We start from the raw sequence: 72,089 nt of genomic DNA on the forward strand, positions 1-72,089 counted from the left end.
TCAATGCAATACCAATCAAGATACCGAAGACATTCTTCTCAGAAAAAATAATGCTGAAATCTCTGGAAAAAATAATGCTGAAATTCATATGGAGACACAGAAGACCTCGAATAGCCAAAGCAATCTTGTACAACAAAAACAAAGCCGGAGGCATCACAATACCAGATTTCAGGGCATACTACAGGGCAGTTGTTATCAAAACAGCATGGTACTGGTACAGAAACAGATGGATAGACCAATGGAACAGAATAGAAACACCAGAAATCAATCCAAACATCTACAGCCAACTTATATTTGATCAAAGATCCAAAACTAATCCCTGGAATAAGGACAGCCTATTCAATAAATGGTGCTGGGAAAATTGGATTTCCATGTGCAGAAGCTTGAAGCAAGACACATACCTTTCACCTTACACAAAAATTCACTCAACGTGGATTAAAGACTTAAATCTACGACCCGAAACCATCAAATTATTAGAGAGCATTGGAGAAACCCTGCAAGATATAGGTACAGGCAAAGACTTCTTGGAAAAGACCCCAGGAGCACAGGCAGTCAAAACCAAAATTAACATTTGGGATTGCATCAAATTGAGAAGTTTCTGTACTTCAAAAGAAACAGTCAGGAAAGTGAAGAGGCAACCGACAGAATGGGAAAAAATATTTGCAAACTATACTACAGATAAAGGGTTGATAACCAGAATCTACAAAGAAATCAAGAAAATCCACAACAATAGAACAAACAACCCACTGAAGACATGGGCCAAGGACCTCAATAGACATTTTTCAAAAGAGGAAATCCAAATGGCCAACAGACACATGAAAAAATGTTCAAGATCACTAGCCATCAGAGAAATGCAAATCAAAACCACAATGAGGTTTCACCTCACCCCGGTGAGAATGGCTCACATCCAGAAATCTACCAACAACAGATGCTGGAGAGGATGTGGGGAAAAAGGGACACTAACCCACTGCTGGTGGGAATGCAAACTGGTTAAGCCACTATGGAAGTCAGTCTGGAGATTCCTCAGAAACCTGAACATAACCCTACCATACAACCCAGCCATCCCACTCCTTGGAATCTACCCAAAGGAAATTAATTTGGCTAATAAAAAAGCCATCTGCACATTAATGTTTATTGCAGCTCAATTCACAATAGCTAAGACCTGGAACCAACCCAAATGCCCATCAACAGTAGACTGGATAAAAGTTTAATTAAAAAAAAGAAAAAAAAAAGAAAAAGGTCTTCCTTTGCCGTTGGTTCACCTTTTTTTATTTATTTTTAACTTTTATTTAATGAATATGAATTTCCAGTGTACAGCTTATGGATTACCTTTTAATGGCCACCACGGCTGGTGCGCTGCTGCCGGCACACCGCGTTGATCCGAGGGCAGTAGCCAGGTGCTTCTCCTGGTCTCCCATGAGGTGCAGGGTCCAAGCACTTGGGCCATCCTCCACTGCACTCCCAGGCCATAGCAGAGAGCTGGCCTGGAAGAGGGGCAACCAGGACTAGAACCCGGGGTGCCGGCTCTGCTAGGCAGAGGATTAGCCTGTTGAGCCATGGCACCAGTCCCTCAATATGTTTTGCATGCAGTACACAGGGGAACTTTTCTAAAGCATGCTCTACAGCCATGTTACTCCTGCCTAAACTCCATAAGTACTTCCACATCGCTGTGAGTTCTTGCCTCCTTAAATGATTTGACCCTGTCTTCTCTGGCTTCAACACTCATCAGCACAGTCCCATAATTTATGCTTGGCCATGAGGAACTTCCTAGCTAGAATATGTTCCAAGGCAAGTGCATTTGTCCATTATCCATTACTAAAACGAAACACCTGGGGCTGATACTTATAAAGAAAAGAGATTTGAGGTCAGCATTTGGCACAATGGTTAAGGCCGTTCCTGGGAGGCCCACATTCCATATCAGAGTGCCTGGTTTGAGTCCCAGCTTTTCTACTTCCAACTTGCTTTCTGCTATTGTGCACTCCAGAATACAGCAGATGATGGCTCAAATTCTTGGGTTCTTGCAACCAAGGTGGGAGTATCAGACTGAGTTCCCTTCTCCTGATTTAAAAGTGTTTACCTACTTTCAATTACTGAGATAATTAAAAAGTGAATGTAAAAAAAATTAAAAAAATTACTTATTCCCTGATAAATAACATTCAAAACAATAAAGTCCATCGATACTATCCAGAAAAGACAAACACAGAGACTGTCCCAATATCTGGGATTGAGTTAGCTAAAACACAACCGGATATTTCCGGTTTCATCCACTCATATCCAGACAAAGTAGTGTGGAATTCGTATGCAATGGACTGAGAAAATCACAGTAAAATGGTTTTGGAGAAAAGCAAAGTCTTTTCGTTAGGCAAGTGCATAAAATGTCATGTAAACAAACAGATATATCATGGTTGTTTGCCGCAGTTCTTCTAGCTTTCTCCTAGAAAATACGAATGTGTAGAGCTGTTGTCTCCATGTGGAACCAGTTAGAGTTTCCCAGTACAAAATTAAATGTTCCCTGATAAAAAACATTCAAAACAATAAAGTGCATCGATAATACCCGGAAAACACAAACACAGAGGCTGTCGCAATATCTGGGATTGAGTTAGCCAAAACACAACCGGATATTTCCGGTTTCATCCAGTCATATCTGGACAAAGTGGTGTGGAATTCGTATGCAATGGACCGAGAAAATCATAGTACAAATGGTTTTGGAGAAAAGCAAAGTCTTTTCGTTAGTGAAGTGCATAAAATGTCATGTATACAAACAGAAATATCATGTTTGTTTCCCACAGTTCCTCTTCCTTTCTCATAAGAAAATACGAATGTGTAGATCTGGTGTCTCCATGTGGAACCAATTAGAGTTTCCCAGTACAAAATAAAATATTTCCTGATAAAAAACATTCAAAACAATAAAGTGCATCAATAATATCCAGAAAACAAAATCAAAGAGGCTGTTACAAAAGCTGGGATTGAGCTAGCCAAAACACAACTGGATATTTCCGGTAACATCCAGTCATATCTGGACAAAGTGGAGTGGAATTCATATGCAATGGACTGAGAAAATCACAGTAAAAATGGTTTTTGAGAAAAGCAAAGTCTTTTCTATAGAAAAGTACATAAAATGTCATGTAAACAAACAGAAATATCATGTTTGTTTGCCGCAGTTCCACATCCTTTCTCACTATAAAATACGAATGTGTAGAGCTGGTATCTACATGTGGAACCAGTTAGAGTTTCCCAGTACAAAATAAAATATTAACTGTTAAAAAACATTCAAAACAATAAAGTGCATCGATACTGTCCAGACAACACAAACACAGAGATGTCAAAATATCTGGGATTGAATTAGCCAAAACACAACTGGATATTTCCGGTAACATCCAGACATATCTTGACAAAGTGAAGTGGAATTTATACACATTAAACAGAGAAAATCACAGTAAAAATGGTTTTGGAGAAACGCAAAGTCTTTTCGTTAGGCACGTGCATAAAATGTCATGTATACAAACAGAAATATCATGTTTGTTTGCCACAGTTCCTCTAACTTTCTCCCTAGAAAATACGAATGTGTAGAGCTGGTGTTTCCATGTGGAACCAATAAGAGTTTCCCAGCACAAAATTAAATGTTCTCTGATAAAAAACATTCAAAACAATAAAGTCCATCGATAATATCCAGAAAAGACAAACACAGATGCTGTCGAAATATCTGGGATTGAGTTAGCCAAAACATAACCGGGTATTTCTGGTTACATCCAGTCATATCCAAACAAAGTAGTGTGGAATTCTCATGCTATGGACCGTGAAAATCACAGTAAAAATGGTTTTGGAGAAAAGCAAAGTCTTTTCGTTAGGCAAGTGCATAAAATGTCATGTATACAACCAGAAATTTCATGTTTGTTTGCCGCAGTTCCTCTAGCTTTCTCCTTAGAAAATATGAATGTGTAGAGCTGGTGTCTCCATGTAGAACCAATTAGTGTTTCCAGCACAAAATTAAATGTTCCCTGATAAAAAACATTCAAAACAATAAAGTGCATCGATACTATCCTGAAAACACAAACACAGAGGCTGTCGCAATATCTGGGATTGAGTTAGCCAAAAACAACAGGATATTCCCGGTTTCATCCAGTTATATCGGGCCAAAGTGGTGTGGAATTCATATGCAATGGACCGAGAAAATTACAGTAAAGGTGGTTTTGGAGAAACGCAAAGTGTTTTCATTAGGCAAGTGCATAAAATGTCATGTATACAAACAGAAATATCATCTTTGTTTGCCGCAGTTCTTCTTGCATTCTCCATAGAAAATACGAATGTGTAGAGCCGGTGTGTCCATGTAGATCCCAGTAGTGTTTCCAGTACAAAATTAAATGTTCCCTGATAAAAAAAAAATTTTCAAAACAATAAAGTCCTTCAATAATATCCAGAAAACACAAACACAGAGGTTGTCGCAATATCTGGGATTCAGTTAGCCAAAACACAACCGGATATTTCCGGTTTCATCCAGTCATATCCGGACAAAGTGGTGTGGAATTCGTATGCAATGGTCTGAGAAAATCTCAGTAAAAATGTATTTGGAGAAAAGCAAAGTGTTTTCTTTAGGCAAGTTCATAAAATGTCAGGTATACAAACAGAAATATCATGTTTGTTTGCCACAGTTCCTCTAGCTTTCTGGCTAGAAAATACGAATGTGTAGAGATGGTGTCTCCATGTAGAACCAATTAGTGTTTCCAGCACAAAATTAAATGTTCCCTGATAAAAAACATTCAAAACAATAAAGTGCATCGATACTATCCTGAAAATACAAACACAGAGGCTGTCGCAATATCTGGGATTGAGTTAGCCAAAAACAACAGGATATTTCTGGTTTCATCCAGTTATATCGGGCCAAAGTGGTGTGGAATTCATATGCAATGGACCGAGAAAATCACAGGAAAAATGGTTTTGGAGAAAAGCAAAGTCTTTTCGTTAGGCAAGTGCATAAAATATCATGTATACAAAGAGAAATATCATGTTTGTTTGCCGCAGTTCCTCTACCTTTCTCCCCATAAATTTAGAATGTGTAGACCTGGTATCTCCATGTGGTACAAATTAGAGTTATGCAGTATAAAATTAAATGTTCCCTGATCAAAACATTCAAAATAATAAAGTCCATCGATAATATCCAGAAAACACAAACACAGAGGCTCTAGCAATACCTGGGATTGAGTTAGCCAAAACACAACCAGATATTTCTGATTTCATCAGTCATATCCGGACAAAGAGGTGTGGAATTTGTATGCAATGGATCAAGAAAATTATCGTAAAAAAGGTTTTGGATAAAAAGCAAAGTCTTTTTGTTAGGCAAATGCATAAAATGTCATGTATACAAACAGAAATACCATGTTTGTTTGCGGCAGTTCCTCGAGCTTTCTCCCTAGAAAATAGGAATGTGTAGAGCTGGTGTTTCCAGGTGGAACCAATTAGAGTTTCCCAGTACAAAATTAAACGTTCCCCGATAAAAACATTCAAAACAATAAAGTCCATCGATAATATCCAGAAAACACAAACACAGATGCTGTCGCAATATCTGGGATTGAGTTAGCCAAAACACAACCGGGTATTTCTGGTTACATCCAGTCATATCCGAACAAAGTGGTGTGGAATTCGTATGCAATGGACCGAGAAAATCACAGTAAAAATGGTTTTGGAGAAAAGCAAAGTCTTTTCGTTAGGCAAGTGCATAAAATGTCATGTCTACAAACAGAAATATCATGTTTGTTTGCTGCAGTTCCTCTAGCTTTCTCCCTAGAAAATAGGAATGTGTAGAGATGGTGTCTCCATGTTGAACCAGTTAGAGTTTCCCAGTACAAAAAAAATTCCCTGATAAAAAACCTTCAAAACAATTAAGTCCATCGATAATATCCAGAAAAGACAAACGCAGAGGCTGTCGCAATATCTGGGATTGAGTTAGCCAAAACACAACTGGATATTTCTGGTTTCATCCAGCCACATCCGGACAAAGTGGTGTGGAGTTCGTATGCAACGGACCGAGAAAATCACAATAAAAATTATTTTGGAGAAAAGTAAAGTTTTTCCTTAGGTAAGTGCATAAAAAGTCATGTACACAAACAGAAATATCATGTTTGTTTGCCGCATTTCTTCTAGCTTTCTCCCTAGAAAATACGAATGTGTAGATCTGGTGTTTCCATGTGGAAACAATTAGTGTTTCCAAGCATAAAATTAAATATTCCCTGATGAAAAACATTCAAAGCAATAAAGCCCGTAAATACTATCCTGAAAACAGAAACACAGAGGCTGTCGCAATATCTGGGATTGAGTTAGTCAAAACACAACCGGAATTTCTGGTTTCATCCAGTCATATCCGGACAAAGTGGTGTGGCATTCATATGCAATGGACTGAGAAAATCACAGTGAAATTGGTTTAGGAGGAAAGCAAAGTCTTTTCGTTAGGCAATTGCATACATTGCCATGTATACAAACAGATATATCATGTTTGTTTGCCACAGATCCTCTAGCTTTCTCCCTAGAATATACCAATGTGAAGAGCTGGTGTCTCCATGTGGAACCAATTAGAGTTTCCCAGCACAAAATTATATGTTCCCTGATAATAAACATTCAAAACAATAAAATCCGTCGATACCACCCAGAAAACACAACCACAGAGCCTGCAGCAATATCTGGGATTGAGTTAGAAAAAACACCAGCGCATATTTCTGGTTTCATCCAGTCATATCTGGACAAAGTGGTGTGGAATTCTTATAAAATGGACACAGACAAACACAGTAAATATGGTTTTGGAGAAAAGGAAAGTCTTTTTGTTAGGCAAGTGCATATAATATCATGTATACAAACAGAAATATCATATGTGTTTGTTGCAGTTCCTCTAGTTTTCTACCTAGAAAATACAAATGTGTAGAGCTGGTGTCTCCATGTGGAACCAATTAGTGTTTCCAAGCACAAAATTATATGTTCCCTGATAAAAAACATTCACAACAATAAAGTCCATCAAACTCTCCAGAAAACACAAACACAGAGACTGTAGCAATATCTGGGATTGAGTTAGCCAAAACAAAACCGGATATTTCCCGTTTCATTCAGTCATATCCGAACAAAGTGGTGTGCAATTCGTATGCAATGGACCGAGAAAATCACAGTAAAAATGGTTTTTGAGAAAAGTAAAGTCTTTTCGTTAGGCAAGTGCATAAAATGTCATGTATACAAACAGAAATATCATGTTTGTTTGCCGCAGTTCCTCTAGCTTTCTCCCTAGAAAATATGAATGTGTAGAGCTGGTGTCTCCATGTAGAACCAATTAGTGTTTCCAGCACAAAATTAAATGTTCCCTGATAAAAAACATTCAAAACAATAAAGTGCATCGATAATATCTAGAAAACACAAACACAGAGGCTGTCGCAATATTTGGGATTGAGTTAGCCAAAAACAACAGGATATTCCCGGTTTCATCCAGTTATATCGGGCCAAAGTGGTGTGGAATTCATATGCAATGGACCGAGAAAATCACAGTAAAGGTGGTTTTGGAGAAACGCAAAGTGTTTTCATTAGGCAAATGCATAAAATGTCATGTATACAAACAGAAATATCATCTTTGTTTGCCGCAGTTCTTCTTGCATTCTCCATAGAAAATACGAATGTGTAGAGCCGGTGTGTCCATGTAGATCCCAGTAGTGTTTCCAGTACAAAATTAAATGTTCCCTGATAAAAAAAAATTTTCAAAACAATAAAGTCCTTCGATAATATCCAGAAAACACAAACACAGAGGTTGTCGCAATATCTGGGATTCAGTTAGCCAAAACACAACCGGATATTTCCGGTTTCATCCAGTCATATCCGGACAAAGAGGTGTGGAATTCGTATGCAATGGTCTGAGAAAATCTCAGTAAAAATGTATTTGGAGAAAAGCAAAGTGTTTTCTTTAGGCAAGTTCATAAAATGTCAGGTATACAAACAGAAATATCATGTTTGTTTGCCACAGTTCCTCTAGCTTTCTGGCTAGAAAATACGAATGTGTAGAGATGGTGTCTCCATGTAGAACCAATTAGTGTTTCCAGCACAAAATTAAATGTTCCCTGATAAAAAACATTCAAAACAATAAAGTGCATCGATACTATCCTGAAAATACAAACACAGAGGCTGTCGCAATATCTGGGATTGAGTTAGCCAAAAACAACAGGATATTTCTGGTTTCATCCAGTTATATCGGGCCAAAGTGGTGTGGAATTCATATGCAATGGACCGAGAAAATCACAGGAAAAATGGTTTTGGAGAAAAGCAAAGTCTTTTCGTTAGGCAAGTGCATAAAATATCATGTATACAAAGAGAAATATCATGTTTGTTTGCCGCAGTTCCTCTACCTTTCTCCCCATAAATTTAGAATGTGTAGACCTGGTATCTCCATGTGGTACAAATTAGAGTTATGCAGTATAAAATTAAATGTTCCCTGATCAAAACATTCAAAATAATAAAGTCCATCGATAATATCCAGAAAACACAAACACAGAGGCTCTAGCAATACCTGGGATTGAGTTAGCCAAAACACAACCAGATATTTCTGATTTCATCAGTCATATCCGGACAAAGAGGTGTGGAATTTGTATGCAATGGATCAAGAAAATTATCGTAAAAAAGGTTTTGGATAAAAAGCAAAGTCTTTTTGTTAGGCAAATGCATAAAATGTCATGTATACAAACAGAAATACCATGTTTGTTTGCGGCAGTTCCTCGAGCTTTCTCCCTAGAAAATAGGAATGTGTAGAGCTGGTGTTTCCAGGTGGAACCAATTAGAGTTTCCCAGTACAAAATTAAACGTTCCCCGATAAAAACATTCAAAACAATAAAGTCCATCGATAATATCCAGAAAACACAAACACAGATGCTGTCGCAATATCTGGGATTGAGTTAGCCAAAACACAACCGGGTATTTCTGGTTACATCCAGTCATATCCGAACAAAGTGGTGTGGAATTCGTATGCAATGGACCGAGAAAATCACAGTAAAAATGGTTTTGGAGAAAAGCAAAGTCTTTTCGTTAGGCAAGTGCATAAAATGTCATGTCTACAAACAGAAATATCATGTTTGTTTGCTGCAGTTCCTCTAGCTTTCTCCCTAGAAAATAGGAATGTGTAGAGATGGTGTCTCCATGTTGAACCAGTTAGAGTTTCCCAGTACAAAAAAAATTCCCTGATAAAAAACCTTCAAAACAATTAAGTCCATCGATAATATCCAGAAAAGACAAACGCAGAGGCTGTCGCAATATCTGGGATTGAGTTAGCCAAAACACAACTGGATATTTCTGGTTTCATCCAGCCACATCCGGACAAAGTGGTGTGGAGTTCGTATGCAACGGACCGAGAAAATCACAATAAAAATTATTTTGGAGAAAAGTAAAGTTTTTCCTTAGGTAAGTGCATAAAAAGTCATGTACACAAACAGAAATATCATGTTTGTTTGCCGCATTTCTTCTAGCTTTCTCCCTAGAAAATACGAATGTGTAGATCTGGTGTTTCCATGTGGAAACAATTAGTGTTTCCAAGCATAAAATTAAATATTCCCTGATGAAAAACATTCAAAGCAATAAAGCCCGTAAATACTATCCTGAAAACAGAAACACAGAGGCTGTCGCAATATCTGGGATTGAGTTAGTCAAAACACAACCGGAATTTCTGGTTTCATCCAGTCATATCCGGACAAAGTGGTGTGGCATTCATATGCAATGGACTGAGAAAATCACAGTGAAATTGGTTTAGGAGGAAAGCAAAGTCTTTTCGTTAGGCAATTGCATACATTGCCATGTATACAAACAGATATATCATGTTTGTTTGCCACAGATCCTCTAGCTTTCTCCCTAGAATATACCAATGTGAAGAGCTGGTGTCTCCATGTGGAACCAATTAGAGTTTCCCAGCACAAAATTATATGTTCCCTGATAATAAACATTCAAAACAATAAAATCCGTCGATACCACCCAGAAAACACAACCACAGAGCCTGCAGCAATATCTGGGATTGAGTTAGAAAAAACACCAGCGCATATTTCTGGTTTCATCCAGTCATATCTGGACAAAGTGGTGTGGAATTCTTATAAAATGGACACAGACAAACACAGTAAATATGGTTTTGGAGAAAAGGAAAGTCTTTTTGTTAGGCAAGTGCATATAATATCATGTATACAAACAGAAATATCATATGTGTTTGTTGCAGTTCCTCTAGTTTTCTACCTAGAAAATACAAATGTGTAGAGCTGGTGTCTCCATGTGGAACCAATTAGTGTTTCCAAGCACAAAATTATATGTTCCCTGATAAAAAACATTCACAACAATAAAGTCCATCAAACTCTCCAGAAAACACAAACACAGAGACTGTAGCAATATCTGGGATTGAGTTAGCCAAAACAAAACCGGATATTTCCCGTTTCATTCAGTCATATCCGAACAAAGTGGTGTGCAATTCGTATGCAATGGACCGAGAAAATCACAGTAAAAATGGTTTTTGAGAAAAGTAAAGTCTTTTCGTTAGGCAAGTGCATAAAATGTCATGTATACAAACAGAAATATCATGTTTGTTTGCCGCAGTTCCTCTAGCTTTCTCCCTAGAAAATATGAATGTGTAGAGCTGGTGTCTCCATGTAGAACCAATTAGTGTTTCCAGCACAAAATTAAATGTTCCCTGATAAAAAACATTCAAAACAATAAAGTGCATCGATAATATCTAGAAAACACAAACACAGAGGCTGTCGCAATATTTGGGATTGAGTTAGCCAAAAACAACAGGATATTCCCGGTTTCATCCAGTTATATCGGGCCAAAGTGGTGTGGAATTCATATGCAATGGACCGAGAAAATCACAGTAAAAGTGGTTTTGGAGAAACGCAAAGTGTTTTCATTAGGCAAGTGCATAAAATGTCATGTATACAAACAGAAATATCATCTTTGTTTGCCGCAGTTCTTCTTGCATTCTCCATAGAAAATACGAATGTGTAGAGCCGGTGTGTCCATGTAGATCCCAGTAGTGTTTCCAGTACAAAATTAAATGTTCCCTGATAAAAAAAAAATTTTCAAAACAATAAAGTCCTTCGATAATATCCAGAAAACACAAACACAGAGGTTGTCGCAATATCTGGGATTCAGTTAGCCAAAACACAACCGGATATTTCCGGTTTCATCCAGTCATATCCGGACAAAGTGGTGTGGAATTCGTATGCAATGGTCTGAGAAAATCTCAGTAAAAATGTATTTGGAGAAAAGCAAAGTGTTTTCTTTAGGCAAGTTCATAAAATGTCAGGTATACAAACAGAAATATCATGTTTGTTTGCCACAGTTCCTCTAGCTTTCTGGCTAGAAAATACGAATGTGTAGAGATGGTGTCTCCATGTAGAACCAATTAGTGTTTCCAGCACAAAATTAAATGTTCCCTGATAAAAAACATTCAAAACAATAAAGTGCATCGATACTATCCTGAAAATACAAACACAGAGGCTGTCGCAATATCTGGGATTGAGTTAGCCAAAAACAACAGGATATTTCTGGTTTCATCCAGTTATATCGGGCCAAAGTGGTGTGGAATTCATATGCAATGGACCGAGAAAATCACAGGAAAAATGGTTTTGGAGAAAAGCAAAGTCTTTTCGTTAGGCAAGTGCATAAAATATCATGTATACAAAGAGAAATATCATGTTTGTTTGCCGCAGTTCCTCTACCTTTCTCCCCATAAATTTAGAATGTGTAGACCTGGTATCTCCATGTGGTACAAATTAGAGTTATGCAGTATAAAATTAAATGTTCCCTGATCAAAACATTCAAAATAATAAAGTCCATCGATAATATCCAGAAAACACAAACACAGAGGCTCTAGCAATACCTGGGATTGAGTTAGCCAAAACACAACCAGATATTTCTGATTTCATCAGTCATATCCGGACAAAGAGGTGTGGAATTTGTATGCAATGGATCAAGAAAATTATCGTAAAAAAGGTTTTGGATAAAAAGCAAAGTCTTTTTGTTAGGCAAATGCATAAAATGTCATGCATACAAACAGAAATATCATGTTTGTTTGCGGCAGTTCCTCGAGCTTTCTCCCTAGAAAATAGGAATGTGTAGAGCTGGTGTTTCCAGGTGGAACCAATTAGAGTTTCCCAGTACAAAATTAAACGTTCCCCGATAAAAACATTCAAAACAATAAAGTCCATCGATAATATCCAGAAAACACAAACACAGATGCTGTCGCAATATCTGGGATTGAGTTAGCCAAAACACAACCGGGTATTTCTGGTTACATCCAGTCATATCCGAACAAAGTGGTGTGGAATTCGTATGCAATGGACCGAGAAAATCACAGTAAAAATGGTTTTGGAGAAAAGCAAAGTCTTTTCGTTAGGCAAGTGCATAAAATGTCATGTCTACAAACAGAAATATCATGTTTGTTTGCTGCAGTTCCTCTAGCTTTCTCCCTAGAAAATAGGAATGTGTAGAGATGGTGTCTCCATGTTGAACCAGTTAGAGTTTCCCAGTACAAAAAAAATTCCCTGATAAAAAACCTTCAAAACAATTAAGTCCATCGATAATATCCAGAAAAGACAAACGCAGAGGCTGTCGCAATATCTGGGATTGAGTTAGCCAAAACACAACTGGATATTTCTGGTTTCATCCAGCCATATCCGGACAAAGTGGTGTGGAGTTCGTATGCAACGGACCGAGAAAATCACAATAAAAATTATTTTGGAGAAAAGTAAAGTTTTTCCTTAGGTAAGTGCATAAAAAGTCATGTACACAAACAGAAATATCATGTTTGTTTGCCGCATTTCTTCTAGCTTTCTCCCTAGAAAATACGAATGTGTAGATCTGGTGTTTCCATGTGGAAACAATTAGTGTTTCCAAGCATAAAATTAAATATTCCCTGATGAAAAACATTCAAAGCAATAAAGCCCGTAAATACTATCCTGAAAACAGAAACACAGAGGCTGTCGCAATATCTGGGATTGAGTTAGTCAAAACACAACCGGAATTTCTGGTTTCATCCAGTCATATCCGGACAAAGTGGTGTGGCATTCATATGCAATGGACTGAGAAAATCACAGTGAAATTGGTTTAGGAGGAAAGCAAAGTCTTTTCGTTAGGCAATTGCATAAATTGCCATGTATACAAACAGATATATCATGTTTGTTTGCCACAGATCCTCTAGCTTTCTCCCTAGAATATACCAATGTGAAGAGCTGGTGTCTCCATGTGGAACCAATTAGAGTTTCCCAGCACAAAATTATATGTTCCCTGATAATAAACATTCAAAACAATAAAATCCGTCGATACCACCCAGAAAACACAACCACAGAGCCTGCAGCAATATCTGGGATTGAGTTAGAAAAAACACCAGCGCATATTTCTGGTTTCATCCAGTCATATCTGGACAAAGTGGTGTGGAATTCTTATAAAATGGACACAGACAAACACAGTAAATATGGTTTTGGAGAAAAGGAAAGTCTTTTTGTTAGGCAAGTGCATATAATATCATGTATACAAACAGAAATATCATATGTGTTTGTTGCAGTTCCTCTAGTTTTCTACCTAGAAAATACAAATGTGTAGAGCTGGTGTCTCCATGTGGAACCAATTAGTGTTTCCAAGCACAAAATTATATGTTCCCTGATAAAAAACATTCACAACAATAAAGTCCATCAAACTCTCCAGAAAACACAAACACAGAGACTGTAGCAATATCTGGGATTGAGTTAGCCAAAACAAAACCGGATATTTCCCGTTTCATTCAGTCATATCCGAACAAAGTGGTGTGCAATTCGTATGCAATGGACCGAGAAAATCACAGTAAAAATGGTTTTTGAGAAAAGTAAAGTCTTTTCGTTAGGCAAGTGCATAAAATGTCATGTATACAAACAGAAATATCATGTTTGTTTGCCGCAGTTCCTCTAGCTTTCTCCCTAGAAAATATGAATGTGTAGAGCTGGTGTCTCCATGTAGAACCAATTAGTGTTTCCAGCACAAAATTAAATGTTCCCTGATAAAAAACATTCAAAACAATAAAGTGCATCGATAATATCTAGAAAACACAAACACAGAGGCTGTCGCAATATTTGGGATTGAGTTAGCCAAAAACAACAGGATATTCCCGGTTTCATCCAGTTATATCGGGCCAAAGTGGTGTGGAATTCATATGCAATGGACCGAGAAAATCACAGTAAAGGTGGTTTTGGAGAAACGCAAAGTGTTTTCATTAGGCAAGTGCATAAAATGTCATGTATACAAACAGAAATATCATCTTTGTTTGCCGCAGTTCTTCTTGCATTCTCCATAGAAAATACGAATGTGTAGAGCCGGTGTGTCCATGTAGATCCCAGTAGTGTTTCCAGTACAAAATTAAATGTTCCCTGATAAAAAAAAAATTTTCAAAACAATAAAGTCCTTCGATAATATCCAGAAAACACAAACACAGAGGTTGTCGCAATATCTGGGATTCAGTTAGCCAAAACACAACCGGATATTTCCGGTTTCATCCAGTCATATCCGGACAAAGTGGTGTGGAATTCGTATGCAATGGTCTGAGAAAATCTCAGTAAAAATGTATTTGGAGAAAAGCAAAGTGTTTTCTTTAGGCAAGTTCATAAAATGTCAGGTATACAAACAGAAATATCATGTTTGTTTGCCACAGTTCCTCTAGCTTTCTGGCTAGAAAATACGAATGTGTAGAGATGGTGTCTCCATGTAGAACCAATTAGTGTTTCCAGCACAAAATTAAATGTTCCCTGATAAAAAACATTCAAAACAATAAAGTGCATCGATACTATCCTGAAAATACAAACACAGAGGCTGTCGCAATATCTGGGATTGAGTTAGCCAAAAACAACAGGATATTTCTGGTTTCATCCAGTTATATCGGGCCAAAGTGGTGTGGAATTCATATGCAATGGACCGAGAAAATCACAGGAAAAATGGTTTTGGAGAAAAGCAAAGTCTTTTCGTTAGGCAAGTGCATAAAATATCATGTATACAAAGAGAAATATCATGTTTGTTTGCCGCAGTTCCTCTACCTTTCTCCCCATAAATTTAGAATGTGTAGACCTGGTATCTCCATGTGGTACAAATTAGAGTTATGCAGTATAAAATTAAATGTTCCCTGATCAAAACATTCAAAATAATAAAGTCCATCGATAATATCCAGAAAACACAAACACAGAGGCTCTAGCAATACCTGGGATTGAGTTAGCCAAAACACAACCAGATATTTCTGATTTCATCAGTCATATCCGGACAAAGAGGTGTGGAATTTGTATGCAATGGATCAAGAAAATTATCGTAAAAAAGGTTTTGGATAAAAAGCAAAGTCTTTTTGTTAGGCAAATGCATAAAATGTCATGCATACAAACAGAAATATCATGTTTGTTTGCGGCAGTTCCTCGAGCTTTCTCCCTAGAAAATAGGAATGTGTAGAGCTGGTGTTTCCAGGTGGAACCAATTAGAGTTTCCCAGTACAAAATTAAACGTTCCCCGATAAAAACATTCAAAACAATAAAGTCCATCGATAATATCCAGAAAACACAAACACAGATGCTGTCGCAATATCTGGGATTGAGTTAGCCAAAACACAACCGGGTATTTCTGGTTACATCCAGTCATATCCGAACAAAGTGGTGTGGAATTCGTATGCAATGGACCGAGAAAATCACAGTAAAAATGGTTTTGGAGAAAAGCAAAGTCTTTTCGTTAGGCAAGTGCATAAAATGTCATGTCTACAAACAGAAATATCATGTTTGTTTGCTGCAGTTCCTCTAGCTTTCTCCCTAGAAAATAGGAATGTGTAGAGATGGTGTCTCCATGTTGAACCAGTTAGAGTTTCCCAGTACAAAAAAAAATTCCCTGATAAAAAACCTTCAAAACAATTAAGTCCATCGATAATATCCAGAAAAGACAAACGCAGAGGCTGTCGCAATATCTGGGATTGAGTTAGCCAAAACACAACTGGATATTTCTGGTTTCATCCAGCCATATCCGGACAAAGTGGTGTGGAGTTCGTATGCAACGGACCGAGAAAATCACAATAAAAATTATTTTGGAGAAAAGTAAAGTTTTTCCTTAGGTAAGTGCATAAAAAGTCATGTACACAAACAGAAATATCATGTTTGTTTGCCGCATTTCTTCTAGCTTTCTCCCTAGAAAATACGAATGTGTAGATCTGGTGTTTCCATGTGGAAACAATTAGTGTTTCCAAGCATAAAATTAAATATTCCCTGAAGAAAAACATTCAAAGCAATAAAGCCCGTAAATACTATCCTGAAAACAGAAACACAGAGGCTGTCGCAATATCTGGGATTGAGTTAGTCAAAACACAACCGGAATTTCTGGTTTCATCCAGTCATATCCGGACAAAGTGGTGTGGCATTCATATGCAATGGACTGAGAAAATCACAGTGAAATTGGTTTAGGAGGAAAGCAAAGTCTTTTCGTTAGGCAATTGCATAAATTGCCATGTATACAAACAGATATATCATGTTTGTTTGCCACAGATCCTCTAGCTTTCTCCCTAGAATATACCAATGTGAAGAGCTGGTGTCTCCATGTGGAACCAATTAGAGTTTCCCAGCACAAAATTATATGTTCCCTGATAATAAACATTCAAAACAATAAAATCCGTCGATACCACCCAGAAAACACAACCACAGAGCCTGCAGCAATATCTGGGATTGAGTTAGAAAAAACACCAGCGCATATTTCTGGTTTCATCCAGTCATATCTGGACAAAGTGGTGTGGAATTCTTATAAAATGGACACAGACAAACACAGTAAATATGGTTTTGGAGAAAAGGAAAGTCTTTTTGTTAGGCAAGTGCATATAATATCATGTATACAAACAGAAATATCATATGTGTTTGTTGCAGTTCCTCTAGTTTTCTACCTAGAAAATACAAATGTGTAGAGCTGGTGTCTCCATGTGGAACCAATTAGTGTTTCCAAGCACAAAATTATATGTTCCCTGATAAAAAACATTCACAACAATAAAGTCCATCAAACTCTCCAGAAAACACAAACACAGAGACTGTAGCAATATCTGGGATTGAGTTAGCCAAAACAAAACCGGATATTTCCCGTTTCATTCAGTCATATCCGAACAAAGTGGTGTGCAATTCGTATGCAATGGACCGAGAAAATCACAGTAAAAATGGTTTTTGAGAAAAGTAAAGTCTTTTCGTTAGGCAAGTGCATAAAATGTCATGTATACAAACAGAAATATCATGTTTGTTTGCCGCAGTTCCTCTAGCTTTCTCCCTAGAAAATATGAATGTGTAGAGCTGGTGTCTCCATGTAGAACCAATTAGTGTTTCCAGCACAAAATTAAATGTTCCCTGATAAAAAACATTCAAAACAATAAAGTGCATCGATAATATCTAGAAAACACAAACACAGAGGCTGTCGCAATATTTGGGATTGAGTTAGCCAAAAACAACAGGATATTCCCGGTTTCATCCAGTTATATCGGGCCAAAGTGGTGTGGAATTCATATGCAATGGACCGAGAAAATCACAGTAAAGGTGGTTTTGGAGAAACGCAAAGTGTTTTCATTAGGCAAGTGCATAAAATGTCATGTATACAAACAGAAATATCATCTTTGTTTGCCGCAGTTCTTCTTGCATTCTCCATAGAAAATACGAATGTGTAGAGCCGGTGTGTCCATGTAGATCCCAGTAGTGTTTCCAGTACAAAATTAAATGTTCCCTGATAAAAAAAAAATTTTCAAAACAATAAAGTCCTTCGATAATATCCAGAAAACACAAACACAGAGGTTGTCGCAATATCTGGGATTCAGTTAGCCAAAACACAACCGGATATTTCCGGTTTCATCCAGTCATATCCGGACAAAGTGGTGTGGAATTCGTATGCAATGGTCTGAGAAAATCTCAGTAAAAATGTATTTGGAGAAAAGCAAAGTGTTTTCTTTAGGCAAGTTCATAAAATGTCAGGTATACAAACAGAAATATCATGTTTGTTTGCCACAGTTCCTCTAGCTTTCTGGCTAGAAAATACGAATGTGTAGAGATGGTGTCTCCATGTAGAACCAATTAGTGTTTCCAGCACAAAATTAAATGTTCCCTGATAAAAAACATTCAAAACAATAAAGTGCATCGATACTATCCTGAAAATACAAACACAGAGGCTGTCGCAATATCTGGGATTGAGTTAGCCAAAAACAACAGGATATTTCTGGTTTCATCCAGTTATATCGGGCCAAAGTGGTGTGGAATTCATATGCAATGGACCGAGAAAATCACAGGAAAAATGGTTTTGGAGAAAAGCAAAGTCTTTTCGTTAGGCAAGTGCATAAAATATCATGTATACAAAGAGAAATATCATGTTTGTTTGCCGCAGTTCCTCTACCTTTCTCCCCATAAATTTAGAATGTGTAGACCTGGTATCTCCATGTGGTACAAATTAGAGTTATGCAGTATAAAATTAAATGTTCCCTGATCAAAACATTCAAAATAATAAAGTCCATCGATAATATCCAGAAAACACAAACACAGAGGCTCTAGCAATACCTGGGATTGAGTTAGCCAAAACACAACCAGATATTTCTGATTTCATCAGTCATATCCGGACAAAGAGGTGTGGAATTTGTATGCAATGGATCAAGAAAATTATCGTAAAAAAGGTTTTGGATAAAAAGCAAAGTCTTTTTGTTAGGCAAATGCATAAAATGTCATGCATACAAACAGAAATATCATGTTTGTTTGCGGCAGTTCCTCGAGCTTTCTCCCTAGAAAATAGGAATGTGTAGAGCTGGTGTTTCCAGGTGGAACCAATTAGAGTTTCCCAGTACAAAATTAAACGTTCCCCGATAAAAACATTCAAAACAATAAAGTCCATCGATAATATCCAGAAAACACAAACACAGATGCTGTCGCAATATCTGGGATTGAGTTAGCCAAAACACAACCGGGTATTTCTGGTTACATCCAGTCATATCCGAACAAAGTGGTGTGGAATTCGTATGCAATGGACCGAGAAAATCACAGTAAAAATGGTTTTGGAGAAAAGCAAAGTCTTTTCGTTAGGCAAGTGCATAAAATGTCATGTCTACAAACAGAAATATCATGTTTGTTTGCTGCAGTTCCTCTAGCTTTCTCCCTAGAAAATAGGAATGTATAGAGATGGTGTCTCCATGTTGAACCAGTTAGAGTTTCCCAGTACAAAAAAAAATTCCCTGATAAAAAACCTTCAAAACAATTAAGTCCATCGATAATATCCAGAAAAGACAAACGCAGAGGCTGTCGCAATATCTGGGATTGAGTTAGCCAAAACACAACTGGATATTTCTGGTTTCATCCAGCCATATCCGGACAAAGTGGTGTGGAGTTCGTATGCAACGGACCGAGAAAATCACAATAAAAATTATTTTGGAGAAAAGTAAAGTTTTTCCTTAGGTAAGTGCATAAAAAGTCATGTACACAAACAGAAATATCATGTTTGTTTGCCGCATTTCTTCTAGCTTTCTCCCTAGAAAATACGAATGTGTAGATCTGGTGTTTCCATGTGGAAACAATTAGTGTTTCCAAGCATAAAATTAAATATTCCCTGATGAAAAACATTCAAAGCAATAAAGCCCGTAAATACTATCCTGAAAACAGAAACACAGAGGCTGTCGCAATATCTGGGATTGAGTTAGTCAAAACACAACCGGAATTTCTGGTTTCATCCAGTCATATCCGGACAAAGTGGTGTGGCATTCATATGCAATGGACTGAGAAAATCACAGTGAAATTGGTTTAGGAGGAAAGCAAAGTCTTTTCGTTAGGCAATTGCATAAATTGCCATGTATACAAACAGATATATCATGTTTGTTTGCCACAGATCCTCTAGCTTTCTCCCTAGAATATACCAATGTGAAGAGCTGGTGTCTCCATGTGGAACCAATTAGAGTTTCCCAGCACAAAATTATATGTTCCCTGATAATAAACATTCAAAACAATAAAATCCGTCGATACCACCCAGAAAACACAACCACAGAGCCTGCAGCAATATCTGGGATTGAGTTAGAAAAAACACCAGCGCATATTTCTGGTTTCATCCAGTCATATCTGGACAAAGTGGTGTGGAATTCTTATAAAATGGACACAGACAAACACAGTAAATATGGTTTTGGAGAAAAGGAAAGTCTTTTTGTTAGGCAAGTGCATATAATATCATGTATACAAACAGAAATATCATATGTGTTTGTTGCAGTTCCTCTAGTTTTCTACCTAGAAAATACAAATGTGTAGAGCTGGTGTCTCCATGTGGAACCAATTAGTGTTTCCAAGCACAAAATTATATGTTCCCTGATAAAAAACATTCACAACAATAAAGTCCATCAAACTCTCCAGAAAACACAAACACAGAGACTGTAGCAATATCTGGGATTGAGTTAGCCAAAACAAAACCGGATATTTCCCGTTTCATTCAGTCATATCCGAACAAAGTGGTGTGCAATTCGTATGCAATGGACCGAGAAAATCACAGTAAAAATGGTTTTTGAGAAAAGTAAAGTCTTTTCGTTAGGCAAGTGCATAAAATGTCATGTATACAAACAGAAATATCATGTTTGTTTGCCGCAGTTCCTCTAGCTTTCTCCCTAGAAAATATGAATGTGTAGAGCTGGTGTCTCCATGTAGAACCAATTAGTGTTTCCAGCACAAAATTAAATGTTCCCTGATAAAAAACATTCAAAACAATAAAGTGCATCGATAATATCTAGAAAACACAAACACAGAGGCTGTCGCAATATTTGGGATTGAGTTAGCCAAAAACAACAGGATATTCCCGGTTTCATCCAGTTATATCGGGCCAAAGTGGTGTGGAATTCATATGCAATGGACCGAGAAAATCACAGTAAAGGTGGTTTTGGAGAAACGCAAAGTGTTTTCATTAGGCAAGTGCATAAAATGTCATGTATACAAACAGAAATATCATCTTTGTTTGCCGCAGTTCTTCTTGCATTCTCCATAGAAAATACGAATGTGTAGAGCCGGTGTGTCCATGTAGATCCCAGTAGTGTTTCCAGTACAAAATTAAATGTTCCCTGATAAAAAAAAAATTTTCAAAACAATAAAGTCCTTCGATAATATCCAGAAAACACAAACACAGAGGTTGTCGCAATATCTGGGATTCAGTTAGCCAAAACACAACCGGATATTTCCGGTTTCATCCAGTCATATCCGGACAAAGTGGTGTGGAATTCGTATGCAATGGTCTGAGAAAATCTCAGTAAAAATGTATTTGGAGAAAAGCAAAGTGTTTTCTTTAGGCAAGTTCATAAAATGTCAGGTATACAAACAGAAATATCATGTTTGTTTGCCACAGTTCCTCTAGCTTTCTGGCTAGAAAATACGAATGTGTAGAGATGGTGTCTCCATGTAGAACCAATTAGTGTTTCCAGCACAAAATTAAATGTTCCCTGATAAAAAACATTCAAAACAATAAAGTGCATCGATACTATCCTGAAAATACAAACACAGAGGCTGTCGCAATATCTGGGATTGAGTTAGCCAAAAACAACAGGATATTTCTGGTTTCATCCAGTTATATCGGGCCAAAGTGGTGTGGAATTCATATGCAATGGACCGAGAAAATCACAGGAAAAATGGTTTTGGAGAAAAGCAAAGTCTTTTCGTTAGGCAAGTGCATAAAATATCATGTATACAAAGAGAAATATCATGTTTGTTTGCCGCAGTTCCTCTACCTTTCTCCCCATAAATTTAGAATGTGTAGACCTGGTATCTCCATGTGGTACAAATTAGAGTTATGCAGTATAAAATTAAATGTTCCCTGATCAAAACATTCAAAATAATAAAGTCCATCGATAATATCCAGAAAACACAAACACAGAGGCTCTAGCAATACCTGGGATTGAGTTAGCCAAAACACAACCAGATATTTCTGATTTCATCAGTCATATCCGGACAAAGAGGTGTGGAATTTGTATGCAATGGATCAAGAAAATTATCGTAAAAAAGGTTTTGGATAAAAAGCAAAGTCTTTTTGTTAGGCAAATGCATAAAATGTCATGCATACAAACAGAAATATCATGTTTGTTTGCGGCAGTTCCTCGAGCTTTCTCCCTAGAAAATAGGAATGTGTAGAGCTGGTGTTTCCAGGTGGAACCAATTAGAGTTTCCCAGTACAAAATTAAACGTTCCCCGATAAAAACATTCAAAACAATAAAGTCCATCGATAATATCCAGAAAACACAAACACAGATGCTGTCGCAATATCTGGGATTGAGTTAGCCAAAACACAACCGGGTATTTCTGGTTACATCCAGTCATATCCGAACAAAGTGGTGTGGAATTCGTATGCAATGGACCGAGAAAATCACAGTAAAAATGGTTTTGGAGAAAAGCAAAGTCTTTTCGTTAGGCAAGTGCATAAAATGTCATGTCTACAAACAGAAATATCATGTTTGTTTGCTGCAGTTCCTCTAGCTTTCTCCCTAGAAAATAGGAATGTATAGAGATGGTGTCTCCATGTTGAACCAGTTAGAGTTTCCCAGTACAAAAAAAAATTCCCTGATAAAAAACCTTCAAAACAATTAAGTCCATCGATAATATCCAGAAAAGACAAACGCAGAGGCTGTCGCAATATCTGGGATTGAGTTAGCCAAAACACAACTGGATATTTCTGGTTTCATCCAGCCATATCCGGACAAAGTGGTGTGGAGTTCGTATGCAACGGACCGAGAAAATCACAATAAAAATTATTTTGGAGAAAAGTAAAGTTTTTCCTTAGGTAAGTGCATAAAAAGTCATGTACACAAACAGAAATATCATGTTTGTTTGCCGCATTTCTTCTAGCTTTCTCCCTAGAAAATACGAATGTGTAGATCTGGTGTTTCCATGTGGAAACAATTAGTGTTTCCAAGCATAAAATTAAATATTCCCTGATGAAAAACATTCAAAGCAATAAAGCCCGTAAATACTATCCTGAAAACAGAAACACAGAGGCTGTCGCAATATCTGGGATTGAGTTAGTCAAAACACAACCGGAATTTCTGGTTTCATCCAGTCATATCCGGACAAAGTGGTGTGGCATTCATATGCAATGGACTGAGAAAATCACAGTGAAATTGGTTTAGGAGGAAAGCAAAGTCTTTTCGTTAGGCAATTGCATACATTGCCATGTATACAAACAGATATATCATGTTTGTTTGCCACAGATCCTCTAGCTTTCTCCCTAGAATATACCAATGTGAAGAGCTGGTGTCTCCATGTGGAACCAATTAGAGTTTCCCAGCACAAAATTATATGTTCCCTGATAATAAACATTCAAAACAATAAAATCCGTCGATACCACCCAGAAAACACAACCACAGAGCCTGCAGCAATATCTGGGATTGAGTTAGAAAAAACACCAGCGCATATTTCTGGTTTCATCCAGTCATATCTGGACAAAGTGGTGTGGAATTCTTATAAAATGGACACAGACAAACACAGTAAATATGGTTTTGGAGAAAAGGAAAGTCTTTTTGTTAGGCAAGTGCATATAATATCATGTATACAAACAGAAATATCATATGTGTTTGTTGCAGTTCCTCTAGTTTTCTACCTAGAAAATACAAATGTGTAGAGCTGGTGTCTCCATGTGGAACCAATTAGTGTTTCCAAGCACAAAATTATATGTTCCCTGATAAAAAACATTCACAACAATAAAGTCCATCAAACTCTCCAGAAAACACAAACACAGAGACTGTAGCAATATCTGGGATTGAGTTAGCCAAAACAAAACCGGATATTTCCCGTTTCATTCAGTCATATCCGAACAAAGTGGTGTGCAATTCGTATGCAATGGACCGAGAAAATCACAGTAAAAATGGTTTTTGAGAAAAGTAAAGTCTTTTCGTTAGGCAAGTGCATAAAATGTCATGTATACAAACAGAAATATCATGTTTGTTTGCCGCAGTTCCTCTAGCTTTCTCCCTAGAAAATATGAATGTGTAGAGCTGGTGTCTCCATGTAGAACCAATTAGTGTTTCCAGCACAAAATTAAATGTTCCCTGATAAAAAACATTCAAAACAATAAAGTGCATCGATAATATCTAGAAAACACAAACACAGAGGCTGTCGCAATATTTGGGATTGAGTTAGCCAAAAACAACAGGATATTCCCGGTTTCATCCAGTTATATCGGGCCAAAGTGGTGTGGAATTCATATGCAATGGACCGAGAAAATCACAGTAAAGGTGGTTTTGGAGAAACGCAAAGTGTTTTCATTAGGCAAGTGCATAAAATGTCATGTATACAAACAGAAATATCATCTTTGTTTGCCGCAGTTCTTCTTGCATTCTCCATAGAAAATACGAATGTGTAGAGCCGGTGTGTCCATGTAGATCCCAGTAGTGTTTCCAGTACAAAATTAAATGTTCCCTGATAAAAAAAAAATTTTCAAAACAATAAAGTCCTTCGATAATATCCAGAAAACACAAACACAGAGGTTGTCGCAATATCTGGGATTCAGTTAGCCAAAACACAACCGGATATTTCCGGTTTCATCCAGTCATATCCGGACAAAGTGGTGTGGAATTCGTATGCAATGGTCTGAGAAAATCTCAGTAAAAATGTATTTGGAGAAAAGCAAAGTGTTTTCTTTAGGCAAGTTCATAAAATGTCAGGTATACAAACAGAAATATCATGTTTGTTTGCCACAGTTCCTCTAGCTTTCTGGCTAGAAAATACGAATGTGTAGAGATGGTGTCTCCATGTAGAACCAATTAGTGTTTCCAGCACAAAATTAAATGTTCCCTGATAAAAAACATTCAAAACAATAAAGTGCATCGATACTATCCTGAAAATACAAACACAGAGGCTGTCGCAATATCTGGGATTGAGTTAGCCAAAAACAACAGGATATTTCTGGTTTCATCCAGTTATATCGGGCCAAAGTGGTGTGGAATTCATATGCAATGGACCGAGAAAATCACAGGAAAAATGGTTTTGGAGAAAAGCAAAGTCTTTTCGTTAGGCAAGTGCATAAAATATCATGTATACAAAGAGAAATATCATATTTGTTTGCCGCAGTTCCTCTACCTTTCTCCCCATAAATTTAGAATGTGTAGACCTGGTATCTCCATGTGGTACAAATTAGAGTTATGCAGTATAAAATTAAATGTTCCCTGATCAAAACATTCAAAATAATAAAGTCCATCGATAATATCCAGAAAACACAAACACAGAGGCTCTAGCAATACCTGGGATTGAGTTAGCCAAAACACAACCAGATATTTCTGATTTCATCAGTCATATCCGGACAAAGAGGTGTGGAATTTGTATGCAATGGATCAAGAAAATTATCGTAAAAAAGGTTTTGGATAAAAAGCAAAGTCTTTTTGTTAGGCAAATGCATAAAATGTCATGCATACAAACAGAAATATCATGTTTGTTTGCGGCAGTTCCTCGAGCTTTCTCCCTAGAAAATAGGAATGTGTAGAGCTGGTGTTTCCAGGTGGAACCAATTAGAGTTTCCCAGTACAAAATTAAACGTTCCCCGATAAAAACATTCAAAACAATAAAGTCCATCGATAATATCCAGAAAACACAAACACAGATGCTGTCGCAATATCTGGGATTGAGTTAGCCAAAACACAACCGGGTATTTCTGGTTACATCCAGTCATATCCGAACAAAGTGGTGTGGAATTCGTATGCAATGGACCGAGAAAATCACAGTAAAAATGGTTTTGGAGAAAAGCAAAGTCTTTTCGTTAGGCAAGTGCATAAAATGTCATGTCTACAAACAGAAATATCATGTTTGTTTGCTGCAGTTCCTCTAGCTTTCTCCCTAGAAAATAGGAATGTGTAGAGATGGTGTCTCCATGTTGAACCAGTTAGAGTTTCCCAGTACAAAAAAAAAATTCCCTGATAAAAAACCTTCAAAACAATTAAGTCCATCGATAATATCCAGAAAAGACAAACGCAGAGGCTGTCGCAATATCTGGGATTGAGTTAGCCAAAACACAACTGGATATTTCTGGTTTCATCCAGCCATATCCGGACAAAGTGGTGTGGAGTTCGTATGCAACGGACCGAGAAAATCACAATAAAAATTATTTTGGAGAAAAGTAAAGTTTTTCCTTAGGTAAGTGCATAAAAAGTCATGTACACAAACAGAAATATCATGTTTGTTTGCCGCATTTCTTCTAGCTTTCTCCCTAGAAAATACGAATGTGTAGATCTGGTGTTTCCATGTGGAAACAATTAGTGTTTCCAAGCATAAAATTAAATATTCCCTGATGAAAAACATTCAAAGCAATAAAGCCCGTAAATACTATCCTGAAAACAGAAACACAGAGGCTGTCGCAATATCTGGGATTGAGTTAGTCAAAACACAACCGGAATTTCTGGTTTCATCCAGTCATATCCGGACAAAGTGGTGTGGCATTCATATGCAATGGACTGAGAAAATCACAGTGAAATTGGTTTAGGAGGAAAGCAAAGTCTTTTCGTTAGGCAATTGCATAAATTGCCATGTATACAAACAGATATATCATGTTTGTTTGCCACAGATCCTCTAGCTTTCTCCCTAGAATATACCAATGTGAAGAGCTGGTGTCTCCATGTGGAACCAATTAGAGTTTCCCAGCACAAAATTATATGTTCCCTGATAATAAACATTCAAAACAATAAAATCCGTCGATACCACCCAGAAAACACAACCACAGAGCCTGCAGCAATATCTGGGATTGAGTTAGAAAAAACACCAGCGCATATTTCTGGTTTCATCCAGTCATATCTGGACAAAGTGGTGTGGAATTCTTATAAAATGGACACAGACAAACACAGTAAATATGGTTTTGGAGAAAAGGAAAGTCTTTTTGTTAGGCAAGTGCATATAATATCATGTATACAAACAGAAATATCATATGTGTTTGTTGCAGTTCCTCTAGTTTTCTACCTAGAAAATACAAATGTGTAGAGCTGGTGTCTCCATGTGGAACCAATTAGTGTTTCCAAGCACAAAATTATATGTTCCCTGATAAAAAACATTCACAACAATAAAGTCCATCAAACTCTCCAGAAAACACAAACACAGAGACTGTAGCAATATCTGGGATTGAGTTAGCCAAAACAAAACCGGATATTTCCCGTTTCATTCAGTCATATCCGAACAAAGTGGTGTGCAATTCGTATGCAATGGACCGAGAAAATCACAGTAAAAATGGTTTTTGAGAAAAGTAAAGTCTTTTCGTTAGGCAAGTGCATAAAATGTCATGTATACAAACAGAAATATCATGTTTGTTTGCCGCAGTTCCTCTAGCTTTCTCCCTAGAAAATATGAATGTGTAGAGCTGGTGTCTCCATGTAGAACCAATTAGTGTTTCCAGCACAAAATTAAATGTTCCCTGATAAAAAACATTCAAAACAATAAAGTGCATCGATAATATCTAGAAAACACAAACACAGAGGCTGTCGCAATATTTGGGATTGAGTTAGCCAAAAACAACAGGATATTCCCGGTTTCATCCAGTTATATCGGGCCAAAGTGGTGTGGAATTCATATGCAATGGACCGAGAAAATCACAGTAAAGGTGGTTTTGGAGAAACGCAAAGTGTTTTCATTAGGCAAGTGCATAAAATGTCATGTATACAAACAGAAATATCATCTTTGTTTGCCGCAGTTCTTCTTGCATTCTCCATAGAAAATACGAATGTGTAGAGCCGGTGTGTCCATGTAGATCCCAGTAGTGTTTCCAGTACAAAATTAAATGTTCCCTGATAAAAAAAAAAATTTTCAAAACAATAAAGTCCTTCGATAATATCCAGAAAACACAAACACAGAGGTTGTCGCAATATCTGGGATTCAGTTAGCCAAAACACAACCGGATATTTCCGGTTTCATCCAGTCATATCCGGACAAAGTGGTGTGGAATTCGTATGCAATGGTCTGAGAAAATCTCAGTAAAAATGTATTTGGAGAAAAGCAAAGTGTTTTCTTTAGGCAAGTTCATAAAATGTCAGGTATACAAACAGAAATATCATGTTTGTTTGCCACAGTTCCTCTAGCTTTCTGGCTAGAAAATACGAATGTGTAGAGATGGTGTCTCCATGTAGAACCAATTAGTGTTTCCAGCACAAAATTAAATGTTCCCTGATAAAAAACATTCAAAACAATAAAGTGCATCGATACTATCCTGAAAATACAAACACAGAGGCTGTCGCAATATCTGGGATTGAGTTAGCCAAAAACAACAGGATATTTCTGGTTTCATCCAGTTATATCGGGCCAAAGTGGTGTGGAATTCATATGCAATGGACCGAGAAAATCACAGGAAAAATGGTTTTGGAGAAAAGCAAAGTCTTTTCGTTAGGCAAGTGCATAAAATATCATGTATACAAAGAGAAATATCATGTTTGTTTGCCGCAGTTCCTCTACCTTTCTCCCCATAAATTTAGAATGTGTAGACCTGGTATCTCCATGTGGTACAAATTAGAGTTATGCAGTATAAAATTAAATGTTCCCTGATCAAAACATTCAAAATAATAAAGTCCATCGATAATATCCAGAAAACACAAACACAGAGGCTCTAGCAATACCTGGGATTGAGTTAGCCAAAACACAACCAGATATTTCTGATTTCATCAGTCATATCCGGACAAAGAGGTGTGGAATTTGTATGCAATGGATCAAGAAAATTATCGTAAAAAAGGTTTTGGATAAAAAGCAAAGTCTTTTTGTTAGGCAAATGCATAAAATGTCATGCATACAAACAGAAATATCATGTTTGTTTGCGGCAGTTCCTCGAGCTTTCTCCCTAGAAAATAGGAATGTGTAGAGCTGGTGTTTCCAGGTGGAACCAATTAGAGTTTCCCAGTACAAAATTAAACGTTCCCCGATAAAAACATTCAAAACAATAAAGTCCATCGATAATATCCAGAAAACACAAACACAGATGCTGTCGCAATATCTGGGATTGAGTTAGCCAAAACACAACCGGGTATTTCTGGTTACATCCAGTCATATCCGAACAAAGTGGTGTGGAATTCGTATGCAATGGACCGAGAAAATCACAGTAAAAATGGTTTTGGAGAAAAGCAAAGTCTTTTCGTTAGGCAAGTGCATAAAATGTCATGTCTACAAACAGAAATATCATGTTTGTTTGCTGCAGTTCCTCTAGCTTTCTCCCTAGAAAATAGGAATGTGTAGAGATGGTGTCTCCATGTTGAACCAGTTAGAGTTTCCCAGTACAAAAAAAAATTCCCTGATAAAAAACCTTCAAAACAATTAAGTCCATCGATAATATCCAGAAAAGACAAACGCAGAGGCTGTCGCAATATCTGGGATTGAGTTAGCCAAAACACAACTGGATATTTCTGGTTTCATCCAGCCATATCCGGACAAAGTGGTGTGGAGTTCGTATGCAACGGACCGAGAAAATCACAATAAAAATTATTTTGGAGAAAAGTAAAGTTTTTCCTTAGGTAAGTGCATAAAAAGTCATGTACACAAACAGAAATATCATGTTTGTTTGCCGCATTTCTTCTAGCTTTCTCCCTAGAAAATACGAATGTGTAGATCTGGTGTTTCCATGTGGAAACAATTAGTGTTTCCAAGCATAAAATTAAATATTCCCTGATGAAAAACATTCAAAGCAATAAAGCCCGTAAATACTATCCTGAAAACAGAAACACAGAGGCTGTCGCAATATCTGGGATTGAGTTAGTCAAAACACAACCGGAATTTCTGGTTTCATCCAGTCATATCCGGACAAAGTGGTGTGGCATTCATATGCAATGGACTGAGAAAATCACAGTGAAATTGGTTTAGGAGGAAAGCAAAGTCTTTTCGTTAGGCAATTGCATAAATTGCCATGTATACAAACAGATATATCATGTTTGTTTGCCACAGATCCTCTAGCTTTCTCCCTAGAATATACCAATGTGAAGAGCTGGTGTCTCCATGTGGAACCAATTAGAGTTTCCCAGCACAAAATTATATGTTCCCTGATAATAAACATTCAAAACAATAAAATCCGTCGATACCACCCAGAAAACACAACCACAGAGCCTGCAGCAATATCTGGGATTGAGTTAGAAAAAACACCAGCGCATATTTCTGGTTTCATCCAGTCATATCTGGACAAAGTGGTGTGGAATTCTTATAAAATGGACACAGACAAACACAGTAAATATGGTTTTGGAGAAAAGGAAAGTCTTTTTGTTAGGCAAGTGCATATAATATCATGTATACAAACAGAAATATCATATGTGTTTGTTGCAGTTCCTCTAGTTTTCTACCTAGAAAATACAAATGTGTAGAGCTGGTGTCTCCATGTGGAACCAATTAGTGTTTCCAAGCACAAAATTATATGTTCCCTGATAAAAAACATTCACAACAATAAAGTCCATCAAACTCTCCAGAAAACACAAACACAGAGACTGTAGCAATATCTGGGATTGAGTTAGCCAAAACAAAACCGGATATTTCCCGTTTCATTCAGTCATATCCGAACAAAGTGGTGTGCAATTCGTATGCAATGGACCGAGAAAATCACAGTAAAAATGGTTTTTGAGAAAAGTAAAGTCTTTTCGTTAGGCAAGTGCATAAAATGTCATGTATACAAACAGAAATATCATGTTTGTTTGCCGCAGTTCCTCTAGCTTTCTCCCTAGAAAATATGAATGTGTAGAGCTGGTGTCTCCATGTAGAACCAATTAGTGTTTCCAGCACAAAATTAAATGTTCCCTGATAAAAAACATTCAAAACAATAAAGTGCATCGATAATATCTAGAAAACACAAACACAGAGGCTGTCGCAATATTTGGGATTGAGTTAGCCAAAAACAACAGGATATTCCCGGTTTCATCCAGTTATATCGGGCCAAAGTGGTGTGGAATTCATATGCAATGGACCGAGAAAATCACAGTAAAGGTGGTTTTGGAGAAACGCAAAGTGTTTTCATTAGGCAAGTGCATAAAATGTCATGTATACAAACAGAAATATCATCTTTGTTTGCCGCAGTTCTTCTTGCATTCTCCATAGAAAATACGAATGTGTAGAGCCGGTGTGTCCATGTAGATCCCAGTAGTGTTTCCAGTACAAAATTAAATGTTCCCTGATAAAAAAAAAAATTTTCAAAACAATAAAGTCCTTCGATAATATCCAGAAAACACAAACACAGAGGTTGTCGCAATATCTGGGATTCAGTTAGCCAAAACACAACCGGATATTTCCGGTTTCATCCAGTCATATCCGGACAAAGTGGTGTGGAATTCGTATGCAATGGTCTGAGAAAATCTCAGTAAAAATGTATTTGGAGAAAAGCAAAGTGTTTTCTTTAGGCAAGTTCATAAAATGTCAGGTATACAAACAGAAATATCATGTTTGTTTGCCACAGTTCCTCTAGCTTTCTGGCTAGAAAATACGAATGTGTAGAGATGGTGTCTCCATGTAGAACCAATTAGTGTTTCCAGCACAAAATTAAATGTTCCCTGATAAAAAACATTCAAAACAATAAAGTGCATCGATACTATCCTGAAAATACAAACACAGAGGCTGTCGCAATATCTGGGATTGAGTTAGCCAAAAACAACAGGATATTTCTGGTTTCATCCAGTTATATCGGGCCAAAGTGGTGTGGAATTCATATGCAATGGACCGAGAAAATCACAGGAAAAATGGTTTTGGAGAAAAGCAAAGTCTTTTCGTTAGGCAAGTGCATAAAATATCATGTATACAAAGAGAAATATCATGTTTGTTTGCCGCAGTTCCTCTACCTTTCTCCCCATAAATTTAGAATGTGTAGACCTGGTATCTCCATGTGGTACAAATTAGAGTTATGCAGTATAAAATTAAATGTTCCCTGATCAAAACATTCAAAATAATAAAGTCCATCGATAATATCCAGAAAACACAAACACAGAGGCTCTAGCAATACCTGGGATTGAGTTAGCCAAAACACAACCAGATATTTCTGATTTCATCAGTCATATCCGGACAAAGAGGTGTGGAATTTGTATGCAATGGATCAAGAAAATTATCGTAAAAAAGGTTTTGGATAAAAAGCAAAGTCTTTTTGTTAGGCAAATGCATAAAATGTCATGCATACAAACAGAAATACCATGTTTGTTTGCGGCAGTTCCTCGAGCTTTCTCCCTAGAAAATAGGAATGTGTAGAGCTGGTGTTTCCAGGTGGAACCAATTAGAGTTTCCCAGTACAAAATTAAACGTTCCCCGATAAAAACATTCAAAACAATAAAGTCCATCGATAATATCCAGAAAACACAAACACAGATGCTGTCGCAATATCTGGGATTGAGTTAGCCAAAACACAACCGGGTATTTCTGGTTACATCCAGTCATATCCGAACAAAGTGGTGTGGAATTCGTATGCAATGGACCGAGAAAATCACAGTAAAAATGGTTTTGGAGAAAAGCAAAGTCTTTTCGTTAGGCAAGTGCATAAAATGTCATGTCTACAAACAGAAATATCATGTTTGTTTGCTGCAGTTCCTCTAGCTTTCTCCCTAGAAAATAGGAATGTGTAGAGATGGTGTCTCCATGTTGAACCAGTTAGAGTTTCCCAGTACAAAAAAAAATTCCCTGATAAAAAACCTTCAAAACAATTAAGTCCATCGATAATATCCAGAAAAGACAAACGCAGAGGCTGTCGCAATATCTGGGATTGAGTTAGCCAAAACACAACTGGATATTTCTGGTTTCATCCAGCCATATCCGGACAAAGTGGTGTGGAGTTCGTATGCAACGGACCGAGAAAATCACAATAAAAATTATTTTGGAGAAAAGTAAAGTTTTTCCTTAGGTAAGTGCATAAAAAGTCATGTACACAAACAGAAATATCATGTTTGTTTGCCGCATTTCTTCTAGCTTTCTCCCTAGAAAATACGAATGTGTAGATCTGGTGTTTCCATGTGGAAACAATTAGTGTTTCCAAGCATAAAATTAAATATTCCCTGATGAAAAACATTCAAAGCAATAAAGCCCGTAAATACTATCCTGAAAACAGAAACACAGAGGCTGTCGCAATATCTGGGATTGAGTTAGTCAAAACACAACCGGAATTTCTGGTTTCATCCAGTCATATCCGGACAAAGTGGTGTGGCATTCATATGCAATGGACTGAGAAAATCACAGTGAAATTGGTTTAGGAGGAAAGCAAAGTCTTTTCGTTAGGCAATTGCATACATTGCCATGTATACAAACAGATATATCATGTTTGTTTGCCACAGATCCTCTAGCTTTCTCCCTAGAATATACCAATGTGAAGAGCTGGTGTCTCCATGTGGAACCAATTAGAGTTTCCCAGCACAAAATTATATGTTCCCTGATAATAAACATTCAAAACAATAAAATCCGTCGATACCACCCAGAAAACACAACCACAGAGCCTGCAGCAATATCTGGGATTGAGTTAGAAAAAACACCAGCGCATATTTCTGGTTTCATCCAGTCATATCTGGACAAAGTGGTGTGGAATTCTTATAAAATGGACACAGACAAACACAGTAAATATGGTTTTGGAGAAAAGGAAAGTCTTTTTGTTAGGCAAGTGCATATAATATCATGTATACAAACAGAAATATCATATGTGTTTGTTGCAGTTCCTCTAGTTTTCTACCTAGAAAATACAAATGTGTAGAGCTGGTGTCTCCATGTGGAACCAATTAGTGTTTCCAAGCACAAAATTATATGTTCCCTGATAAAAAACATTCACAACAATAAAGTCCATCAAACTCTCCAGAAAACACAAACACAGAGACTGTAGCAATATCTGGGATTGAGTTAGCCAAAACAAAACCGGATATTTCCCGTTTCATTCAGTCATATCCGAACAAAGTGGTGTGCAATTCGTATGCAATGGACCGAGAAAATCACAGTAAAAATGGTTTTTGAGAAAAGTAAAGTCTTTTCGTTAGGCAAGTGCATAAAATGTCATGTATACAAACAGAAATATCATGTTTGTTTGCCGCAGTTCCTCTAGCTTTCTCCCTAGAAAATATGAATGTGTAGAGCTGGTGTCTCCATGTAGAACCAATTAGTGTTTCCAGCACAAAATTAAATGTTCCCTGATAAAAAACATTCAAAACAATAAAGTGCATCGATAATATCTAGAAAACACAAACACAGAGGCTGTCGCAATATTTGGGATTGAGTTAGCCAAAAACAACAGGATATTCCCGGTTTCATCCAGTTATATCGGGCCAAAGTGGTGTGGAATTCATATGCAATGGACCGAGAAAATCACAGTAAAGGTGGTTTTGGAGAAACGCAAAGTGTTTTCATTAGGCAAGTGCATAAAATGTCATGTATACAAACAGAAATATCATCTTTGTTTGCCGCAGTTCTTCTTGCATTCTCCATAGAAAATACGAATGTGTAGAGCCGGTGTGTCCATGTAGATCCCAGTAGTGTTTCCAGTACAAAATTAAATGTTCCCTGATAAAAAAAAAATTTTCAAAACAATAAAGTCCTTCGATAATATCCAGAAAACACAAACACAGAGGTTGTCGCAATATCTGGGATTCAGTTAGCCAAAACACAACCGGATATTTCCGGTTTCATCCAGTCATATCCGGACAAAGTGGTGTGGAATTCGTATGCAATGGTCTGAGAAAATCTCAGTAAAAATGTATTTGGAGAAAAGCAAAGTGTTTTCTTTAGGCAAGTTCATAAAATGTCAGGTATACAAACAGAAATATCATGTTTGTTTGCCACAGTTCCTCTAGCTTTCTGGCTAGAAAATACGAATGTGTAGAGATGGTGTCTCCATGTAGAACCAATTAGTGTTTCCAGCACAAAATTAAATGTTCCCTGATAAAAAACATTCAAAACAATAAAGTGCATCGATACTATCCTGAAAATACAAACACAGAGGCTGTCGCAATATCTGGGATTGAGTTAGCCAAAAACAACAGGATATTTCTGGTTTCATCCAGTTATATCGGGCCAAAGTGGTGTGGAATTCATATGCAATGGACCGAGAAAATCACAGGAAAAATGGTTTTGGAGAAAAGCAAAGTCTTTTCGTTAGGCAAGTGCATAAAATATCATGTATACAAAGAGAAATATCATGTTTGTTTGCCGCAGTTCCTCTACCTTTCTCCCCATAAATTTAGAATGTGTAGACCTGGTATCTCCATGTGGTACAAATTAGAGTTATGCAGTATAAAATTAAATGTTCCCTGATCAAAACATTCAAAATAATAAAGTCCATCGATAATATCCAGAAAACACAAACACAGAGGCTCTAGCAATACCTGGGATTGAGTTAGCCAAAACACAACCAGATATTTCTGATTTCATCAGTCATATCCGGACAAAGAGGTGTGGAATTTGTATGCAATGGATCAAGAAAATTATCGTAAAAAAGGTTTTGGATAAAAAGCAAAGTCTTTTTGTTAGGCAAATGCATAAAATGTCATGCATACAAACAGAAATACCATGTTTGTTTGCGGCAGTTCCTCGAGCTTTCTCCCTAGAAAATAGGAATGTGTAGAGCTGGTGTTTCCAGGTGGAACCAATTAGAGTTTCCCAGTACAAAATTAAACGTTCCCCGATAAAAACATTCAAAACAATAAAGTCCATCGATAATATCCAGAAAACACAAACACAGATGCTGTCGCAATATCTGGGATTGAGTTAGCCAAAACACAACCGGGTATTTCTGGTTACATCCAGTCATATCCGAACAAAGTGGTGTGGAATTCGTATGCAATGGACCGAGAAAATCACAGTAAAAATGGTTTTGGAGAAAAGCAAAGTCTTTTCGTTAGGCAAGTGCATAAAATGTCATGTCTACAAACAGAAATATCATGTTTGTTTGCTGCAGTTCCTCTAGCTTTCTCCCTAGAAAATAGGAATGTGTAGAGATGGTGTCTCCATGTTGAACCAGTTAGAGTTTCCCAGTACAAAAAAAAATTCCCTGATAAAAAACCTTCAAAACAATTAAGTCCATCGATAATATCCAGAAAAGACAAACGCAGAGGCTGTCGCAATATCTGGGATTGAGTTAGCCAAAACACAACTGGATATTTCTGGTTTCATCCAGCCACATCCGGACAAAGTGGTGTGGAGTTCGTATGCAACGGACCGAGAAAATCACAATAAAAATTATTTTGGAGAAAAGTAAAGTTTTTCCTTAGGTAAGTGCATAAAAAGTCATGTACACAAACAGAAATATCATGTTTGTTTGCCGCATTTCTTCTAGCTTTCTCCCTAGAAAATACGAATGTGTAGATCTGGTGTTTCCATGTGGAAACAATTAGTGTTTCCAAGCATAAAATTAAATATTCCCTGATGAAAAACATTCAAAGCAATAAAGCCCGTAAATACTATCCTGAAAACAGAAACACAGAGGCTGTCGCAATATCTGGGATTGAGTTAGTCAAAACACAACCGGAATTTCTGGTTTCATCCAGTCATATCCGGACAAAGTGGTGTGGCATTCATATGCAATGGACTGAGAAAATCACAGTGAAATTGGTTTAGGAGGAAAGCAAAGTCTTTTCGTTAGGCAATTGCATACATTGCCATGTATACAAACAGATATATCATGTTTGTTTGCCACAGATCCTCTAGCTTTCTCCCTAGAATATACCAATGTGAAGAGCTGGTGTCTCCATGTGGAACCAATTAGAGTTTCCCAGCACAAAATTATATGTTCCCTGATAATAAACATTCAAAACAATAAAATCCGTCGATACCACCCAGAAAACACAACCACAGAGCCTGCAGCAATATCTGGGATTGAGTTAGAAAAAACACCAGCACATATTTCTGGTTTCATCCAGTCATATCTGGACAAAGTGGTGTGGAATTCTTATAAAATGGACACAGACAAACACAGTAAATATGGTTTTGGAGAAAAGGAAAGTCTTTTTGTTAGGCAAGTGCATATAATATCATGTATACAAACAGAAATATCATATGTGTTTGTTGCAGTTCCTCTAGTTTTCTACCTAGAAAATACAAATGTGTAGAGCTGGTGTCTCCATGTGGAACCAATTAGTGTTTCCAAGCACAAAATTATATGTTCCCTGATAAAAAACATTCACAACAATAAAGTCCATCAAACTCTCCAGAAAACACAAACACAGAGACTGTAGCAATATCTGGGATTGAGTTAGCCAAAACAAAACCGGATATTTCCCGTTTCATTCAGTCATATCCGAACAAAGTGGTGTGCAATTCGTATGCAATGGACCGAGAAAATCACAGTAAAAATGGTTTTTGAGAAAAGTAAAGTCTTTTCGTTAGCCAAGTGCATAAAATGTCATGTATACAAACAGAAATATCATGTTTGTTTGCCGCAGTTCCTCTAGCTTTCTCCCTAGAAAATATGAATGTGTAGAGCTGGTGTCTCCATGTGGAACCCATTAGTGTTTCCAAGCACAAAATTAAATGTTCCCTGATAAAAACATTCAAAATAATAAAGTGCATCGATAATATCTAGAAAACACAAACACAGAGGCTGTCGCAATATTTGGGATTGAGTTAGCCAAAACCATCCTGATATTTTTAGTTTCATCCTGTCATATCCGAACAAAGTGGTGTGCATTCGTATACAATGGACACGGACAATCATAGTAAAAATGGTTTTGGAGAAAAGCAAAGTCTTTTCCTTAGGCAAGTGCATAAAATCTCATGTATACAAACAAAAATATCATGTTTGTTTGCTGCTGTTCCTCTAGGTTTCTCCCTAAAATAGGAATGTGTACAGCTAATGTCTCCATGTAGAACCAATTAGTGTTTCCAAGCACAAAGTTAAATGTTCCCTGATGAAAAACATTCAAAACAATAAAGTCCATCAAACTCTCCAAAAAACATAAACACAGAGGCTGTCGCAATATCTGGTATTGAGTTAGCCAAAACACAACTGGATATTTCCGGTTTCATCCAGCCATATCCGGACAAAGTGGTGTGGAATTTGTATACAATGGAAAGAGATAATAACAGTAAAAATAGTTTTGGAGTAAAGCAAAGTATTTTCATTAGGCAAGTGCATAAATTGCCATGTATACAAACAGATATATCATGTTTGTTTGCAACAGTTCCTCTAGCTTTCTCCCTAGAAAATACGAATGTGTAGAGCTGGTGTCTCCATGTGGAACCAATTAGTGTTTCCAAGCACAAAATTATATGTTCCCTGATAAAAAACATTCACAACAATAAAGTCCATCAAACTCTCCTGAAAACACAAACACAGAGGCTGTCGCAATATCTGGTATTGAGTTAGCCAAAATACTACTGGATATTTCTGATTTCATTCAGTCATATCCGGACAAAGTGGTGTGGAATTCGTATACAATGGACAGAGATAATAACAGTAAAAATAGCTTTGGAGTAAAGCAAAGTATTTTCATTAGGCAAGTGCATAAAATCTCATGTATACAAACAGAAATATCATGTTTGTTTGCCGCAGTTCCTCTAGCTTTCTCCATAGAAAATACGAATGTGTAGAGCTGGTGTCTCCATGTGGAACCAATTAGTGTTTCCAAGCAAAAATTAAATATTCCCTGATAAAAAAACATTCAAAGCAATAAAGTCTGTAAACACTATCCTGAAGACACAAACACAGCGGCTGTCGCAATATCTGGGATTGAGTTACCCAAAACACAACCGGATATTTCGGGTTGCATCCAATAATATCCGGACAAAGTGGTGTGGAATTCGTATGCAATGGACCGAGAAAATCACAGGAAAAATGGTTTTGGAGAAAAAAGCAAAGTCTTTTCGTTAGGCAAGTGCATAAAATGTCATGTATCCAAACAGAAATATCATGTTTGTTTGCCACAGTTCCTCTAGCTTTCTGGCTAGAAAATACGAATGTGTAGAGCTGGTGTCTCCATGTGGAACCAATTATTATTTCTAAGCAAAAATATACATTCCCTGATAAAAAACATTCAAAGCAATAAAGTCTGTAAACACTATCCTGAAGACACAAACACAGAGGCTGTCGCAATATCTGGGATTGAGTTAGCCAAAACACAAGCAGATATTTCTGATTTCATCCAGTCATATCCAGACAAAGTGGTGTGGAATTCGTATGCAATGGACCGAGAAATCACACTGAAAATGGTTTTGGAGGAAAGCAAAGTCTTTTTGTTAGGCAAATGCATAAAATGTCATGTATACAAACAGAAATATCATGTTTGTTTGCTGCAGTTCCTCTAACTTTCTGCCTACAAAATACGAATGTGTAGAGCTGGTGTCTCCATGTGGAACCAATTAGTGTTTCCAAGCACAAAATTAAAATATTTTCTTATAAAAAACATTCAAAACAATAAAGTCCATCAATAATATCCAGAAAACACAAACACAGAGGTTGTCGTATTATCTGGGATTGAGTTACCCAAAACACAACCGCATATTTCTGGTTTCATCCATTCATATCCAGACAAAGTGTGTGGAGTTCGTATGCAATGGACCGAGAAAATCACAGTAAAAATGGTTTTGGAGAAAATCATAGTCTTTTCGTTAGGCAAGTGCATAAAATGTCATTTATACAAACAGAAATATCATGTTTGTTTGCTGCAGTTCCTCTAGCTTTCTCCATAGAAAATACGCATGTGTAGAGCTGGTGTCTCCATGTGGAACCAATTAGTGTTTCCAAGCAAAAATTAAATGTTCCCTGATAAAAAAACATTCAATACATAAAGTCCATCCATAATATCCAGAAAACACAAACACAGAGGTTGTCGTATTATCTGGGATTGAGTTACCCAAAACACAACCGCATATTTCTGGTTTCATCCATTCATATCCGGACAAAGTGGTGTGGCATTCATATGCAATGGACCGAGAAAATCACAGTAAAATGGTTTTGGAGAAAAGCAAAGTGTTTTAATTAGGCAAGTGCATAAAATGTCATGTATACAAACAGAAATATCATGTTTGCTTGCCACAGTTCCTCTAGCTTTCTGGCTAGAAAATACGAATGTGTAGAGCTGGTGTCTCCATGTGGAACCAATTCGTGTTTCCAAGCAAAAATAAATATTCCCTGATAAAAAACATTCAAAGCAATAAAGTCCATTTACACTATCCTGAAGACACAAACACAGAGGCTGTCCCAATATCTTTGATTCAGTTAGCCAAAACACAACCGGATATTTCTGATTTCATCCAGTCATATCCGGACAAAGTGGTGTGGAATATGTATGCAATGGACTGAGCAAATCACAGTGAAAATGGTTTTGGAGGAAAGCATAGTCTTTTAGTTAGGCAATTGCATAAAATGTCATTTATACAAACAGAAATATCATGTTTGTTTGCCGCAGTTCCTCTAGCTTTCTCCCTAGAATATACGAATGTGTAGCGCTTGTGTCTTCATGTGGAACCAATTAGTGTTTCCAAGCAAAAATTAAATGTTCCCTGATAGAAAACATTGAATACAATAAAGTTCATCCATAATATCTAGAAAACATAAACACAGAGGTTGTCGCAATATCTGGGATTGAGTTACCCAAAACACAACCGGATATTTCTGGTTTCATCCAGTCATATCCGGACAAAGTGGTGTGTCATTCATATTCAATGGACCGAGAAAATCACAGTAAAAATGGTTTTGGAGAAAAGCAAAGTCTTTTCGTTAGGCAAGTGCATACAATGTCATGTATACAAACAGAAATATCATGTTTGTTTGCCGCAGTTCCTCTAGCTTTCTGCATAGAAAATATGAATGTGTAGAGCTGGTGTCTCCATGTGGAACCAATTAGTGTTTCCAAGCACAAAATTAAATGTTCCCTGATAAAAAAACATTCAATACATAAAGTCCATCCATAATATCCAGAAAACATAAACACAGAGGTTGTCGCAATATCTGGGATTGAGTTAGGCAAAACACAACCGCATATTTCTGGTTTCATCCAGTCATATCCGGACAAAGTGGTGTGGCATTCATATGCAATGGACTGAGAAAACTCACAGTAAAAATGTATTTGGAGAAAAGCAAAGTCTTTTCGTTAGGCAAGTGCATAAAATGTCATGTATACAAACAGAAATATCATGTTTGTTTGCCACAGTTCCTCTAGCTTTCTCCCTAGAAAATATGAATGTATAGAGCTGGTGTCTCCATGTGGAACCAATTAGTGTTTCCAAGCAAAAATTAAATGTTCCCTGATAAAAAACATTCAAAACAATAAAGTCCATGGATACTATCCAGAAAACAGAAACAGAGATGCTGTCGCAATATCTGGGATTGAGTTAGGCAAAACACAACCGAATATTTCTGGTTTCATCCAGTCATATCCGGACAAAGTGGTGTGGAATTCATATGCAATGGATTGAAAAAAATCACAGTAAAAATGGTTTTGCATAAAAGCAATGTCTTTTCGTTAGGCAAGTGCATAAAATGTCATTTATACAAACAGAAATATCATGTTTGTTTGCTGCAGTTCCTCTAGCTTTCTCCATAGAAAATACGAATGTGTAGAGCTGGTGTCTCCATGTGGAACCAATTAGTGTTTCCAAGCAAAAATTAAATGTTCCCTGATAAAAAAACATTCAATACATAAAGTCCATCCATAATATCCAGAAAACACAAACACAGAGGTTGTCGTATTATCTGGGATTGAGTTACCCAAAACACAACCGGATATTTCTGGTTTCATCCATTCATATCCTGACAAAGTGGTGTGGCATTCATATGCAATGGACCGAGAAAATCACAGTAAAAATGGTTTTGGAGAAAAGCAAAGTCTTTTCGTTAGGCAAGTGCATAAAATGCCATCTTTACAAACAGAAATATCATGTTTGTTTGCCGCAGTTCCTCTAGCTTTCTCTCTAGAAAATACGAATGTGTAGAGCTGATGTCTCCATGTGGAACTAATTAGAGTTTCCCAGTACAAAATTAAATTCTCCCTGATTAAAAAAAACAAAACTTTCAAAACAATAAAGTCCTTCGATAATATCCAGAAAACACAACCACAGGGGCTGTTGCAATATCTGGGATTGAGTTAGCCAAAAGAAAACCGGATATTTCTGGTTTCATCCAGTCATATCCGGAAAAAGTGGTGTGGAATTCATATGCAATGGACGGAGGAAATTACAGTAAAAATGGTTTTGGAGAAAAGCAAAGTCTTTTCGTTAGCCAAGTGCATAAAATGCCATCTATATAAACAGAAATATCATGATTGTTTCCCGCATTTCCTCTAGCTTTCTCCCCAGAAAATATGAATTTGTAGAGCTGTTGTCTCCATGTGGAACCAGTTAGTGTTTTCCAGGGCAAAAATAAATGTTTCCTAATAAAAAAAAACAACTTTCAAAACAATAAATTCCTTCGATAATATCCAGAAAACAAAAACACAGGTGCTGTGGCCTTATACTTGGGATTGAGTTAGGCAAAGCAAAACCGGATATTTCCGGTTTCACCCAGTCATATCCGGAAAATGTGGTGTTGAATTCGTATGCAATGGACTGCAAAAATTGCAGTGAATATGGTTTTGGAGAAAGCCAAAGTCTTTTCTTTAGGCAAGTGCATAAAATACCATCTATACAAACAGAAATATCATGATTGTTTGCCGCAGTTCCTTTAGATTTCTCCCCAGAAACCACAAATGTTTATAGCTGGTGTCTCCATGTGGAACAAATTAGAGTTTCACAGAACAAAATTAAAGGTTCCCTGATTAAAAAAAAAATTAAAAACAATAAAGTCCTTCAATAATATTCAGAAAACACAAACACAGGTGCTGTTTCAATATCTGGGATTGAGTTAGCCAAAACAAAACCGGATATTTCCGGTTTGATCCAGTCATATCCAGACAAAGTGATGTGGAATTTGTATGCAATGGACTGAGAAAATTACAGTGAAAGTGGTTTTGGAGAAAAGCAAAGTCTTTTTGTTAGGCAAGTGCATAAAATGCCATCTATACAAACAGAAATATAAACATTGTCTGCCTCAGTTCCTCTAGCTTTCTCTCTAGAAAATACGAATGTGTATAGCTGGTGTCTCCATGTGGAAGCAATTAGAGTTTCCCAGTCCAAAATTAAATGTTCCCTGATAAAAAACATTCAAAGCAATAAAGTCCTTCGATAATATCAAGAAAACACAAACACAGAAGCTGTCACAATATCTGGGATTGAGTTAGCCAAACACAAGCGGATATTTCCCCTTTCATCCAGTAATATTCAGACAAAATGGTGTGGAATTCGCATGCAATCGACTGAGAGAATTACAGTGAAAGTATTTTTGGAGAAAACCAAAGTCTTTTCATTAGGCAGGTGCATAAAATGTCATGTATACAAACAGAAATATCATGTTTGTTTGCCGCAGTTCCTCTAGCTTTCTCGTTAGAAAATACGAATGTGTAGACCTGGTGTCTCCTTGTTGAACCAATTAGAGTTTCCCAGTACAAAATTAAATGTTCCCTGATAAAAAAAAAACATACAAAAAATATGCTTCGGTAATATCCAGAAATCACAATCACAGGGGCTGTGGCAATATCTGGGATTGAGTTAGCAAAAAAAAAAAAACGGATATTTCCGGTTTCATCCAGTCATATCCGGACAAAGTGGTGTGGAATTTGTATGCAATGGAATGAGAAAATCACAGTAACAATGCTTTTGGATAAAGGCAAATTCTTTTCGTTAGGCAAGTGCATAAAATGCCATCTATACAAACAGAAATATCATGTTTGTTTGCCGCAGATACTCTAGCTTTCTCCTAGAAAATACGAATGTGTAGGTGTCTCCATGGGGAACCAATTAGAGTTTCCCAGTACATAATTAAATGTTCCCTAATAAAAAAAACATTCAAAGCAATAAAGTCCTTAGATAATATCCAAAAAACACAAACGAAGAGGCTCTCGCAATATCTAGGATTCAGTTAGCCAAAACACAAGCAGATATTTCCGTTTTGATCCAGTCATATCCGGACAACGTTGTGTGGAATTCATGTGCAATGGAAAGTCAAAATCACAGTAAAAATGGTTTTCGGGAAAAGCAAAGACCTTTCGTTAGGCAAGTGCATAAAATGTCATGTATACAAACAGAAATATCATGTTTGTTTGCCACAGTTCCTCTAGTATTCTCCCTAGAATACACGAATATGCAGAACTGGTTTCTGCATGTGGAACCAATGATTGTTTCCCAGTACAAAATTAAATGCTCCCTGATTAAAAAAAACGTTCCAAACAATAATGACCATTGATAATATCCAGAAAACACAAACACAGGGGCTGTGGCAATATCTGGGATTGAGTTAGCCAAAACAAAACCAGATATTTCCGGTTTCATGCAGTCATATCTGGAAAAGTGGTGTGGAATTCGTATGCAATGGACCGACAAAATCACAGTAAAAATGGTTTTGGAGTAATGCAAAGTCATTTCTTTAGACAAGTGCATAAAATGTAATGTATACAAACAGAAATATCATGTTTGTTTGCTGCAGTTCCTCTAGCTTTCTCCAAGAAAATATGAGTGTGTAGAGCTGGTGTCTCCATGTGGAACCACTAAGTGTTTCCCAGTACAAAATTAAATGTTTCCTGACTAAAAAAAATACCTTTCAAAATAATAATGTCCATTGATAATATCCAGAAAACACAAACACAGGGGCTGTGTCAATATCTGGGATTGAGTTAGCCAAAAAAAACCGGATATTTCCGGTTTCATCCAGTCATATCTGCACAAAGTGCTGTGGAATTCCTAAGAAATGAACCGAGAAAATCACAGTAAAAATGGTTTTGGAGAAAAGCAAAGTCTTTTCGTTAGGCAAGTGCATAAAATGCAATGTATTCAAACAGAAATATCATGTTTGTTTGCCGCAGTTCCTCTCGCTTTCTCCTAGAAAATACGAATGTGTAGAGCTGGTGTCTCCATGTGGAAGCAATTAGAGTTTCCCAGTACAAAATTATATATTCCCTGATAAAAAAATTTTCAAAACAATAAAATCCTTCGATAATATCCAGAAAACACAAACACAGGGCTTGTCGCAATATCTGTGATTGAGTTAGCCAAAACAAAACCGGATATTTCCGGTTTCATCCAGTCATATCCAGACAAAGTGGTGTGGAATTCGTATGCAATGGACCGAGAAAATCACAGTAAAAATGGTTTTGGAGAAAGGCAAAGGCTTTTCGTTAGGCAAGTGCATAAAATGCCAACTATACAAACAGAAATATCATGTTTGTTTGCTGCAGTTCCTCTAGCTTTCTCCTAGAAAATACGAATGTGTAGAGCTGGTGTCTCCATGTGGAACCAATTGGAGTTTCCGAGTACAAAATTAAATGTTCCCTGATAAAAAGCATTCAAAACAATAAAGTCCTTCGATAATATCCAGAAAACACAAACACAGAGGCTGTAGCAATATCTGGGATTCAGTTAGCCAAAACACAAGCAGATATTTCCCATTTCATCCAGTCATATCCGGACAAAGTGGTGTGGAATTCACATGCAATGGACTGAGAAAATGACAGTAAAAATGGTTTTGGAGAAAAGCAAAGTCCTTTCGTTAGACAATTGCATAAAATATCATGTATACAAACAGAAATATCATGTTTGTTTGCAGCAGTTCCTCTAGCTTTCTCCTAGAAAATAAGAATGTGTAGAGCTGGTGTCTCCATGTGGAACCAATTAGAGTCTCCCAGTACAAAATTAAATGTTCCCTGATTAAAAAATATCTTTCAAACAATAAAGTCCTTCGATAATATCCAGAAAACAAAAACAAAGAGGCTGTCGCAATATCTAGGATTGAGTTAGCCAAAACACAACCGGATATTTCCCCTTTCATCCAGTCATATCCGTACAAAGTGGTGTGCAATTCCTATGCAATAGACCAAGCAAATCATAGTAAAAATGGTTTTGGAGAAAAGCAAAGTCTTTTCGTTAGACAAGTGCATAAAATGTCATGTATACAAACAGAAATATCATGTTTGTTTGCCACAGTTCCTCTAGCTTTCTCCTAGAAAATATGAATGTGTAGAGCTGGTGTCTCCATGTGGAACCAATTAGAGTTTCCCAGTACAAAATTAAATGTTCCCTGATAAGAAAAAAAATTTCAAAACAATAAATTCCTTCAATAATATCCAGAAAACACAAATTCAGGGGCTGTGGCAATATCTGGGATTGAGTTAGCCAAAACAAAACCGGATATTTCCGGTTTCATCCAGTCATATCCGGACAAAGTGGTGTGAAATTCGTATGCAATAGACCAAGCAAATGATAGTAAAAATGGTTTTGGAGAAAAGCAAAGTCCTTTCGTTAGGCAAGTGCATAAAATGTCATGTATACAAACAGAAATATCATGTTTGTTTGTCGCAGTTCCTCTAGCTTTCGCGCTAGAAAATACGAATGTGTTGAGCTGGTGTCTCCATGTGGAACCTCTGAATGTTTCCCAGTACAAAATTAAATGTTCCCTGATAAAAACAATTTCAAAACAATAAAGTCCATTGATAATATCCAGAACACAAAAACACAGGGGCTGTGGCAATGCTCAATCGGACTTGCCAGAAATGGTGGAGTTAGAAATGTGCCAGGGGATTCCAACACAATCCTACCAAGATGGCATGTAGCAATGCCATCGCACTAGTCCAAGTGATCAATTTCAGCTCACAATTGATAGCTCTGAAAGGTCTGAGTCAAAGAGATCACACAAACAAGACAAGTATCTGCTAATACTAACTGATAGAATCAAAAAGGGAGAGAAAGATCCAACATGGGAAGTGGGATACACAGCAGACTCATAGAATGGCAGATGTCCTAAACAACACTCTGGCCTCAGAATCAGCCCTCAAGGCATTCGGATCTGGCTGAAGAGCCCATGTGAGTATAGCAGGCATGGAAAGCCAAGATATCATGGAAAAGAAAAAGACCTAAATAAATGATCTCTGTGAGTGAGATCCCAGTGGAAAGTACGGGGCCATTAAAGAAGGAGGTACCCTTCTCCGAAGGGAGGAGAGAACTTCCACTTTGACTATGACCCTATCGGAATAAGATCAAAGTCAGCGAACTCTAAAGGCTTCCATAGCCCTGGCAACTCATGACTAGAGCCTAGGGAGATTACTGACGCCATGAACAGGAGTGTCAAATTGTTAAATCAGCAACAGGAGTCACTGTGTACTTACACCCCATGTGGGATCTGTCCCTAATGTGTCGTCTAAAGCGAAGTGATGCTACAACTAGTACTGAAACAGAATTTTTATACTTTGTGTTTCTGTGTGGGCACAAACTGATAAAAACATTTTAAGGTCCACAACAATCCATGTCCAAAGACCTTCTTCTGAGCCACTGCCAAGTCAAACGGTGGCCACGGTGACCAGCTCTAGGAAATAAGAATGGGGCCAGCGGCATCACTTTATCCTCAGCTTGACGTATTCCATGGAGTGTACCAGGAAAGCCACAGGGTGTCAGGTCCCTGGGGAATGTTAGCTACCAGGACAATTTCCTCCTCGGCATGGAAAAATAGGACACACAGAGGCCAAGGACTGAAAGTCTGATTTCCATAGCAACATAGGCACTGTCCCTTCTTGCTGGGGATGGAGCATGTTGAAGACCTATTCTGAGCATATATTCTCAAATAACAAGGCTTCTAAACATACTAAATTATCCTAAATAAATGGACTATGTGATTCAAGTAAGGCCATCTCAAAACTGTATAACAGTTCCTTCTAAAGCTAAGCTCTATCAGATAGCTTTTTGTTTTCCTTATGATCCCGGAGAACACCTTCGCTAATAATGGAAAGATGTTTTATCCCTGGATATATTGCCACCCCAAGTCATAGCTCATCCTGAGTCTTCCTTAATCATGTTGAGATTTCTATAAGGGTCACCTGTTGAAGTTGCTTTTTAATTCTTTGGAGAAAGCAGGCTGGGCTCAGCTATGGGCTTATGTCTGCATTACAAATGTTAAAGGGATTTATTTGCAAATAAAATATTTCCCACACGTATTTGCCTGACTAAATCATAAGGCATAAAAAACAGCCTGAATTGACAAAAATGATCATTATTGGCAAAGGGAAATCATTCCAAATATATTCATACTTACCCATATCTGCTTTTTGAACTTTGATCCAAAAAACCTTCTTGAATTAAGTGTTTTGCTTTTAGTACACTTATCTCAGAAATATGAAATGAAATAGTGAAGTAAACAGTACTATTTTTAAATAATGCAATTTATATCTAGTATGATCACATGTGGTATTCTTACTTATTATGTGGAATTGCAAGTTGAAATATTTCATATCCTATATTATAAACACTAACCTATGGTTTTCTCCTACGTTTTCAAAAGTCACTATAATATTTTCATATTGTCATTAGCATTGATTATGCTACCATATTAGTGTTCTGCTTTATATATTTAATTAAATGTTTTCTATTTTGTATCTTGCCCTGAGGCATTTTAAACATGCAGGGGACAATTTTACAAATGGGAAAATGAGGAAACAAACCAACACATAAAATGCCTGGTATGTTCCCTACTGAATATAACATTTAAAAATTGGAATTGGGTGATCACTGACATCATAAATAAGAGTGTCAATTGTTAAATCAACAACAGGAGTCACTGTGCACTTGCTCTCCATGTAGGACCTCTGTCCTTAATGAGTTGTACTATGAGAATTAACGGTAAAACTAGTCTTCAAACAGCACTTTATACTTTGTGTGTCTGTGTGGGTGCAAACTGTTGAAATCTTTACTTAGTATAGAGTTGATCTTCTGTATATAAAGATAATTAAAAAAGGATCTTAATGAAGAATGGAATGGGAGAGGGTGTAGGAGGTGGGATGGGAGTGCGGGTGGGAGGGCAGGTATGGAGGAAGAACTGCTATATTACAAAAGCTGTACCTATGAAATTTATTAAATAAAAGCTTTCTAAAAAAAGAAAAAATATATATCTGGGATTGAGTTAGCCAAAACAAAACCGGATATTTCTGGTTTCATGCAGTCATATCCGTACAAAGTGGTGTGGAATTCGTATGCAATAGACCAAGCAAATCATAGTAAAAATGGTTTTGGAGAAAAGCAAAGTCTTTTCGTTAGACAAGTGCATAAAATGTCATGTATACAAACAGAAATATCATGTTTGTTTGCCACAGTTCCTCTAGCTTTCTCCTACAAAATACGAATGTGTAGAGCTGGTGTCTCCATGTGGAACCAATTAGAGTTTCCCAGTACAAAATTATATGTTCCCTGATAAAAAAAAAACTTTAAAACAATAATGTCCATTGATAATATCCAGAAAAAACAAACACAGAGTCTGTCGCAATATCTAGGATTGAGTTAGCCAAAACAAAAGCGGATATTTCCCATTTCATCCAGTATATCCGGACAAAGTGGTGTGGAATCTGTATGCAATGGACTGAGAGAATTACAGTAAAAATGGTTTTGGAGAAAAGCAAAGTCATTTCATTAGGCAGGTGCATAAAATGTCATGTATACAAACAGAAATATCATGTTTGTTTGCCACAGTTCCTCTAGTTTTCTTCTAGAAAATAAGAATGCGTAGAGCTTGTGTCTCTTTGTGAAACCAATTATAGTTGCCCATTAGAAAATTAAATGTTCCCTGATAAAAAAAAATAAAACTTTCAAAACAATAAAGTCCATCGATAATATCCACAAAATCAAACACAGGGCTTGTGGCAATATCTGGGATTGAGTTAGGCAAAACATAACTGGATATATTTCTGGTTTCATCCGGTCAAATCCGGACAAAGTGGTGTGGAATTCGTATGCAATGGACCGAGAAAATCACAGTAAAAATTGCTTTGGAGAAAAACAAAGTCCTTTCGTTAGGCAAGTGCATAAAATGTCATGTATACAAACAGAAATATCATGTATGTTTGCCGCAGTTCCTCTAGTTTTCTCGCTAGAAAAAACGAATAGGAAGAACTGGTTTCTGCATGTGGAACCAGTGATTGTTTCGAAGTACAAAATTAAATGCTCCCTGATTAAAAAAAAAAACGTTCAAAACAATAATGACCATTGATAATATCCAGAAAACACAAACACAGGGGCTGTGGCAATATCTGGGATTGAGTTAGCCAAAACAAAACCGGATATTTCCGGTTTCATGTAGTCATATCCGGACAAAGTGGTGTGGAATTCGTATGTAATGGACCGAGAAAATCACAGTAAAAATGATTTTGGAGAAAAGCAAAGTCTTTTCATTAGGCAGGTGCATAAAATGTCATGTATACAAATAGAAATATCATGTTTGTTTGCCGCAGTTCCTCTAGATTTCTCCCTAGAAAATGCGAATGTGTAGCGCTGGTGTCTCCATGTGGAACCAATTAGAGTTTCCCAGAACAAAATTAAGTGTTCCCTGATAAAAAAACTTTCAAAAAAATAAAGTCCTTCGATAATATCCAGAAAACACAAACACAGAGGCTGTGGTAATATCTGGGATTGAGTTAGCCAAAATAGAACCGGATATTTCCGGTTTCATCCAGTCATATCGGGACAAAGAGCTGTGGAATTCCTATGCAATGGACCGAGAAAATCATAGTAAAAATGGTTTTGGAGAAAAGCAAAGTCATTTCATTACGCAAGTGCATAAATTGTCATGTATACAAACAGAAATATCATGTTTATTTGCCGCAGTTCCTCTAGAATTCTCCTAGACAATACGAATGTGTAGAGGTGGTGTCTCCATGTGCAAGCAATTAAAATTTCCCAGTACAAAATTAAATGTTCCCTGATAAAAAAAAATTTCAAAACAATAATGACCATTGATAATATACAGAAAACACAAACACAGGGGCTGTGGCAATATCTGGGATTGAGTTAGCCAAAAGAAAACCGGATATTTCCGGTTTCATCCAGTCATATCCGGACAAAGTGGTGTGCAATTCGTATGCAATGGACTGAGAAACTTGCAGTGAAAATGGTTTTGGAGAAAAGCAAAGTCTTTTCGTTAGACAAGTGCATAAAATGTCATGTATACAAACAGAAATATCATGTTTGTTTGCCACAGTTCCTCTAGCTTTCTCGCTAGAAAATACGAATGTGTAGAGCTGGTGTCTCCATGTGGAACAATTTAGTTTCCCAGTACAAGATTAAATGTTCTCTGATAATAAAAAATTTTGAAAACAATAAAGTCCTTCGATAATATCCAGAAAAAACAAACACAGGCTCTGTGGCAGTATCTGGGATTGAGTTAGACAAAACAAAACAGGATATTTCCAGTTTCATCCAATCATATCTGGACAAAGTGGTGTGGAATTCGTATGCAATGGACCGAGAAATTCACAGTAAAAATGGTTTTGGAGAAAAGCAAAGTCTTTTCGTTAGGCAAGTGCATAAAACGCCATCTATACAAAAAGAAATATCATGTTTGTTTTCCGCAGTTCCTCTAGTTTTCTCCTTGAAAAAATGAATGTGTAGAGCTGGTCTCTCCATGTGGAACCAATTAGAGATTCCCAGTACAAAACTAAATGTTCCCTGATAAAAAAATAATAAAAACTTTCAAAACAATAAAGTCCTTCGATAATATCCAGAAAACACAAACACAGGCTCTGTGGCAGTATCTGGGATTGAGTTAGCCAAAAACAAGCGGATATTTCCGGTTGCATCCAGTCATATCCGGCAAAGTGGTTTGGAATTCGTATGCAATGGATGGAGAAAATTACAGTGAAAGTGGTTTTGGAGAAAAGCAAAGTCTTTTCGTTAGGCAAGTGCATAAAATGTCATGTATACAAACAGAAATATCATGTTTGTTTGCCGCACTTTCTCAAGCTTTTTCCTAGAAAATACGAAAGTGTAGCGCTGGTGTCTCCATGTGGAACCAATTAGAGTTTCCCAGTACAAAATTAAATGTTTGCTGATTCAAAAAAATATCTTTCAAAACAATAAAGTCCGTCGATTATATCCAGAAAACACAAACACAGATGCTGTCGCAATATCTGGGATTCAGTTAGCCAAAACACAAGCTGTTATTTCCCCTTTCATCCAGCCATATCAGACAAAGTGTGCGGAATTCGCATGCAATGGAATGAGAAAATCACGGTAAAAATGGTTTTTAGAGAAAAGCAAAGTCTTATCGTTAGGCAAGTGCATAAAATGTCATGTATACAAAAAGAAATATCATGTTTGTTGGCTGCAGTTCCTCTAGCTTTCTCCCAGAAAATATGAATGTATAGAGCTGGTGTCTCCATGTGAAACCAATTAGAGTAACCCAGTACAAAATCAAATGTTCCCTGATAAAAAAAAAATTCCAAACAATAAAGGCCTTCGGTAATATCCAGAAAACACAAACACAGGGGCTGTGGCAATATCTGGGGTTGAGTTAGCAAAAAAAACCCGGATATTTCCGGTTTCATCCAGTCATCTCCGGACAAAGTGATGTGCAATTCGTAGGCAATGTACTGAGTAAATCACAATAAAAATGGTTTGGAGAAATGGAAAGCCTTTTTGTTAGGCAAGTGCATAAAATGTCATGTATACAAACAGAAATATCATGTTTGTTTGCCGCAGTTCCTCTAGCTTTCTCGCTAGAAAATACAAATATGTAGAGCCGGAGTCTCCAAGTGGAAACACTCAATTAAATGTTCCCTGATAAAAAAAAACCAGAACAATAAAGTACATTGATAATATCCAGAAAACACAATTACAGGGGCTGTCGCAATATCTGTGATTGAGTTAGCAAAAAAAAAACCCAGATATTTCGAGTTTCATAGGTCATCTCTGGAAAAAGTGGTGTGGAATTCGTATGCTATTGACTGAGAAAATTAAATTGAAAATGGTTTTGGAGAAAAGCAAATTCCTTTCGTTAGGCATGTGCATAAAATGCCATCTATACAAACAGTAATATCATGTTTGTTTGCCGCAGTTCCTCTAGCTTTCTCCCTAGAAAACAAGACTGTGTAGAGCTGGTGTCTCCATGTGGAACCAGGGATTGTTTCCACGTACAAAATTAAATGTTCCCTTATTAAAAAAACATTCAAAATAATAATGTCCATTGATAATATCCAGAAAACACAAACACAGGGGCTGTGGCAATATCTGGGATTGAGTTAGCCAAAACAGAACTGGATATTTCCGATTCAATCCAGTCATATCTGGAAAAAGTGGTGTGGAATTTGTATGCAATGGACTGAGAATATCACAGTAAAAACGGTTTTCGAGAAAAGCAAAGTCTTTTCTTTATGCAACTGCATAAAATGTCATGTATACAAACAGAAATATCATGTTTGATTGCCGCAATTCCTCTAGAGTTCTCCCTAGAAAATACGAATCTGTAGTGCTGGTGTCTCCGTGTGGAACCAATTAGAGTTTCCCAGTACAAAATTAAATGTTCCCTGATAAAAAAATTTCAAAACAATAAAGTCCTTCGATAATATCCAGAAAACACAAACACAGTGGCTCTTGCAATATCTGGGCTTGAGTTAGGAAAGAACAACAGGATATTTCGGTTTGAACTAGTCATATCCGGCCAAAGTGGTGTGGAATTTCTATGCAATGGACCGAGAAAATCACAGTAAAAACGGTTTAGGAGAAAAGCAAAGTCTTTTCGTTAGGAAAGTGCATAAAATGTCATGTATACAAACAGAAATATCATGTTTGTTTGCCCCAGTTCCTCTCTCATTCTCCCTAGAAAATACGAATATGTAGAGCTGGTGTCTCCATGAGGAACCAATTAGAGTTTCCCAATACAAAATTAAATGTTCTCTGATAAAAACATAAAAAAAATTTCAAAACAATAAAGTCCTTTGATCATATCCACAAAACTCAAACACAGGGGCTGTTGCAATATCTGGGATTGAGTAAGCCAAAACAAAACCGGATATTTCCGGATACATCCAGTCATATCCTGACAAAGTGGTGTGCAATTCGTATGCAATGGACAGACAAAATCACAGTAAAAATGGTTTTGGAGAAAAGCAAAGTGTTTTCGTTAGGCAAATGCATAAAATGTCATGTATACAAACAGAAATATCATGTTTGCTTGCCGCAGTTCCTCTAGCTTTCTCGCTAGAAAATACGAATGTGTAGAGCTGGTGTCTCCATGTGGAACCAGTGAGTGTGTCCCAGTACAAAATTAAATGTTCCCTGATAAAAAAAATTAAAGAAATTTCAAACCAATAAAATCCTTCAATTATATCCAGAAAACACAAACACAGGGGCTGTGGCAATATCTGGAATTGAGTTAGCCAAAGCAAAACCGGGTATTTCCGGTTTCATCCAGTCATATCCGGACAAAGTGGTGTGGAATTCGTATGCAATGGACCGAGAAAATCACATTAAAAATGGTTTTTTAGAAAAGCAGAGTCTTTTCGTTAGGCAACTGCATAAAATGTCATGTATACAAACAGAAATATGATGTTTGTTTGCCGCTGTTCCTCTAGTTTCTCCCTAGAAAATACGAATGTGTAGAGCTGGTGTCTCCATGTGGAACCAATTAGAGTTTCCCAGTACAAAATTAAATGTTCCCTGATAAAAACATTCAAAACAATAAAGTCCTTCGATACTATCCAGAAAAAACAAAGACAGTGGCTGTTGCAATATGTGGGATTGAGTTAGACAAAAACAACAGGATATTTCCGGTTTCATCTAGTCATATCCGAAAAAAGTGTTGTGGAATATCTATGCAATGGACTGAGAAAATCACAGTAAAAAAGGTTTTGGAGAAAAGCAAAGTCTTTTCTTTAGGAACGTCCATAAAATGTCATGTATACAAACAGAAATATCATGTTTGTTTGCCCCAGTTCCTCTAGCATTCTCGCTAGAAAATACGAATGTGTAGAGCTGGTGTCTCCATGTGGAACCACTGAGTGTTTCCCAGTACAAAATTAAATGTTCCATGATTAAAAAACAAAGTGTTAAAACAATAAAATCCTTCGATAATATCCATAAAACACAAACACGAGGGCTGTTGCAATATCTGGGATTGAGTTAGCAAAAAAAAAAAAAAAAAAACGAATATTTCCGGTTTCATCCATTCATATCCGGACAAAGTCATGAGGAATTCGTATGCAATGGACTGAGAAAATTATAGAGAAAGTGGATTTGGAGAAAAGCAAAGTCTTTTCGTTAGGCAAGTGCATAAATTGTCATGTATACAAACAGAAATATCATGTTGTTTGCCGAAGTTTCTATAGATTTCTCCCTAAAAATATGAATGTGTATAGCTGGTTTCTCCATGGGGAACCAATCAGAGTTTCCCAGTACAAAATTAAATGTTCACTGATAAAAAAAATTCAAAACCATAAAGTCCTTCGATAATATCCAGAAAGCACAAACACAGAGCTGTCGCAATATTTGGGATTCAGTTAGCCAAAACACAACATCATATTTCTGGTTTCATTCGCTCATATCAGGACCAGGTGGTGTGGAATTCATATGCAATGGAGAGACAAAATCACAGTAAAAATGGTTTTGGAGAAAAGCAAAGTCTTTTCGTTAGGCAAGTGCATAAAATATCATGTATACAAACAGAAATATCATGTTTGTTTGCCGCAGTTCCTTTAGTTTTCTTCTAGACAATACGAATGTGTAGAGCTGATGTCTCCATGTGGAGCCAATTAGTTTCCCAGTACAAAATTAAATGTTCCCTGATAAAAAAAATCTTTCAAAACAATAAAATCCTTTGATAATATCCAGAAAACACAAACACATGGGCTGTCGCAATATCTGGGATTGAGTTAGCCAAAACAAAACCGTATATTTCAGGTTACATCCACCCATATCCGGAAAAAGTGGTGAAGAATTCGTATGCAATGGACCGAGAAAATTACAGTGAAAGTGGATTTGGAGAAAAGCAAAGTCTTTTCGTTAGGAAAGTGCATAAAATGTCATGTATACAAACAGAAATATCATGTTTGTTTGCCACAGTTTCTATAACTTTCTCCCTAAATATACGAGTGTGTATAGCTGGTTTCTCCATGGGGAACCAATCAGAATTTCCCAGTACAAAATTAAATGTTCACTGAAAAAAAAAGCTTTAAAAATAATAAAGTCCATCGATAATATCCAGAAAACACAAACACAGCGGCTTTGGCAATATCTGGGATTGAGTTAGCCAAAACAAAACCGGATATTTCCGGTTTCATTCACTCATATCCGGACAAAGTGGTAGGGAATTCGTATGCACTAGAGACAAAATCACAGTAAACATGCTTTTGGAGAAAAGCAAAGTCTTTTCGTTAGGCAAGTGCATAAAATGTCATGTATACAACAGAAATGTCATGTTTCTTTGCTGCAGTTCCTCTAGTTTTCTCCTGCAAAATACGAATGTGTAGAGCTGGGGTCTCCATGTTAACGTATAAGAATTTCCCAGTACAAAATTAAATGCTCGCTGATAAAAAAAAATTGAAAACAATAAAGTCCATGGATAGTATCCAGAAAACACAAACACAGAGGCTGCGTCAATATCTGGGATTCAGATAGCCAAAAAAAAACTGTATATTTCCGGTTTCATCGAGTCATATCTGGACAAAGTGGTGTGGAATTCATATGTAATGGCCTGAGAAAATCACAATAAAAATTTTTGGAGAAAAGCAAAGTCTTTTCGTTAGGCAAGTGCATAATATATCATCTATACAAACAGAAATATCATGTTTGTTTGCCGCAGTTCCTCTAGCTTTCTCGCTGGAAAATATGATTGTGTAGAGCTGGTGTCTCCATGTGGAACCAGTGAGTGTTTCCCAGTACAAAATTAAATGTTCCCTGATAAAAAAAAAACTTTAAAAACAATAAAGTCCATTGATGATATCCAGAAAACCCAAAAACAGGATCTGTGGCAATATCTGTAATTGAATTAGCGAAAACAAAACCGGATATTTCCAGTATCATCGATTCATATCCGGACAAAGTGGTGTGGAATTCGCATGCAATGGACTGAGAAAATTACAGTAAAAATTGTTTTGGAGGAAAGCAAAGTCTATTCATTTGGCAAGTGCATAAAATGTCATGTATACAAACAGAAATATCATGTTTGTTTGCCGCAGTTCCTCTAGCTTTCTCAATAGAAAATACCAATGTGTAGAGCTGGTGTCTCCATGTGGAACTGATTAGTTTCCCAGTGCAAAATTACAAGTTCCCTGATAAAAAAAATCTTTCAAAACAATGAAGTCCTTCGATAATATCCAGAGAACACAAACACAGGGGCTGTAACCATGTCTGGATATGTTAGCCAAAACACAACCGGATATTTCCGGTTTCATCCATTCATATCCGGTCAAAGTGGTGTGGAATTCCTATGTAATGGACTGAGAAAATAACAGTGAAAATGGTTTTGAGAAAAGCAAAGTCTTTTCATTACGCAAGTGTCATGAATACAAACAGAAATATCATGTTTGTTTGTCGCAGTTCCTCTAGCTTTCTCCCTAGAAAATATGAATGTTTAGAGCTGGTGTCTCCATGTGGAACCAATTAGAGATTCCAAGTACAAAATTCAATGATCGCTGATAAAAAAAAAAAACTTTAAAATAATAATGTCCATTGATAATATCCAGAAAGACACAAACACAGGGGCTGTAGCAAAATCTGGGATTCAGTTAGCCAAAACACAAGCGGATATTTCCCCTTTCATACAGTCATATCCGGACAAAGTGGTTTGGACTTCGTATGCAATGGACCGAGAAAATCACAGTAAAAATGGTTTTGGAGAAAAGCAAAGTCTTTTCGTTAGGCAATTGCCTAAAATTTCATGTACGCAAACAGAAATACCATGTTTGTTTGCCGCAGTTCCTCTAGCTTTCTCATAGAAAATATGAATGTGTAGATCTTGTGTTTCCATGTGGAACCAATTAGAGTTTCTCAGTACAAAATTAAATGTTCCCTGATAAAAAAAAAAACTTTCAAAACAATAAAGTCCTTCGATAATATCAAGAAAACAAAAACACAAGTGCTGTGGAAATATCTGGGATTGAGTAAGCCAAAACAAAACCGGATGTTTCCGGTTTCATCCAGTCATATCCGGAAAAAGTGGTGTGGAATTAGTAAGCAATTCACTGAAAAAATTACAGTAAAAATGGTTTTGGAGAAAAGCAAAGTCTTTTCGATAGGCAAGTGCATAAAATGTCATGTATACAAACAGAAATATCATGTTTGTTTCCCGCAGATCCTCTAGCTTTCTAGTAGAAAATACGAATGTGTAGAGCTGGTGTCTCCATGTGGAACCAATTAGAGTTTCCCAGTACAAAATTAAATGTTCCCTGAAAAAAAAAGACTTTCAAAACATTAATGTACTTTGACAATATCCAGAAAACACAAACACAGGGGCTGTGGCAATATCTGGGATTGAGTTAGCCACAACAAAACCAGATATTTCCGGTTTCATCCAGTCATATCCGGACAAAGTGGTGTGGAATTCGTATGCAATGGACTGAGAAAATCACAGTAAAAATGGTTTTGGAGAAAAGCAAAGTCTTTTCATTAGGCAAGTGCATAAAATGTTATGTATACAAACAGAAATATCACGTTTGTTTGCCGCAGTTCCTCTAGCTTTCTCCTAGAAAATGCGAATGTGTAGAGTTGGTGTCTCCATGTGGAACCAATTAGAGTTTCACAGTACAAAATTAAATGTTCCCTGATAAAAAACATTCAAAACAATAAAGTCTGTTGATAATATCCAGAAAACACAAACACAAAACAGAAGCGGATATTTCCAGTTTCATCCAGTCAAATCTGGACAAAGTGGTGTGGAAATCGTATCCAATGGACCGAGAAAATCACAGTAAAAATGGTTTTGGAGAAAAGCAAAGTCTTTTCGTTAGTCAAGTGCATAAAATGTCATGTATACAAGCAGAAATATCATGTTCGTTTGCCGCAGTTCCTCTAGCTTTCTCCTAGAAAATACGAATGTGTAGAGCTGTTGTCTCCATGTGGAACCACTGAGTGTTTCCCAGTACAAAATTAAATGTTCCCTGATGAATAAAAAAAACTTTCAAAACAATAAATTCCTTCAATAATATCCAGAAAACACAAACACAGGGGCTGTGGCAATATCTGGGATTGAGTTAGCCAAAACAAAACCGGATATTTCCGGTTTCATCCAGTCATATCTGGACAAAGTGGTGTGGAATTCTTATTCAATTGACCGAGAAAATCACATTAAAACGGCTTGGGAGAAGAGCAAAGTCCTTTCGTTAGGCAACTGCATAAAAGGCCATCTATACAAACAGAAATATCATGTTTGTTTGACACAGTTCGGCTAGCTTTCTCGCTAGAAAATACAAATGTGTAGAGCTGGTGTCTCCATGTGGAACCAATTAGAGTTTCCAAGTACAAAATTTAATGTTCCCTGAGGGGGAAAAAAAAAAACTTTCACCAAAATAAAGTCCTTCGATAATATCAAGAAAATACAAACAGAAGGGCTGTGGCAATATCTGGGATTGAGTTAGCTAAAACAATACCGGATATTTCCGATTTCAACCAGTCATATCAGGAAAAACTGGTGTGTGATTTGTATGCAATGGACTGAGAAAATCACTGTAAAAATGGTTTTGGAAAAAAGCAAAGTCTATTCGTTTGGCAAGTGCATAAAATGTCATGTGTACAAACAGAAATATCATGTTTGTTTGCCGCAGTTCCTCTAGTTTTCTCCTAGAAAATACGAATGTGTGGAGCTTGTGTCTCCATGTGGAACCATTGAGTGTTTCCCAGTACAAAATTAAATATTCCCTGATCAAAAATACCTTTCAAAGCAATAATGTCAATTGATAATATCCAGAAAACACAAACACAGGGGCTGTGGCAATATCTGGCACCGAGTTAGCCAAAACAAATCTGGATATTTCCAATTTCATCCAGTCATATCCAGACAAAGTGGTGTGGAATTCGTATGCAATGGACTGAGATAATTACAGTGAAAGTGGTATGGCTACAAGCAAAGCATTTCGTTAGGCAAGATCATAAAATGTCATGTATACAAACAGATATATCATGATTGTTTGCCGCAGTTCCTCTAATTTTCTCCCTAGAAAATATGAATGTGTAGAGGTGGTGTCTCCTTGTGGAACCAATTAGAATTTCCCAGTACAAAATTAAATGTTCTCAGATAAGAAAAATAAAAAAGTTCAAAACAATAAAGTCTGTTGATAATATCCGGAAAACACAAACTCAGTGGCTGTGGCAATATCTGGGATTGAGTTAGCGAAAACAAAACCGGATATTTCCGGTTTCATCCAGTCATATCCGGACAAAGTGGTGTGGAATTCGTATGCAATGGACCGAGAAAATCACAGTAAAATGGTTTTGAGAAAAGCAAAGTCTTTTCGTTAGGCAAGTGCATAAAATTTCATGTATAGAAACAGAAATATCATGTTTGTTTGCTGCAGTTCCTCTAGCTTTCTCCTAGAAAATACCAATGTGTAGAGCTGGTGTCTCCATGTGGAACCAATTAGAGTTTCCCAGTACAAAATCAAATGTTCCCTGAAAAAAAATTTCAAACAATAAAGTTCTTCGATAATATCCAGAAAACACAAACACAGGAGTTGTGCCAATATCTGGGATTGAGTTAGCCAAAACACAACAGGATATTTCCCCTTTCATCCAGTCTTATACGGACAAAGTGGTGAGGAACTCACATGCAATAGACCGAGAAAATCATAGTAAAAATGGTTATGGAGAAAAGAAAAGCCTTTCGTTAGGCAAGTGCATAAAATGTCATGTATACAAACAAATTTATATGTTTGTTTGCCGAAGTTCCTCTAGATTTCTCGCTAGAAAATACGAATGTGTAGAGCTGGTTTCTCGATGTGGAACCACGGAGTGCTTCCCAGTACAAAATTAAATGTTCCCTGATGAAAAAAACTTTCAAAACAATGAAGAGCATTGATAATATCCAGAAAACACAAACACAGGGGTTGTGGCAATATCTGGGTTTGAGTTAGCCAAAGCAAAACGGGATATTTCCGGTTTCATCCAGTCATATCCGGACAAAGTGGTGTGCAATTCGTATGCAATAGACTGAAAAAATCACAGTGAAAATGGTTTTGGAGAAAAACAAAGTCTTTTCGTTAGGCAAGTGCATAAAATGTCATGTATAGAAACAGAAATATCATGATTGTTTGCCGCAGTACCTCTAGCATTCTCCCTAGAAAATATGAATGTGTAGAGCTGGTGTCTCCATGTGGAACCAATTAGAATTTCCCAGTACAAAATTAAATGTTCTCTGAAAAAAAAAGACTTTCAAAACATTAATGTACTTTGACAATATCCAGAAAACACAAACACAGGGGCTGTGGCAATATCTGGGATTCAGTTAGCCAAAACAGAAGCGGATATTTCCAGTTTCATCCAGTCAAATCTGGACAAAGTGGTGTGGAATTCGTATGCAATGGACCGAGAAATACGCAGTAATAATAGTTTTGGAGAGAAGAAAAGTCCTTTCTTTAGGAAATTGCATAAAATGTTTTGTATACAAACAGAAATATCATGTTTGTTTGCCGCAGTTCCTCTAGCTTTCTCCTAGAAAATACGAATGTGTAGAGCTGGTGTCTCCATGTGGAACCAATTAGCGTTTCCCAGTACAAAATTAAATGTTCCCTGATAGAAAAAAAAAAACTTTCAAAACAATAAAGTCTGTTGATAATATCCGGAAAACACAAACTCAGGGGCTGTGGCAATATCTGGGATTGAGTTAGCCAAAACAAAACCGGACATTTCCGCTTTCATCCAGTGATATCCGGACAAAGTGGTGTGGAAATCGTATCCAATGGACCGAGAAAATCACAGTAAAAATGGTTTTGGAGAAAAGCAAAGTCTTTTCGTTAGTCAAGTGCATAAAATGTCATGTATACAAGCAGAAATATCATGTTCGTTTGCCACAGTTCCTCTAGCTTTCTCCTAGAAAATACGAATGTCTAGAGCTGTTGTCTCCATGTGGAACCACTGAGTGTTTCCCAGTACAAAATTAAATGTTCCCTGATGAATAAAAAAAACTTTCAAAACAATAAATTCCTTCAATAATATCCAGAAAACACAAACACAGGGGCTGTGGCAATATCTGGGATTGAGTTAGCCAAAACAAAACCGGATATTTCCGGTTTCATCCAGTCATATCTGGACAAAGTGGTGTGGAATTCTTATTCAATTGACCGAGAAAATCACATTAAAACGGCTTGGGAGAAGAGCAAAGTCCTTTCGTTAGGCAACTGCATAAAAGGCCATCTATACAAACAGAAATATCATGTTTGTTTGACACAGTTCGGCTAGCTTTCTCGCTAGAAAATACAAATGTGTAGAGCTGGTGTCTCCATGTGGAACCAATTAGAGTTTCCAAGTACAAAATTTAATGTTCCCTGAGGGGAAAAAAAAAAACTTTCACCAAAATAAAGTCCTTCGATAATATCAAGAAAATACAAACAGAAGGGCTGTGGCAATATCTGGGATTGAGTTAGCTAAAACAATACCGGATATTTCCGATTTCAACCAGTCATATCAGGAAAAACTGGTGTGTGATTTGTATGCAATGGACTGAGAAAATCACTGTAAAAATGGTTTTGGAAAAAAGCAAAGTCTATTCGTTTGGCACGTGCATAAAATGTCATGTGTACAAACAGAAATATCATGTTTGTTTGCCGCAGTTCCTCTAGTTTTCTCCTAGAAAATACGAATGTGTGGAGCTTGTGTCTCCATGTGGAACCATTGAGTGTTTCCCAGTACAAAATTAAATATTCCCTGGTCAAAAATAACTTTCAAAGCAATAATGTCAATTGATACTATCTAGAAAACACAAACACAGTGGCTGTGCCAATATCTGGCACCGAGTTAGTCAAAACAAATCTGGATATTTCCAATTTCATCCAGTCATATCCAGACAAAGTGGTGTGGAATTCGTATGCAATGGACTGAGAAAATCACTGTAAAAATGGTTTTGGAGAAAAGCAAAGGCTTTTCCTTATGCAAGTGCATAAAATGTCATGTGTACAAACAGAAATATCATGTTTGTTTGCCGCAGTTCCTCTAGTTTTCTCCTAGAAAATACGAATGTGTGGAGCTTGTGTCTCCATGTGGAACCATTGAGTGTTTCCCAGTACAAAATTAAATATTCCCTGATCAAAAATACCTTTCAAAGCAATAATGTCAATTGATAATATCCAGAAAACACAAACACAGGGGCTGTGGCAATATCTGGCACCGAGTTAGCCAAAACAAATCTGGATATTTCCAATTTCATCCAGTCATATCCAGACAAAGTGGTGTGGAATTCGTATGCAATGGACTGAGATAATTACAGTGAAAGTGGTATGGCTACAAGCAAAGCATTTCGTTAGGCAAGATCATAAAATGTCATGTATACAAACAGATATATCATGATTGTTTGCCGCAGTTCCTCTAATTTTCTCCCTAGAAAATATGAATGTGTAGAGGTGGTGTCTCCTTGTGGAACCAATTAGAATTTCCCAGTACAAAATTAAATGTTCTCAGATAAGAAAAATAAAAAAGTTCAAAACAATAAAGTCTGTTGATAATATCCGGAAAACACAAACTCAGTGGCTGTGGCAATATCTGGGATTGAGTTAGCGAAAACAAAACCGGATATTTCCGGTTTCATCCAGTCATATCCGGACAAAGTGGTGTGGAATTCGTATGCAATGGACCGAGAAAATCACAGTAAAATGGTTTTGAGAAAAGCAAAGTCTTTTCGTTAGGCAAGTGCATAAAATTTCATGTATAGAAACAGAAATATCATGTTTGTTTGCTGCAGTTCCTCTAGCTTTCTCCTAGAAAATACCAATGTGTAGAGCTGGTGTCTCCATGTGGAACCAATTAGAGTTTCCCAGTACAAAATCAAATGTTCCCTGAAAAAAAATTTCAAACAATAAAGTTCTTCGATAATATCCAGAAAACACAAACACAGGAGTTGTGCCAATATCTGGGATTGAGTTAGCCAAAACACAACAGGATATTTCCCCTTTCATCCAGTCTTATACGGACAAAGTGGTGAGGAACTCACATGCAATAGACCGAGAAAATCATAGTAAAAATGGTTATGGAGAAAAGAAAAGCCTTTCGTTAGGCAAGTGCATAAAATGTCATGTATACAAACAAATTTATATGTTTGTTTGCCGAAGTTCCTCTAGATTTCTCGCTAGAAAATACGAATGTGTAGAGCTGGTTTCTCGATGTGGAACCACGGAGTGCTTCCCAGTACAAAATTAAATGTTCCCTGATGAAAAAAACTTTCAAAACAATGAAGAGCATTGATAATATCCAGAAAACACAAACACAGGGGTTGTGGCAATATCTGGGTTTGAGTTAGCCAAAGCAAAACGGGATATTTCCGGTTTCATCCAGTCATATCCGGACAAAGTGGTGTGCAATTCGTATGCAATAGACTGAAAAAATCACAGTGAAAATGGTTTTGGAGAAAAACAAAGTCTTTTCGTTAGGCAAGTGCATAAAATGTCATGTATAGAAACAGAAATATCATGATTGTTTGCCGCAGTACCTCTAGCATTCTCCCTAGAAAATATGAATGTGTAGAGCTGGTGTCTCCATGTGGAACCAATTAGAATTTCCCAGTACAAAATTAAATGTTCTCTGAAAAAAAAAGACTTTCAAAACATTAATGTACTTTGACAATATCCAGAAAACACAAACACAGGGGCTGTGGCAATATCTGGGATTCAGTTAGCCAAAACAGAAGCGGATATTTCCAGTTTCATCCAGTCAAATCTGGACAAAGTGGTGTGGAATTCGTATGCAATGGACCGAGAAATACGCAGTAATAATAGTTTTGGAGAGAAGAAAAGTCCTTTCTTTAGGAAATTGCATAAAATGTTTTGTATACAAACAGAAATATCATGTTTGTTTGCCGCAGTTCCTCTAGCTTTCTCCTAGAAAATACGAATGTGTAGAGCTGGTGTCTCCATGTGGAACCAATTAGCGTTTCCCAGTACAAAATTAAATGTTCTCTGATAAAAAAAAAGAAAACTTTCAAAACAATAAAGTCTGTTGATAATATCCGGAAAACAAAAACTCAGGGGCTGTGCAATATCTGGGATTGAGTTAGCCAAAACAAAACCGGACATTTCCGCTTTCATCCAGTGATATCCGGACAAAGTGGTGTGGAAATCGTATCCAATGGACCGAGAAAATCACAGTAAAAATGGTTTTGGAGAAAAGCAAAGTCTTTTCATTAGTCAAGTGCATAAAATGTCATGTATAAAAGCACAAATATCATGTTCGTTTGCCACAGTTCCTCTAGCTTTCTCCTAGAAAATACGAATGTGTAGAGCTGTTGTCTCCATGTGGAACCACTGAGTGTTTCCCAGTACAAAATTAAATTTTCCCTGTTAAAAAACATTCAAAACCATAAAGTCATTCGATAATATCCAGAAAACACAAACACAGATGCCGTAGGAATATCTGGGATTGAGTTAGCCAAAACACAAGCGGATATTTCCCACTTCATCCTGTCATATCCGGACAAAGTCGTGTGGAATTTGTATGCAATTGACAGAGTAAAATTACAGTTAAAATGGTTTTGGAGAAAAGCAAAGTCCTTTCATTAGGAAAGTGCATAAAATGTCATGTATACAAACAGAAATATCATGTTTGTTTGCCGCAGTTCCTCTAGCTTTCTCCTAGAATACAGGAATGTGTAGAACTGGTTTTTCCATGTGGAGACCAGTATTTCCCAATAGAAAATTAAATGTTCCCTGATAAAAAAAAAAAAAAACTTTCAAAACAGTAAAGTCCATCGATAATATTCAGACAACACAAACACAGTTACTGTCCCAATATCTGGGATTCAGTTAGCCAAAACAAAACGGGACATTTCCGGGTTCATCCAGTCATATCCGACCAAAGTGGTGTGGAAATCGTATGCAATGGACCGAGAAAATCACAGTAAAAATGGTTTTGGAGAAAAGCAAAGTCTTTTCGTTAGACAAGTGCATAAAATGTCATGTATACAAACAAATTTATATGTATGTTTGCCGCAGTTCCTCTAGATTTATCGCTAGAAAATACGAATGTGTAGAGCTGGTTTCTGCATGTGGAACCTGTGAGTGTTGACCAGTAGAAAATTGAATGTTCCCTGATTAAAAAAAAAACTTTCAAAACAATAAAGTCCATTGATAATATCCAGAAAACACAAACACAGAGGCTGTGGCAATATCTGGGATTGAGTTAGCCAAAAAAAACCCGGATTTTCTGGTTTCATCCAGTCATATGCGGACAAAATGATGTGGAATTCGTATGCAATGGACTGAGAAAATTGCATGGAAAATGGTTTTGGAGAAAAGCAAAGTCTTTTTGTTAGGCAAATGCATAAAATGTCATGTAAACCAACAGAAATATAATGTTGGTTTGCTGCAGTTCCTCTAGCTTTCTCCCTAGAATTACAAATGTGTAGAGCTGGTGTATCCATGTGGAACCAATCAGAGTTTCCCAGTACAAAATAAAATGTTCCCTGATTAAAAAAAAATTTGAAAACAATAAAGTCCTTCGATAATATCCAGAAACACAAACACAGAGGCTTTCGCAATAAATGGGATTCAGGTAGCCAAAACATAACCGGATATTTCTGGTTTCATCCAGTCATATCCGGACAAAGTGGTGTGGAATTCGTATGCAATGTACCGAGAAAATCACAGCAAAAACAGATCTGGAGAAAAGCAAAGTCTTTTTGTTAGGCAAGTGCATAAAATGCCATCTATACAAACGGAAATATCATGATTGTTTGCCCCAGTAAATTGAGATTTCGCCCCAGAAAATACGAATATGTAGAGCTGGTTTCTCCATGTGGAACCAGTGAGTATTTCCCAGTACAAAATTAAATGTTCCCTGATTAAAAAATAAATTTCAAAATAATAATGACCATTGATAATATCCAGAAAACACAAACACACAGGTTGTGGAAATATCTGGGATTGAGTTAGCCAAAAAAACCTGGATATTTCCGGTTTCATCCAGTCATATCCGTAAAAAGTGGTGTGGAATAGGTATGCAATGGACCCAGAAAATCACAGTTAAAATGGTTTTGGAGAAATGCAAAGTCTTTTCGTTAGGCAAGTGCATAAAATTTCATGTAAACAAATAGAAATATCATGTTGGTTTGCCGCAGTTCCTCTAGCTTTCTCCTAGAAAATACGAATGTGTAGAGCTGGTGTCTCCATGTGGAACCAATTAGAGTTTCCCAGTACAAAATTAAATGTTCCCTGATAAAAAAAAAACTTTCAAAACAATAAAGTCCTTCGATAATATCCAGGAAACACAAACACAGAGGCTTTCGCAATAAATGGGATTCAGTTATCCAAAACATAACTGGATATTTCTGGTTTCATCCAGTCATATCCATAAAAAGTGTTGTGGACTTCGTAGGAAATGGACCTAGAAAATTGCATGGAAAATGGTTTTGGAGAAAAGCAAAGTCTTTTGGTTAGGCAAGTGGATAAACTGTCATGTATACAAACAGAAATATCATGATTTTTTGCCACAGTTCTATAGATTTCTCCCCAGAAATTATGAATATGTAGAGCTGGTGTCTCCAAGAGGAACCAATTAGAGTTTCCCAGTACAAAATTAAATGTTCCCTGACAAAAAAAAAACTTTCAAAACAATAAAGTCCTTCGATAATATCCAGAAAACACAAACACAGATGCTGTCGCAATATCTGGGATTCAGTTAGCCAAAACACAAGCTGTTATTTCCCCTTTCATCCAGCCATATCAGACAAAGTGTGCGGAATTCGTATGCAATGGAATGAGAAAATCACAGTAAAAATGGTTTTGGAGAAAAGCAAAGCCTTTTCGTTAGGCAAGTGCATAAAATGCCATGTATACAAACAGAAATATCATGATTCTTTGCCGCAATTCCTCTAGCTTTCTCACTAGAAAATACGAATGTGTAGAGCTGGATTTTCAATGTGGAAACAGTGAGTGTTTCCCAGTACAAAATTAAATGTTCCCTGATTAAAAAAAAAAAAAAAACCCTTTCAAAACCATAAAGTGTTTCGATAATATCCAGAAAACACAAACATAGGTGCTGTGGCAATCTGGGATTGAGTTAGCCAAAACAAAACCGGATATTTCCGGTTTCATCCACTCATATCCGGACAAAGTAGTGTGGAATTCATACGTAATAGAATGAGAAAATTACAGTGAAAGTGATTTTGGAGTAAAGCAAAGTCTTTTCGTTTAGCAAGTGCATAAATCGTCATGTATATAAACAGAAATATCATGTTTGTTTGCCACAGTTCCTCTATCTTTGTCGCTAGAAAATACGAATGTGTAGAGCTGGTGTCTCCATGTGGAACCAATTAGTTTCCCAGTACGAAATTAAATGTTCCCGGATAAAAAAACATTCAAATATAAAGTCCTTCGATAATATCCAGAAAACACAAACACAAGAGCTGTGGCAATATCTGGGATTGAGTTAGCCAAAACAAAACCGGATATTTCCGGTTTCATCCACTCATATCCAGACAAAGTGGTGTGGAATTCATATGCAATTATACCGAGAAAATCACAGTAAAAATGGTTTTGGAGAAAAGCAAAGTCTTTTCGTTAGGCAAGTCCATAAAATGCCATCTATACAAACAGAAATATCATGTTTGTTTCCCGCAGTTCCTTTAGATTTCTCCCCAGAACATACGAATGAGTAGAGCTGGTGTCTCCATGAGGAACCAATTAGAGTTTCCCAAATCAAAATTAAATGTTCTCTGATAAAAAAAAATTTCAAAACAATAAAGTCCATCGATAATATTCAGAAAAAACAAACAGAGGATCTGTAGCAATATCTGTGATTGAGTTAGCCAAAACAAAACCGGATATTTCCGGTTTCATCCAGTCATATCCGGACAAAGTGGCGTGGAATTCGTATGCAATGGACCGAGAAAATAACAGTAAAAATGGATGTGGAGAAAAGCAAAGTCTTTTTGTTAGGCAAGTGCAGAAAATGTCATGTATAGAAACAGAAATATCATGTTTGTTTGCCGCAGTTCCTCTAGCTTTCTCCCCAGAAAATACGAATGTGTAGAGCTGTTGTCTCCATGTGGAACCAATTAGAGTTTCCCAGTACAAAATTAAATGTTCTCTGATAAAAAAAAAAAACTTTCAAAACAATAAAGTCCTTCGACAGTATCCAGAAAACACAAACACAGGAGCTGTGGCAATATCTGGGATTTAGATAGTAAAAACTGAACCGCATATTTCTGGTTTCATCCAGTCATATCCAGAGAAAGTGATGTGGAATTCATATGCAATGGACCGAGAAAATCACAGTAAAATGGTTTTAGAGAAAAGCAAATTTTTTTTCGTTAGGAAAGTGCATAAAATGTCATCTATATAAACAGAAATATGATGTTTGTTTGCCGCAGTTCCTCTAGCTTTCTCCCTAGAAAACACGAATGTGTAGAGCTGGTTTCTCCATGTGGAACCAATAAGAGTTTCCCAGAACTAACTAAATGTTACCAGTTTAAAAAAAAAAAAAACTTTCAAATCAATAATGTCCATTGAAAATATCCAGAAAACACAAACACAGATGCTGTTGCAATAACTGGGATTCAGTTAGCCAAAACAAAACCGGATACTTCCAGTTTCATCCAGTCATATCCGGACAAAGTGGTGTGGAATTCATATGCAATGGACTGAGAAAATCGCAGTAAAAATGATTTTGGAGAAAGGCAAAGTCTTTTCATTAGGTAAGTGCCTAAAATATCATGTAAACAAACAGAAATATCATGTTTGTTTTCCGTATTTCCTGTAGTTTTCTCCCTAGAAAATACGAATGTGTAGAGCTGGTTTCTCCATGTGGAACCAGTGAGTGTTTCCCAGTACAAAATTAAATGTTCACTGATTAAAAAAAAAACTTTGAAAACAATAAAATCCTTTGTTAATATTCAGAAAACACAAACACAGGGGCTGTGGCAATATCTGGGATTGAGTTAGCCAAAACAAAACCGGATATTTCCGGTTTTCATCCACTCATATCCGGACAAAGTGGTGTGGAATTCATATGCAATGGACTGAGAAAATCCCAGTAAAAACGGTTTAGGAGAAGAGCAAAGTGTTTTCGTTAGGCAAGTGCATAAAATGTCATGTATACAAACAGAAATATCATGTTTGCTTTTCGCAGTTCCTCTAGCTTTCTCCCTAGAAAATATGAATGTGTACAGCTGGTGTCTCCATGTGGAACCAATTAGAGTTTCCCAGTACAAAATTAGATATTCCCTGATAAAAAACATTCAAAACAATGAATTCCTTCGACAATATCCAGAAAACACAAACACAGGGGCTGTGGCAATATCTGGGATTTAGATAGTAAAAACTGAACCGCATACTTCTGGTTTCATCCAGTCATATCCGGAATACTGGGTGTGGAATCCGTATGCAGTGGACCGAGAAAATCACAGTAAAAATGATTTTGGAGAAAAGCAAAGTCTTTTCGTTAGGCAAGTGCATAAAATGTCATATATACAAGCAGAAATATCATGTTTGCATGCCGCAGTTCCTCTAGCTTTCTCCCTAGAAAATACGAATCTGTAGAGCTTGTTTCTCCATGTGGAACCACTAAGTGTTTCCCAGTACAAAATTAAATGTTCCTTGATAAAAAAAAAAAAACATTCAAAACAATAAAGTCCTTCGATAATATCCAGAAAACACAAACACAGGGCCTGTCGCAATATCTGGGATTGAGTTAGCCATAACAAAACCGGATATTTCCAGTTTCATCCAGTCATATCTGGAAAAAGTGGTGTGGAATTTGTATGCAATGGGTCGAGAAAATCACAGTAAAAATGGTTATGGAGAAAAGCAATTTTTTTTTCGTTAGGAAAGTGCATAAAATGCCATCTATATAAACAGAAATATGATGTTTGTTTGCCGCAGTTACTCTAGCTTTCTCCCTAGAAAACACGAATGTGTAGAGCTGGTTTCTCCATGTGGAACCAATTAGAGTTTCCCAGGACTAACTAAATGTTACCAGTTAAAAAAAATTTTCAAAACAATAATGTCCATTGTTAATATTCAGAAAACACAAACACAAGAGCTGTGGCAATATCTAGGATTGAGTTAGCCATAACAAAACCGGATATTTCCGGTTTCATCCACTCATATCCAGACAAAGTGGTGTGGAATTCATATGCAATTATACCGAGAAAATCACAGTAAAAATGGTTTTGGAGAAAAGCAAAGTCTTTTCGTTAGGCAAGTCCATAAAATGCCATCTATACAAACAGAAATATCATGTTTGTTTCCCGCAGTTCCTTTAGATTTCTCCCCAGAACATACGAATGAGTAGAGCTGGTGTCTCCATGAGGAACCAATTAGAGTTTCCCAAATCAAAATTAAATGTTCTCTGATAAAAAAAAATTTCAAAACAATAAAGTCCTTCGATAATATCCAGAAAACACAAACACAGAGGCTGTTGCAATAACTGGGATTCAGTTAGCCAAAACAAAACCAGATATTTTCAGTTTCATCCAGTCATATCCGGACAAAATTGTGTGCAATTCGTATGCAATGGACCGAGAAAATCACAGTAAAAATGGTTTTGGAAAAAAGCAAAGTCTTTTCATTAGGCCTGTCCATAAAATGCCATGTATACAAACAGAAATATCATGTTTGCTTGCCGCAGTTCCTCTAGCTTTCTCCCTAGAAAATACGAATGTATACAGCTTGTTTCTCCATGTGGAACCACTGAGTGTTTCCCAGTACAAAATTAAATGTTCCCTGATTAAAAAAAAAAAAACTTTAAAAACAATAAATTCCATTGATAATATCCAGAAAACACAAACACAGTGTCTGTCGCAATATCTGGATATCAGTTATCGAAAACACAACCAATATTTTCGGTTTCATCCAGTCATATCCGGACAAAGTGGTATAGAATTCGTATGCAATGGACCCTGAAAATCACAATAAAAATGTTTTGGAGACAAGCAAAGTCCTTTTGTTAGGCAAGTGCATAAAATGTCATGTATACAAACAGAAATATCATGTTTGTTTACCGCAGTTCCTCTAGCTTTCTCGCTAGAAAATACGAATGTGTAGTGCTGGTGTCTCCATTTGGAACCAATTAGAGTTTCACAGTACAAAATTAAATGTTCCCTTATAAAAAAACTTTCAAAACAATAAAGTCCATCGATAATATTCAGAAAAAACAAACAGAGGATCTGTAGCAATATCTGTGATTGAGTTAGCCAAAACAAAACCGGATATTTCCGGTGTCATCCAGTCATATCCGGACAAAGTGGTGTGGAATTCGTATGCA

The sequence above is a fragment of the Lepus europaeus genome, chromosome 21, assembly GCF_033115175.1.
Source record: "Lepus europaeus isolate LE1 chromosome 21, mLepTim1.pri, whole genome shotgun sequence".
In the NCBI taxonomy this organism is placed as follows: domain Eukaryota; kingdom Metazoa; phylum Chordata; class Mammalia; order Lagomorpha; family Leporidae; genus Lepus; species Lepus europaeus.